This window comes from Eurytemora carolleeae, unplaced genomic scaffold (assembly GCF_000591075.1).
Source record: "Eurytemora carolleeae unplaced genomic scaffold, Eaff_2.0 scaffold1020, whole genome shotgun sequence".
NCBI lineage: Eukaryota > Metazoa > Arthropoda > Copepoda > Calanoida > Temoridae > Eurytemora > Eurytemora carolleeae.
Genome location: NW_019396927.1, coordinates 1 through 50,705, shown reverse-complemented (window position 1 = coordinate 50,705; position 50,705 = coordinate 1). Strand labels below are relative to the sequence as shown.

At 32.3% G+C, this 50,705-nt stretch overlaps 3 protein-coding genes and 1 long non-coding RNA gene across 4 annotated transcripts; 2 read left to right on the top strand and 2 right to left on the bottom strand.

The window, feature by feature from the left end:
* Positions 1 to 20,499: 20,499 nt before the first annotated feature.
* Positions 20,500 to 31,238, bottom strand: LOC111710204 (meiosis-specific nuclear structural protein 1). The gene is made up of 16 exons (XM_023484265.1): positions 31,232 to 31,238; positions 30,771 to 30,828; positions 30,068 to 30,111; positions 29,966 to 30,006; positions 29,592 to 29,648; positions 28,964 to 29,073; positions 28,286 to 28,352; positions 27,494 to 27,567; positions 26,455 to 26,569; positions 25,574 to 25,687; positions 25,009 to 25,079; positions 24,637 to 24,720; positions 24,233 to 24,318; positions 22,852 to 22,939; positions 22,463 to 22,616; positions 20,500 to 20,939 (listed from the first exon to the last, which is right to left on the bottom strand). Exons 1-16 carry the CDS (start codon positions 31,236 to 31,238, stop codon positions 20,883 to 20,885), a joined length of 1,227 nt encoding a protein of 408 aa, XP_023340033.1. The 3' UTR covers positions 20,500 to 20,882.
* Positions 31,239 to 37,319: 6,081 nt separating this feature from the next.
* LOC111710203 (uncharacterized) lies at positions 37,320 to 39,910 on the top strand. Its single transcript, XM_023484264.1, has 5 exons — positions 37,320 to 37,451; positions 38,625 to 38,693; positions 39,028 to 39,099; positions 39,341 to 39,422; positions 39,857 to 39,910. The coding sequence occupies exons 1-5, from the start codon at positions 37,354 to 37,356 to the stop codon at positions 39,908 to 39,910; spliced, it is 375 nt and encodes a 124-aa protein (XP_023340032.1). The 5' UTR covers positions 37,320 to 37,353.
* Positions 39,911 to 40,640: 730 nt separating this feature from the next.
* LOC111710202 (uncharacterized) lies at positions 40,641 to 42,384 on the top strand. The gene is made up of 2 exons (XR_002767014.1): positions 40,641 to 40,700; positions 42,253 to 42,384. It is a non-coding gene; the product is annotated as an uncharacterized LOC111710202 (long non-coding RNA).
* Positions 42,385 to 48,060: 5,676 nt separating this feature from the next.
* LOC111710200 (DNA-directed RNA polymerase II subunit RPB1) lies at positions 48,061 to 50,699 on the bottom strand. The gene is made up of 4 exons (XM_023484263.1): positions 50,608 to 50,699; positions 49,591 to 49,973; positions 48,962 to 49,029; positions 48,061 to 48,490 (listed from the first exon to the last, which is right to left on the bottom strand). Exons 2-4 carry the CDS (start codon positions 49,783 to 49,785, stop codon positions 48,181 to 48,183), a joined length of 573 nt encoding a protein of 190 aa, XP_023340031.1. The 5' UTR covers positions 49,786 to 49,973; positions 50,608 to 50,699; the 3' UTR covers positions 48,061 to 48,180.
* Positions 50,700 to 50,705: the final 6 nt, after the last annotated feature.

The following is a 50,705-nucleotide window of genomic DNA, read 5'->3' as shown; positions in this document are numbered from 1 at the left end:
AAAAAATCAAATCTCACAAAAATCTTTTGTGATATAAGGCTAGATATAATGTTCACAAATAAAAAATACAAAGTTCAAGATTTTGAAAATTTGGGGTAAAATTCCTTTTTTTGTTATTTTTATTATTTTAGAACTTATTCATTTTCTCGCTTAGGTTAAATTCAAGACACCTAGTATCCAGGCCGCATTTACATGGGGGTTAACTGGAATGGAAGGGGGTGGGTAGATATAGGGTAGTGATGGATTATATTTAAGCTAAGAAAGGGCAAGGATTAAATAATTCCAAGGTGTGATGAATTTTAAGAAGCATTTCACATATAGATACAAATATAACGTATATAGATAGATAGATAGAGGTAGTTGAACCATTTATTGAAAAGGGCGGATATAATATTTGTGCTTTTATCAAGCGTTAACAAACCATTTTGTTATTTTTTTTAATCGCTCAATACAAATTTAAACCAAAATTCGTTAGATATGTCATCATAAATTTGCCTCCTTCTAACAAAACGTTCGTTTACTAACGTCGTTCGATAATTCGTTGGTTTGTTAAGTGAATTTGTTAGTTCGTTTAATAAATCCGTTGGTTCCTGGTGAAATTGTACATCCAATAAAATCATTTATGCAGTTAAATCGTTCATTCGATGAAATCGCTCAATATAAATAACATTGTTCGTTTGCAATCAGAATTAGAACTATTTGACATTACAGGCGACAAGATGAATCCCCCTGAAAATTATAGTTTTTACTCCTCTGAGTGGCACTCCATGCATGTGGTCACTCGTTCTATATCATTTTAATAGATAGCAAACGAATGAAAAAAGGGTGCAGTGATCTTCAAAAAAAATGCAAACTAGCGTTTTTTCGTTTTTTTTTCTCAGAAAGAAACCTTAGTCCGTTCATCGTTCCTTATTTGAATTGAGAGTTAATTAATTTAGGAATAAAAAAAATTTAGAATAACATTTTTAAAAATGAGCAACAATTAAGATGGAAAGGAGTAGAAGGAGCACCAGCACGGAGTACGGATGTANTTGAGATGGGATGAGTAGGAGGGGGGATAGGCGATTAAGATTTGTAATATGATAAGGGTAATTTCAAGAAGAAAATATATCAAAAGGAAATCGTACTGTAGATAGAATTGAACATTTAAGATATAAAACATTACAAGCCGATGTTAAATATCTATATTAAGGGATTGTTCAGAATAAAAAAGATGAGGATAACGTGGCATTTAACTTTAAAGATACCAGATTCACAACGGTACACACCAAAGCTTTGTCTGGCCAATAATAAATAAGGTTTTACATGCTTTTCTCTTTGAAAATTAATCATTTTCAACTGGAGGGTTCTATAAAAATGCCCCTTGCTAATTTTTAGAATTAAAACTTTTCAAACGAGAAAACATAAAAAGGTCTGTTCCTCGGTCCATTGTGAAATTGGCTCTCTTTAAATCGAGGATCATTTAAATCACAATAAAATTAATGATCATTAAAAAGGCGATTTCAAATGTTTCAATTCATTTTGCGGATGTCTAAGTTTTTAATGAGGTAATTATTTATTTTGAGAAGAAAATTTTTTTGAGAATTCCTTTTTTTTGCAACAATATTATGATATATGATTATCTATTGACAATTTTGTCCAATTTGTAAAATTTCATATGAACACAAATCTAAATAGATTGTTTTATGAGTATTATTGAATACGCAGAAAACTTCCTTCTATTTTACGCAAAGCAAATTAAGGGAGTTTAAAATAGAATGTTTTAAATTAGAAATTCAACTCAGCCTAAAACGTTCCTGACGTATGAATGTAAATAATATCGATAATATTGTCGAAAGACAAAATTTCTTAATATTTTTCTCATTTTATCTTATATACTTTCTTTCTTTTTTTGAAAAAAACATGTCAACAAATCAAAACAATTGTGTTAGTTTGATATTCAATATTAAACAATACAAACCCCAACAAGTTTTCTGTTATTTTTGTCAAAACTTTTAATCTTATTATGTTTAGCGGGTTAAAAAGTTTTTAACTTTTAAGGAAAAGATAAAAGTGGGCAGAAGAAGATATGGAGGGGGGCTGGGAAAGGGAAAAGGGGAAAAGGGTAGGGGGGAGTAGGAAGTAGGAAAGGGAAGGGGGAAGTAGGAAGCAGGAAAGGGAAGGGGATGTAGGAATTCGGAAATGGAAGGGGGAAGTAGGAAGAAGGAAAGGGTAAGGGGAAGTAGGAAGTAGGAAAGGGAAGGGGGAAGTAGGAAGAGGGGGAGGAAAGGGAAAAGGCCGCAGATGGAAAGAGGGAAAGGTAGGAAGAGGGAAAGGTAGGAAGAGGGAAAAGTAGGAAGAGGGAAAGGTAGGAGGAGGGAAAGGTAGAAAGAGAGAAAGGTAGGAAGAGGGAAAGGTAGGAAGAGAGAAACGGGGGAAGAATAGGATTAAAATATGCAAAAAAATTTGTTAATGTCGAGATAAGAAGAGTGTTAATATCAGGGTATGCGAAATTCAATCTGCTAAATTCAGTAACCTCAGTCATAATTCACACACAACTCTCACAAACAAACACTCCCTAGCTCACACACTCTCAAACATACATATTACATTAAATTTGATATTATACTGTAAATAGTTTGCCTTAAAAGTAGAAGGACAAAAGACAAGAGTACAAGAATTTGAAAACAAGAGAACTATACTTTACAAAGACAAGAGTGGGATCATCTGAAAACAAGAAAACAAGAGTGGGATCATCTGAAAACAAGAAAACAAGAGTGGGATCATCTGAAAACAAGAAAACAAGAGTGGGATCATCTGAAAACAAGAAAACAAGAGTGGGATCATCTGAAAACAAGAAAACAAGAGTGGGATCATCTGAAAACAAGAAAAGCCAAGAGTGGAATCATCTGAAAACAAGAAAAACAAGAGTGGGATCATCTGAAAACAAGAAAACAAGAACTGGATCATCTGAAAACAACAAAAACAAGAACTGGATCATCTGAAAACAAGAAAAACAAGAGTATGATCATCTGAAAACAAGAAGATTCTGTCAATAAAAAGAAGAATATGATTGTCTTAAGAATATTTTGTTTTGTTCTAGACTCTCTGGGGACCCTAGAATCATTGTTGCTACAATCAAACAACTACAGAACAACTTTATATAGAGGATTAATCCTTATATCATCAACACACTGATAGGATAAAAGGTAGTCTTTTAGTTATAACTTAAGTCCAGTAAGTCTTAACTTTAGGACCCATTTCAATCCTTCCAATGAAGATTTTTCGTATTCGCAAATTCGTACTCATTCTTTAAAGAATCTATTTTATATAAAGTCTGTTAGGCGATTATTGGCGGATTTTGAGATGACTGAAATTATTTAGATATAAACGAGATACGCCACATCCATAGAGTTAGACTTACGTGATATTTGTACTTATACCTCTTATACGAGTAGAACTATAAACGCTTAAAGGGACCGTTCACTTAATTGGGTAATTTCATGGTAAACTAAAAAGCCTATAAGCGTTTAATTGGTATTGGTCTTACTTTTCAAAGGCAACTGTGGCTGAAGAAAAAGCCGATATTTCGTTCAGAATTTGAGCGCAATAGGACAGTCCCTTTGTCTGAAACACTAAACTAAAGACGTTTTTCGGCAACAACACAAACAAGTTTAAATTTATCATATTTCAATTCCATTATGTGTTAGCAAAACAGCTGAACCGATTGGGCCCAAATTTTATGTGGGACCTCATGTGACCCAAGGGAAGGTTAATGAATGATCAAAATTTTAAAAATATGTGTTTAAAACTTTTTCATTTTTGTAAATTTTGGAAATGCGCGAAAAAATATTATGAAATAAGTGAACGGCCCCTTTAATAAGTAAAAATTAGTAGGTTTTAGAGTTGGAATAAACTAATGTTACTGAAATGAAAATTACCATCTCTAATCTTTGGAATTGCGCCTTTTACGGAAATTATGCATGCATGCAAACATAAGCATAAAAAATAGATACACCATGATTCACTATGGGTTGAATGTCCAAATAAAATAGTATAGTTATGGGCATAGAGAATAGAATATATATATAGAGAGGAATTTACTAGAAAAAAGTGTAAAACGGCCATTTTGTTGTACTGTTTCCATACTGCAGGTGTACTTCACATATTTGTGCTATATAACCTGTTGGGCCCTGGAATATCATTTTATTGAAAATCTAAAATTATTGTTAAAAGAAACCCAAATTATGAAATAGGCTGGTTTCATAATTGACCAATGATCATTTCACATAGACTCTATGCCTTCCACTTTACAAACGATGATTTTCCGTTATAATTATAAATAAAATGATGTTTTTTATTCACCTAATTCATAATAAAGTTTATTTAACAGTTTAAAAAATCGAAATTGAAATGAAAAGTCTAGGGAACATACTGTATTAATGTACTCTACTGCATATAATTTGTGAACATTTACATGATTTGTACACTTCGAACTCCCTTTCAGGCTGAAAGGGACTGAAAAAATTCATAACGAGAGATTCTTTTAATTCCTCTCTATATATTCTATTCTCTATGGTTATGGGTTAAACATAGCGCATTTTTTCTTCCTGCGCAAATGAATGTAAGTATAACGCTTTTATTGTTTATGAAAGGCTATTACAAATTGTGTTGTTTACAGTCTAGATTTAACTTTTCAATTTCTGAAGCCTAAGTTGAATATAATTATAAACGATCAAAACCTGAAATAATCTTGAATTTCCTACATCAATAAACATTAATTAACATTCCACTTGATCCCTCCTACCTACTCAATTAATCAATCAAATATATCTATCAATCAAATATATTTATATCCGGAAAATCAATTAAATTCAATCAAATGTATTTATGTCCGGAAAATCAATTAAATACATTCTTTAGTTCTAGACCTCAACATACTGACTATATATAATCTAGGGGTGGAGTGTCTCAAAATTAATCTCAAAAAGTAATTTTTATATTTATTTGCAGCTTGTCTATTTGCAGCTTATCTATTTGCAGCTTATCTATTTGCAGCTTGTCTATTTGTATTCAACTAACGTCAACACGAAATGACTGATCGGTTCAAATTTTTTAAAATTTACCTAGCAAAAAATCTTTTTTGAATATCCGTTCATGGAAACAAAATACCTTTTAGCTTCTTGATTTCTTGATGTACGAAGAAATAAATGGTGCTTGAAACCCTAAACGCTAAAGTTTTTACTAATGAAAGAGACACAAAGTTCTTTACTAGCCTAGAATTTTTCAAGATGCATTTATCATAAAAAATGCATGTGATCTTACTGTAATCTTAAAGACAAATAAAAGTGGCGCGAATCGTCCCAAATGTCTAGTATAATATATTACTATAAACCCATTCTAAAAGGATTTGTTGGTCTGGCAGTCAGATTACTGCAGAATACATCGACACACGCCCCTAACCAGTATAAATTGGGACTTTTTATCATTTACTGATTGCAGATTTTCAATGAGCTAGTACTTTTGTACTTTGTCGATCTGATAATTGACAACGCATTTCTTTAACTTAACGTTTACATGATTATATCATTGATTTTTAAAAACTTAATGTTTTTGGTGGAATAGAATAATGTAAACTGAACAGAAATAAAAAAATTTCAATCATTGTTTCCTTGTGATTTGTATTTGTTTGTGATTGGTGGCGATACACCAAACTGACAATTTAAAATACAGGGGGTTCCAATAAATATGGGAATTTAATGACGACTTCTTTATTATTCCAAGCGGTATTAGTTGGTAAACATTTAACACCGAAAACTACTCTAGTCTCGAAATTTCCAAATCGAATCAAATCAATTATGGTCTACCATTTTTTCACCTTTAAAACTGACGGAAAAGTATGAAAATTAGTCCAAAGATGGAATTTAAAGAATTTAAGCCGCGGTTTAAATCCGCCAAAACCCGGTTTAAATTAAGCGCCGGTTTAAATCTTGAAAAATTTGATACAATTTTAAGTGGAACCAACCATATTTAAACCGCGGCTTAAATTTTAACCGCCGCTCAAATTCTTTAAATTCGGCCACTGGTTTCAGTTAATTAAAAATGAACAAAACTGTTCAAATGTTTATTATCTCCGTCAATATTAAAGATACAAAAAAGGTCAATGACGATATTCAAGTCGTCTCTCAATTTCCATGTTTATTGGTGTTATCTAAAATGTATTCAAAAAAGTTTTCTCTGTTTGTCTGCCGTCTGTTTGTTTGAATATTTGATCATAACTCATGAACCCCTGGACTGATTTGCCTCAAATTTTGATTGGGTAACTCAGCAGAAGGTTCTTCTTAACTTATTTAAAAAATTCAAAGTTGATTGAGTTGAAGTTTACAGGGAAAACTGGGTTCAAAAGTTATAAAACTTTCATATTTTTAGTTTTTTTAATATTCTTGAAATTCTAAGACAGAAATATCAAATTTGTGCTAAAAAAGTAAAATCAATTTTATATTCGATAAACGTGAATAGTATCTGTTAAGATTAAGAAAAGTTTTACTAAATCCATTGATTTTTTACTAAATTATCTGATATTTAAGGATTCTATTGTCTGAGATTAAACACCTTCACGTGGAACTAACTATAACAAAGAACATCATGTCTGTATTGGCATTTTTCAGTCATATATTTAGCGCTCATTTAAAATCCGTCAAAACAGCGTAAACAATCAGGATATCTTTAAATATTTTTTAAAAAGCATCAAATAGCATAAACACAGAATCAACACTTAATGAATGAAAATTGTTTCTAGAGTTATGGAATTTGAACCAGGACTTCTAGTTTACCGTGGGCTATGATGGTAGCCCTGTGTCCAAGGCAATTACTTAAATCTATTTTCTCGCAACACCTACGCTTAAACAACCAAATATTAACTTCAATACACAGATGCTAGGCGTGGTTGGTTTAAACCTCTTGAAAACAGATTGCTATTATGATTGTCTGGAACTCCCATAATATTTGCCTTGTATGTAAAAACATGAGAAAAGAATTGAGTCTTTGCCACTAACTCTTGTTTTTTAATTTCAATATCTTTGTAACACAATGTCATGAATTATCATGTAATGATATTTCAAACAATGAATATGTTAGATCAAATATTCTAAGTTTGAAATATCAAAGGTTTACATTATCAGGTTGCAAAGATATAGGCATTTAAAAAATTGAATTTGTGGTAAAGATTCAATTCCTTTGGGTTTATATTAAACACAATAATGACCCGACATTTTTTAGCTGATTTTAAAAATTTGATAAATCGCAGATCTTGAAAAATGGGAGGTTAAAAATTCTTAAATATTTAGCCTAACAATAACAGGGAAAATGAAAAAGGAGTGCCACAAAATATTTTTTTTTTTTCGAGTGTTCTTTCCACTTTCGTATAGTTATAAAGTTCACCTTTGCGGCACTCTTGGCTCTAAATTTGTATATCTATATAATACTTTTTTTTATAATGTTATTATGTTTGAAAATAGGTATTCCATTGTTACGCGAGCCATGCTGCGTGTAGAAAGTCTGCTTTTCACCCCTGTGTATTTCTGAGTTCTCCCTGAAGATCTGTACGGAATGTATTGTGAAAGAACTAGTTTAGGAACTGTTTACAGTCCGACTGCGCAGACGCAAGATTTCTCGCGGAGTAGTAGTTAAATTTATATCAGTATATGTTTATTCGTTTTGCAAGTATTATCCGTGTTCAGAATTCTGGGATCACCGTGGTAATTATTTTATATATATTTATGCTTATCGGTTGATTCTAGTATGATTGATAATTGTGTATATGTTTATTGGTTCCTAGCCACAGTTTTTTAATGCCTGAGTGGATAATTTGTTGTAATTGTATGATTTTCACTCAAAGCTTTTTCTGTGGGTTTATTAAACTTGTTTAGATTGAAGGCTCAGAGAAATAAACGTTCGGAACCTTACTATCTTCCTTTTTATTATGAAGAGCGTTGAGAGAAGGGAGTCTTACGATCCAATCCTGAGAAATACCACACGGTACATATATTAGGTCTTTAGGGAAATCGCTAAGTAGCGAAACATCCATATAATTTCAAGTTTACAGCTCTAAAAATTGGTATTTTATTTATATTTAACAAAACACAAATGTAATTCAATTTTTAGAAATATCTTTAAATTTTTGTTTACAATGAATTAACAAATTAAACAGTTAATTTAATATACTTGCAAAAACACAGAATCCGTGTCTTATCTTAATTGCATTGCATGTCATGTGTTTTTGCATCACCCTTTTAACTACCAAGCCATATTTGCCAGCATGATGCATGCTCACCTCAGGCGTGAAAGAATTAAAATTGCGAAAAAAAATGCGTGTACAGATTTATTGGGATATATTTTCAAATAATTATAGAATAAAAATAAGAATTAAAAAAGAAAAAAAATCGTAGTTTAAAACTAAATGCATCTTTTCAAAAAGAATCTTTCTATTAAAATTTCATTTTAGATTTAATCTCTCTCTGTTTTTAATAAGAATAAACATTTATTTTAAATTCGTTTAAATTTAGAGCTAGTGCCCACCTTAATATAGGATTTGTTTATATTTAGAGTTAGTCTCCACCTTAATATAGGATTTGTTTATATTTAGAGTTAGTCCCCACCTTAATATAGGATTTATTTATATTTAGAGTTAGTCCCACCTTAATATAGGATTTGTTTATATTTAGAGTTAGTCTCCACCTAAATATAGGATTTGTTTATATTTAGAGTTAGTCTTTACCTTAATATAGGATTTGTTTATATTTAGATTTAGTCTCCACCTTAATATAGGATTTGTTTATATTCAGAGTTAGTCTCCACTAAATATAGGATTTGTTTATATTTAGAGTTAACTCTTCTCCACCTTTATATATGATTTGTTTATATTTTGAGTTAACTCTCCACCTTTATATTGGATTTGTTTATATTTAGAGTTAGTCTCCACCTTTATATTGGCTTTGTTTATAATTAGAGTTAACTCTCCACCTTTATATTGGATTTGTTTATATTTAGAGTTACCTACTCACCTTTGAATAGGATTTGTTGAACCTAGACAGGCCTATTTATGAACATAATACGCCTCCCTGCCATCAATCAAACCAATACTATATTACTCAATATTCTTATGTTACCTAAACAATATGTAATATGCATCCATGTACACTCTACACAGGAATGAAAGGGAAGAATAAATATGTACAGAATGTACAGTGGAAAGTAGTGGAACGATAAATATGTACAGCATGTACAACGGAGAGGAGGGGAAGGACAAATGTGTACACCATATACAGTGGAAAGGAGGGGAAGGATAAATATGTACAGCATGTACAGCGGAAAAGAGGGGAAGGATAAATATGTTTAATATGTTTAGAGGAAAGGAGGGGAAGGAAAAATATGTACAGCATGTACAACGGAGATGAGGGAAGGATATATATGTTTAGTATGTACAGAGGCGAGGAGGGGGAGGATAGATTTGTACAGCATGTACAGTGGAAAGGAGTGAAAGGATAAATATTTACAGCATGTACAGTAGAAAGTAGGGACGGATAGATATGTACAGGATGTGCAGAGGAAAGAAGAAGAAGGATTAATATTTACAGCAGAGGTAAGGAGGGAAAGGATAAATATGTACGTACAGCATGTACATAGTTCCCTGTACATTGTTAGTAGCACTTTACTTCAAGATTTATCGCATGAAGAAAGGCAAGGAGAGTAAGAATGTATCTACAGTGTACTTATTCTAAATATTCGATGGTGTAATAATGTAATATTGAATTTTCTTTAGCACTGTAAGCTATTTGTAACGTTCATTTTCTAAAGAATATTTAATGTTTTATAGCCACCTCCCCCCATCACGACCCCCATCCCCTTCCCCTAAATACACCCTTTGAATTCCCCTTTACAATAATAACCAGTTGGCATATTTAGTTCCCTTCCAGATGGTTCTTGTGAATCTTGTTAAAATATAGATATATGCATTTATGTACAGGGGTCTCCAAAATGTATGAGACTTTAGAGAAGACCTTACAGTTGGTTAGGATAGTTATTCTATTTTCTAATATATCAAGTAGTAATCTCTGTTTGTTTGATAGTTTGTTTGTCCGATCTTAAAGCATGAATCCCTTGACTGTTTTGTCTTAAATTTTGAGTTCAACACTCGGTAGAACCACTGAAAAGTTTTTATTAGCTTGGCTTAAAAATTCGAAATTGAACCAGTGGACATAAACAGGGAAAGCAAAGTTCCCTAGCTAGTCCAAAATAACATATCATTAATTAAGAATCCAAATGTGTCTGCAGTCTCATTCTTAATGAACCCCTCTGCATAATATTTAACAATATTCAGTTTTTATCTCAACTGCATCCAAACTTTTATAAACCCCACTGAATCATCGGTTATGTAAATAATGTCGTAATTCAAAGGAGGGGGGGTATGTAAATATGTAAATATGTAAACATGTAAATATGTAAATATGTACATATGTAAATATGTAAATATGAAAATATATGTAAATATGTAAATATGTATTCAGTGAATTTTATTTTGCAGAATTACAAAAGTTTTAAATCGTTAATTCTTAAAATTTAATGTAGATTTTTTTTATTTGTTTGATTTGGAAACATTTTATGGCGTGGTACAAGTTAGACAATTTGATGCTGCCAGCTTTTTAAATGAAATTAACATGTGAAACATATATATATATATATATATATATATATATATATATATTTGTATAAGGATATTGGAAAGGAATACCCTAATCCCCCCCCCCCTCAACCTACACCTAGGGATTAAAGGATTAAAGGATTAAAACAATAAAAACAAAAATTCGAGAAAGAACATATTCAGAAACACTTGTCAAGTTTCACACACTAAAATGTACGTAAGTAAGTAAAGTCTAATAGATCTGAGTACTTGTCTTAAACTATAATAAACCAATGGTGTAAACCCACAATATTTCATACTTAAAATCATGGCCATTTTTTCTGAAAAACCCACCTGAGGNCCCCCCCCCCCTCAACCTACACCTAGGGATTAAAGGATTAAAGGATTAAAACAATAAAAACAAAAATTCGAGAAAGAACATATTCAGAAACACTTGTCAAGTTTCACACACTAAAATGTACGTAAGTAAGTAAAGTCTAATAGATCTGAGTACTTGTCTTAAACTATAATAAACCAATGGTGTAAACCCACAATATTTCATACTTAAAATCATGGCCATTTTTTCTGAAAAACCCACCTGAGGGCCTAGGACAGTTATGTTCGTTATCCAAACCATTTTTTAAACAATTAAAAATAATCCTGGAAATTATTTTTCAGTACAATTTCAAGGTTGAAAACAAGGGTGATATTATATAAAATAAATCCTTCCTAAATAACTTGTGGATTTCTACTGAACATCGAAGTAAGTAAAAATAAATAAATCTTGAATTTTGTCAATTCTTCTTCGTGTTAAAAAGAGAAAACTATTTTATTGTTCACACTCACAACATAATTTAAACCTAGCTTTAAACCGACATATTTTTACTTAAAACATTTCCCCTAAATCTACATAATACATTCTCAATATGATGTCAAACTCATAAAGCTGTTCCCCCTGTGCCCCCCCCCCTTATCCTCTCTCCGACCTAAATCTATCTAAACCTAAAATATTAATGTTCCAACTATATGTTGTAAAGGTTGTGTTGTGGCCGAGTAAAGACCCCCCTTGGCTCAATTTTGTTGAATGGCTGATTTTAGACGAGATTTTGTCAAACTTTGAGAAAGGAGAACTCCACCCTGCCTTAATACTGATACTAGGAGAACTCTAACCCTGCCTTGATACTGATACTAGGAGAACTCTAACCCTGCCTTGATACTGATACTAGGAATCTAACCCTGCCTTGATACTGTTACTAGGAGAAATCTAACCCTGTCTTAATACTGATACTAGGAGAACTCTAACCCTGCCTTGATACTGATACTAGGAGAAATCTAACCCTGCCTTGATACTGTTACTAGGAGAAATCTAACCCTGTCTTAATACTGATACTAGGAGAACTCTAACCCCGCCTTGATACTGATACTAGGAGAACTCTAACCCTGCCTTGTTAGTGATAGTGGGAGAATTCCATCTTTTTGCTCCATTCTTCAATATAGGATGGCCGGGAAGGATGGGGGGGGGGGTGCGTGGTGTGTCTATAAGAATGGTATCAGAGAGTGAATAAGATGAAATGAAGAAGCAAGGGAAGAGCAGGAAAATAAGAATATTGATTGGAGCCCACTGTGCCCAATCCCATGAGGCGGGGACAATTAATTTCTGGTCTGTACAATGCAATGTATTTATGGATAAACATGGGTTGGATACGGATTGTATCACTGATTTTATAAACTTGTCCCAGTGTGATCAATAATTCCATCCAGAAATCTGTATCTTACATCGTTATGGTGGAATAATGTTTACTTTATCAAAGAAGGGATTTGTCTAGTTCTGTTTTACTGTTTACAGAAATTGTTGAAAAAGAAAATATGTAGATGAGTGAAGAAGATGATTAAAAATGAGAGGAGTTGTAGCTAGGAGAGGAGGGAGGGGTGGGATAAGAAAATTTGGAATTATGCTGGATTATTTAAGAAGGTTGAATCTGTGAGAAATGTTACACGAATATTTAAGTATAAGACAAGCTGAAGGATTATACAAGTGTTAAAACCGAAATTTAATCTCAAACCTTGAAATATCATATTCTGTTCAGATCTCTAGCTTTCTAGCTTTCTCTTCTTCTAGAGCTTATTCTTCTAGAGCATTCTATTCTTCTACAGCTTATATTCTTCAAGAGCATTCTATTCTTCTAAAGCATTATATTCTTCTAAAGCTTCTATTCTTCTAGAGCATTATATTTTTCTAGAGCTTTCTATTCTCATAAAGACTTCTATTCGTATAGATTTTTCTATTCTTTATAGAGCTTTCTATTCATCTAGAAATTTTTATTCTTAAAACGCTTTCTACCCTATTATCCTTCACATGTTGTATCTATATTCCTCTAAATCCATCAATTGATCATATTTCCATCAATCTATTAAAAAAACGTTATTTTTTATTCAATCAAAATGCAATCCCTATATCCTTGCAACATGGTGATGGTGTACTTTTTCAATATTTCAAATTTAAATTATTTGATCTAACAAAATTCATAGTTTGAAATATCCAAGGTCTACGACATTGGGTTACAAAGATATAGGAAATAGAAATCAGAGGTTGTGACAAAGACTCAATTCCTTTTTTTTTGTAAATAAGCTTTTTTAAAATATATATTCTATTGTTAATTTTAATTTAAAAGTTTTAAATATTGTAAATAAATCCCTCTGGGTGTAAATATAGTTCATGCAGTGTTTTAAATTAAGCATGGTGTTATACTAAATAAGAAAGGGAGAAGGGGGAAGGGGGTAGGTATTGAAGGGAGGGGGGTGAAGTGGGGTAGGTATTGAAGGGATGAGGGGGGCCCGGGGGGTAATGGAAAAGGGTGGTCTGGATTAAATCTAAATGGAGTAACCCTCTATAAGGAATTAGGATGGAGGGGATATTACCGGCCATCTGTTTTAGGTAAAATCATAACTTTTTTACATCTTTTTATTAAAGAATATATTTTTTATTATTTTATGGGAAACCTTTGTGATACAGGGTGATGAAAGGACGTTATAGTATGATGGGAATATATTGATGGGAGGGGTTTGTATACTGTATTATACTATATGTATAACATTAATATATACGGGGAGATTAAAGGATGTTAAAGAAAGGAAAAACACTATTAAATAAATGATATAAGACTGAGAATAATAATATTAATTTAATAGGTTTAAATTCTAATCTCAGTAGGTAGCTCATTATACATAGAACAGGGCGTACTCGTATTTATAGTACACAGTACACAGTACAGATTCAGTTGTTCATTATTTTAGAGAAGGTCGTATTGATAATACAGTACACATATACATTATACGTAGTAGAGAGCCCGAAATTTAAAAGAGTATCGTTGAACGAAACTCCCGAGTTTACTTTTTGGGGTCTTAACATTTGTGTAGATTTTGATTTAAGAGATTCGAAAAAATGGAGAGTATAAACAAACGGAAAAAAATAATATTTCATTACGAAAATATTGATATTCACTAAACTACCTAAATCCATTCGTGAGACCCGGGTTTTAAAACTGTTTTTCAAAACGATCTACCCTGTCTAAAGTTTTGGGCTCAGTAGTTCCTTAAAATAGAGCAGTGTGTTCTCGATCATATTTGCAGCTAGTAGACAATACAATTTCAGCAGCTCATTAAACTATGCACACTGAACAATGAGTTCTGAAAAACATCAGTCGCTTTAAAGGAAGCTTTAACTTAAAACCACTCACAACTTCACAAGATATGCTGCTGNCCTGTAAAGAATATGAACTGTGTTACCCCTGCTGCATATAACTGAGCCACGCTGCAGGAATCATTCTTCTTTTCCTCTAACTAATCACGATCTACTTTATCCTCAACTTAAACCTTTGCTTTATAAACCACACACATTCAATTCCTTCTCAGTCACACTACAGTGATAGTAATAAAAATATCATAAATAAACTTAAACTGTATTTTACCATTTTAAAAAGGGGAATAATTAAAGATCTTTAAATTTATATCTGTGCCAATTTTTTTTCTTTTTTTTTTGCTAGACTGATAGGAAAACTTGCATGAATTTTGAAGACAGAGTCTTGGAAGTGTCGCAAAGCCTAGAGTTTAGATTTTAACTCAGTAGAAACTACTTTTTTTGTAATACTTGACATGCATTAAGCACTTGTTTTTAACTTTAGTTTCTAAAAAGTAATTGGCAAAATTGGTATAGATTTTTGCCTGAGAGCTTGCCACCTATGGACCGCTGCTGTGAACTTTGACCAGATTAAAATAAAACCACCCGTATCTTGTTAAGTAGGATTAGAGGGTCTTGAAGCCGAGGATAAATCCGGCGCTAATCCATTCCTTTATTATTTTTCAACTCAGTAATTATTGCAAACCTTGCACACCTGTCAGCTTTTTATATTCAAGCAGCCCACACTGTCCAGCTGTCATCAGGTCTAATAGCTTTAAATAGCTGTCAACTTGTTTGCATCCGCTGTCATTATAGTCGAACAAAGATGGTGTAAACAGACGACAAACAGACAGTCAGTTAGATAGATAGAGAGATCAAAAACTAGATAGATAAATCAAATGATACTGTTAAACATTTAAATAGATAGATTGCAGATAAATAGATTAAAAGTTATAGGTAGATACAGGATCACCCACAAAGGATGAGACTGAAAAGACGACCCAAAACTCTAAAAATATGACGATTTGAAGCTTGATTTTTGGTTTTTGCATTCAATTAGGTATTTTGATGGTATACTAAATTGACAAGCACTGAAATATGCCAGGTTATGGCCTTCAAGGAACCCTTAATGCAAGAAAACGGACTAAACAAATTCTGTACAATCGCCTCTGAAGTCTCATCCTTTGTGGGTAACCCTGTAGCTAACTAGCTAGATATATATATAGATAGACAGATGGATAGATTGATATATATAGCAAATTCAAAATTAGATGGATAAATATTTTTTATTTCTATTTATGTTACAAAGGAGAGATAAATAGATAGATAGATATTTAGTGGATTTAACCATTGTTTGTTAACTGAAGAGGAGTAATCCGAATCATTTTGTAATAAATATGAAAAATTAAAACAGTTCTTTGCAGTATATTTATAGAAGACCATATATTGATGGAAAGGGTATGCATAGATAGAGGGATAGGTATAATGATAGATAGATAAATAGTGTAAAAAAGGTTCATGTAGAATGATAAAATTAATCATATGTTGTTAGTAAGGAAAGGATAGATGTGTATACTATACAGTAAACACTGTTGATATAGTATACTATATATATCGGCTTCCAAAGCTTTTTTCGTAGATTTTGATAATCGAAATTATCGGAAGGCAAATTTCTAAATTCTGACCATCCATAAACCTTCCTAGGGGTCATATGAGGCCACACAAAAAGTTTATGCCCGTTTTGACATTTTTGTATAGATGGATTGATAGATATAGTATGAAAAGGGTTTATATACAACGATAGAAGACCATATATTGATATATGATATTGATATAATTGTCTCAACCATATTCTCTACAATTACTGTCATGTCAGCCTTACATTTGCCTTAGATCAATCATACTCTACACTCTTTCACTCTACAATCATTCATTCATTCATTCATCAATATTCAATATACATCACTCCATCTTATAAAATCATTCATTCATTCATCAATATTCAATATACATCACTCCATCTTATACAATCATTTATTCATTCATCAATATTCAATATACATCACTCCATCTTATGCAATCATTCATTCATTCATCAATATTCAATATACATCACTCCATCTTTCCATTCAATACTCAGTATTTAACCCATCCAAAGCTTAAACAATTTACTCAGATTTAGTTGATCTTACCTGCATTATAAAGGTAAACTAGAAATTGTTTGTCCTACGAGGGACTGTAAGTGAACCTCAATATCTTCCACAATATTGATGAGATAAAGGTTTAAAGGACATTAGTCTGAGTACAACAACACAATTGCAATGTTCTATATTCATTGGACAATAATTTGTGAGGAACAGTCGTCTTCTTAAAGGGAGTGTTCGCGAAAAATGAAAGGGGTACAGGCTTACGGCGAAAAACAAGTGCTTTTGACAGCTAATAATCTTACTTCTATCTGTTGCGTCTATCAGGAGAAAATTGTTAAAAACGACTCATGCTCAAGAAAGTATCGCCCATACAAATTCAGAAAGATGCAACATTCAACACTGATCGTAAATAAATCAATTTAATTTCAAACAAATCATTCAGATATTACAACCTATAGGCATCGATTATTTTTCGACGCATTCGTATATAGTTAATATTGGCGCTGGATTTTCGAATATTCTTGGATAATATGAAAATGTCGTCTTCATTTTCAAAAACCCTCGAGACAGGAATAAATATTTTCAAAAATAACTCTATGATTATTAGTTGTAATATCTGTATGATTTGTTTGGAATTTTTTTTTACGATCCGAGTTGAATGTTGCAACTTTCTGAATTTGTATGGAAAGTAAGATTAGTAGAGATCGGATATAAAATTTTCGCGAACACTCCCATTAATCATCAGTGTTAGGTGTCTCACTGTATGAACCACAGGAAGATTGATGTATAATCTCAAAACTATATACATGGATGAATCTGTGTATACACTGTACCTGGATATAAAACCAAATTGATCACATCTCATGTTTCTTTCCCACTCGACATTTATAGCTAGATAAACATATGCAACTACGCCTCTATTTAACCTTCTTTGGGGGCGGAAAAACTGCACGGTTTTCTTCCTACAGGTGATCATTTATTCTAGAGCAAACAGCCTTACCTCGTGCATCATTTAAATTTTAAACATTTTCATTTTCTAAATCATTAAGTTACAAGATGACATTTTCTCCAAAATATTTCTAATTGCAAAAGAAGCGTCGACACCAGGGGCGGATACAGAATTTAAGTAAGGGGGGGGGGTGCAAGATTTATTTCCGGGGGAAAAAATCTTGATTTAGGAGCCAAAAGAGTCAAAATTAATGACTGAAGACTAAAAAGCTAGAATTTTAACTTATCAAACTTTTTAAGATAGATATTTTTCCACATACTCTCAGTACACATATTTGAAATGGGATGACTCACGGGATGAGGGATGAATACAATTCCGTAATGCGTTAATATTTAGTGGCGTAGTAACCGTCACATAACTTATATTGATATTGTACTCCCCCCTGGTCCCCTCTAGTCCTTCTAGTGATAAACCCTAGTTTTTCTCAAGGAATACAAACACCACAAATTACAAATTATCTGTATATGGGGGCGTGTATTATGTATATTTGTATTTTTATGAATATTACAGTGACAAAATGGACAGGAACGGTGGCGGCTTCAGGGGAGGAAGAATGCAAGGACCTCTAGAAATTTTAATAAGAAAAATTAAAACATTAAATATCATTAATTAATATTATTATTTTAGCACGACCTGGTTTTAAGTTTTTGAATTTGAATTTTCTCTAAAGCTCGGGACAAAATATTATCTAAAAAGGCTTGATCAAGAGTAGGGCTGGGCAAAGTTCCGTTAACGAAACAAGGTTTTCGAAAATTAACGGAGGAGTCCGTTAACGAACGGCAAAAACCGTTAATCTTAAAATCGTTAACGAAACCAATTGGCCGTTTACAAAAAAAATTAACGGTTAAAATTGTCCAGTAAACGCCGTTAATAAAATTGAAATCGTTAACTAACGTTAATTAAAAAATAAACGGAAAATGTCGTTAACGAAACGAACATTCCATTCTTTCATTAAAAATGAATGGCTAACATAAATTTTTCTTTTTTAACAGAATTGGAACTAACCGTTAACAAAACGGCTAGAAAAAGTTGAAACGTGCTCAGTCCTAATAAAGAGATGATTTCTGTCGAAAATTTTGATGCACTGCTGTAAACCAAAATAGATCATGAGTCCATATAATTCCATCTGATCAATGCCAAATTCCCCAAACGTTGGTTGATTGATATTAGGGGCAGTAATAAACCATGTTGTTATTGTAAACAATTGGAAGTATAATGTCAAGTTGTAGAAAAAAATCCATACTGCAGAATGTATACGGCAAGGGAGTGTTTTTCTGTACATCATAATCTATCTCTTATATTAAATACTAATAAGTAATATTTACATCTTTTCACATTTCTGAAGTGTAGTACACGTACACAAAATCTTGTCAAAGTTCACAATGACATATAAAGTGTACTTTCATGCCCCTAAATGTACTTTCAACCTAAATCCCATTTGGAATCAGAAATGGAATTATATGGACCACTGAAATAGTTAAATAAACAACAGCAAGTGGATTTTTCAAAATACTCCTTTAGTGCTGAATCAAGAAACAAGCGCTTTGGCGCATTGGAATTATTTAAATCCGGGGCTAGAAAACATATAAATTGTTTAGGGAGGTAAATATAACTTTAACCAATTGGGCAAACAGCTGTTTTATATACAGGGTGTCCCACGAAACATGACAGTATGCAGGACGACTTGAATGTCGTCTTGATTTTTGATATAATTTGCTGCGTTTATTTGTCAACCTAATCTTAGAAGTAAATTTCTAGAGATAATAATCACAAAATTCCCCTAGTCCTGCCATTTCCAAAATGTGGTCTGCCTTTTTTGTGCTTTCAATATTGCCCGAGATATGAAGAATTTCGTTCAGATTTCGACAAGTTTGCTTTTATTTAACAAAATTGAAATCTGAACCAAACTCTTTATATCTCCGGTAATATTGAAAGCACAAAAAACGCAGACCACTTTTTGGAAATGCCAGGGCTAGGAGAATTATGTGATAATTGTTTCAAGAATCATACATGTTAAAGTAGATAGAAGACTAAATGTCAAAAATAAATTCAAATATCAAAGACGACTTTCAAGTCGTCTTGCTATTGTCATGTTTCGTGGGACACCCTGTAGGTTAGATTTCGTGATGAGGTTGCGAGATTTAATTTATGTTGAAGATACATACTCACTAAGGATGAGACTTTGGATTGTAAAGATGATCCAATTCTTTTAAATATGACGATTTAAAGCTTAATTTTTAGTTTATACCTTAATGGTTTATCAAATGAAAAAACACAAGTTTAAGTCTGCAAGGAAGCCTACTAGTACGAAAAGAGACTGATCAAATTCCTCACAGTCGTCTCTGGACTCTCATTTTTCGTGGGTAACCCTGAAGAGACATTGTGCCAACTATATATACATCATATTTAGTTTAACGTAAAATCAATTCAAATGTGGTAATTTTTCTTTTTGTTTTGGTAAGCCACAAAAATAAGTTGCAGTCAGTTGTCCCAATATATTTTAGAATTTATAAATGTTTGACCAAAAAAATTATTATTGAATTTGAACAAATCTTTTCAGGACTATTTTGTCAAAATTCTCACACCAGGTTTAATAAGAAAAAGATTTTAAAAATCTTTTATGTTACATACTTAAGTTCTGAATATTTTGTCAACCGTTACCGTNTTTAAAAACAAGTTTCAATACCCCACCCTGTCCCCAGTGCCACTCCATTATTAAAAATCTGTAAATTGGTTTAATCCTCCATACTGCACCATGCATACTTGTATACGCACGTAATGCGTCAGTTGAAGTAGATAAGACCTGGTCTTAATTCTTAAATTACATAAATACCAGATTACATGAAAATCCGTGCCTCAAGCCACTTCTAATTCCCTCCCCCCCCTCTTAAATACGCCTGTATACCGCCCCCCATAGTCCTCAAATATATCTCCCCCCAGCAGCTTAACTCATAAAACTAAGGTCAAGATAAAATTATTACTTTGTTTTTCATTTTATTTTTGACAAACATTCTTTCTAAACATTTATTTACATTTTACAATTTACATTTTACACTACGTTTATTGCGTTTCTTTAGATAACTTGATAACATACGGTGGTAAGGGATTATATCAACACAATGATTATTTAATTGATTAATTCTACTGACTTCTATGTTTACGTGTTTCCATGCTGTTCTATAGCTTGATTTAAATCAAAATTTAATTCGAAAGTCGTCTTCTTTGTTTTGATAAAATCGTTTACCACTGTAGCTAAGTAGTCAAGTTTTAGCTGTTTATCATAGTTCGGGTTTCACTGATGCTTCCTGCAAGGAGTTTAAATTTAGCTGCTTAGAAGTTATAACTTTTCGCTGCTTCTTTAGTCGGTTAGGTTTAGCTACTCAACCCAGTAGTTTAACTGCTTCCCCACGTCTTAAGGTTTAGCTGCTCTCCTAGCAGGTTCAGGTCCGACTAAAACAATTCCTGATCATTAATATTTTTACATTCTGTTTGTGAAGTTCTTAAAGATTTAGAACTTAAAAGTGATGTTAGTTAATATATTATATATTATTTATGTATATTTCTAGGTATATTTCTATGTGTATTTCTAAGTATGTATAGTTATAATTATATAACTACATAGAAATCCTCTATAATTTACCGTATCACTTATCAGTACTCGTATATCTCTGTAGTATAAGTACTCATCTATGTACCTATAGCAGTATCAGTACTCCTCTTGTTACCTACTTATATCTGTTCTCCTTTAGGTAGTAGGTACCTACCTGAGTAGGAACTCCTCCAGGCATCTACCTGATTAACTACTCTTCTAGGTGCCAGGGTACCTATACCTAAATGTAGGGCTGGGCAAAGTTCCGTTAACGGAACGGAGGTCTTCAAAATTTAACGAAAGAGTCCGTTAACGAACGGCAAAACCGCAAATTTTTAAATCGTTAAAAAAACGATTAGCCGTACTTGAAAAAAAATTAACGGTTAAAAAGCTTATTTTACAAAAAAATGGTGAATTTCGTATTTTTGTTTTAATGGTGAAAATTACAGGTAAGTGCAACAAAGTTGGAAATAAACTGAGTTCACAATGCTCTGTCTTGAACAACATGCAATTAAACTTTAGAGTAAAACTTACACCTAGGATTTTTAACTTTGTTCTTTTTTAAACATTTAAAAAACTTCCCACATTTTAATATTTTAAAACATTTTAATATTTTTTGTTATTTACTCTTCTTCAATCAAGCCACAAAGGGGAATAATTAGGCAGAAAATAAGTAATAAACAATTTTGGAATTTGTAAAACCTCGAGTTTTTGTGGACATTTTACGCCGTTAATACTACAAAAGACCTTTAACGATTTCAGGAACCGTTAATACTGTAATCGACCATTAACGGCTATGCTGGTGACGATTTTTACACCGTTAATACTGTAATTAACAGTTAACGACGGCCGTTCGCGATTTCTTAAACAGTTAACGAACTTTTTTGGCGCTTCTTGCCGTTAATAGTGTATTTTATCGTTAACGATTTTTGGATTTTTTCCGTTAACGCCGTTAATAAACAGTAATTTAAAAAAAGAAAATTCTGTTAACAGAACGAAGGCTGCGTTCTCACCTTTAAAATTAACGGTTAACTAATGAAATGACTAGAAAAAGTTGGAACGTGCCCAGCCCTAACTACATGAGTAAGAAATCCTCTTTCCTCATATAACTCATTTAGGATAGAATCCACTGTTGTGATTTAAGGGTAAATCTTAATTGCCTGAGTAAGTACTCCTTAAGGTACCTACCTGTATCAGTACTACTCTTGGTACCTACCTGAGTAAGTACTCCTTTAGGTACCTACCTGTATCAGTACTCCTCTTGGTACCTACCTGAGTAAGTACTCCTTTAGGTACCTACCTGTATCAGTACTCCTCTTGGTACCTACCTGAGTAAGTACTCCTTTAGGTACCTACCTGTATCAGTACTCCTCTTGGTACCTACCTGAGTAAGTACTCCTTTAGGTATGTATCCTTCCAACTTCTGTATATGCTCTTGGAGCATTCGTCTTCTCTCCTCTTCCAGAATACTTCTCTGTCTTCTCTCTTCATCTTCCTGCTCTGCTCTTAGAGCAATATTCTTTTCGGCCTCCTCCATCCTTCAATTAACAATCATTAAAGGGAATATTATTGACAGAATTCTGGTAAAAATAATAGAATTCTGGTAAAAATAATGAAATTCTGGTAAAAATAATAAAATTCTTATATCTTAATAATATCTTAAAATCTTATAATAACAAGAATCATAGAAGACAAATCTGCTTCAAATTATTAGGGCAAATTAGCACCAAATCTAAATTACATTTATAACATTTTTGATTTAAAAATATAAACCTTCTCCTCTGCTTATCTTGAAGGATCTCCTGGATTGCTCTTTTGTGCTCTTCTCTTTTCATCCGCCTCCTCTGCTCGTTCATTTGCTCTTAAATCAATCAGTCAATTATAGAAATTTAATTAAATCTAATCAAATCAAATCAATCAATTAGAAAAATATTTAAATCAATCAAATAGAAACTTAGCTGAATAAATAAAGTAGCAACTGAAAAAATCAATCAATCAACTATACAATCTTAATTGAATCAATTTATCAAAATCAATCAATAGACTATAAAACCTTAATTGAATCAATTAATCAATAAGAAAAAATCTAAATCAATTAATGAATTATAAACTTCATTAAAGCAACCAAACAATTATAAAAGCTTAATTATACCAACCAATCAATTATAAATTTGATTTAATCAAACAAACAATTAAAAGCATGATTAAAGCAACCAATCAATTATAAACTAGATCAAATTAATCAATTAATTAGAAACTTAATTATATCAATTAATCAATATCGATAAACCAATCAATTAAAAACTTAATAAAAGCAATCAGTCAATAGTAAAAACTTAATCAAATCAATTAATTAATTAGAAACTTAATTAAATCAATCAATCAACTAGAAACAAAATGAAAAAATCAGATGAAAACTTTTTTCCAGCTGATTTTAAAATATTTTAATATTAAATTTTTATATTATGAAATCTGAGCTGAGAACTATTTATTGTCGATTTCAAGATCGATGCTTGATCTCGATCTTTTGTTAATCTGCAGATTAATTTAATCTTTATTCCATATTCCGCAGTGTAATAATATCCTAAAGGGAAAACTGAAATGAAATTTGATCCTTAAATTGAAAGCCGTTTCAAGTTAATCTTGTCATTTTTTTTAATTGGAAAGCTTCCTACGTAATGTCTTTCTTCTAAAATATTGCCACTGAAAAGAAGTAAAAAAATATTTGGTACTATGGGAAAGATTTTCAAAATACGAATCTTCAACCTTCTTAAAAATAAAAAAGTTGTTAAATATTGTTACAGATGTGATTCTAAGATACCTTTCTAGATTCTGCCATATTCTGAAAGCAAAAGTTTTAATTTTGCATTCTGCTTGATTTTTTTTTCCCCCGGCTGGGTATTCACCATAAAAAATTAATATACAGTGAGAACCAGAAAACTGTGGAATTGGAAGGCGACTTTATAGCACTTTTCAAGTGTATTTAATGTTGTTTCAAATCAAGTAGTTTTAACCCTTATTTAGTTCAAGGGGCCTGTTTAGACTACAAAATTACTGTGTCTCATGTACTTTAGACTCTTGAAAGTCTATAACTTAAGTCTGAAAGTCATCTTCCTATTCCAGAGTTTTCTAGTTCTCTTTGTATATATATTACCTAGTTTATCATCTTCGGCAAACTTTTGCATCATTTTCTCCTTCCACCGTTCATCCTCCTCCTCCTCCCTCCTTTCTTTGTCCTTCCTTTATAAATATTTCAAATTTTATTTTCTCCTTCCACCTTCTCCTTTCTTTATCCTTCCTTTATAAATATTTCAAGTTTCCATTATGTCTTTGCCTAATGTATTATACTACTAATAAAAGACTTCTATATTATTGCTACTGAATAACTACCTCTATTCCACTTCTAAACTGCTATGCAAAGACTACCAATAGATTAAATGAATATCTGAAATGTATTGATACAAAGACTACTTTATTGAAATACTAGTAAAAAAGTCTACTCTTATTGTAATACTGCTAAAAAAGACTACCTTTTTTATAATGCTACTAAATGACTACCTGTATTGAGCTGCAAGTATGTTAGATTCTCTAAGATTAACCCTACGACGAATGTCGTCTTCAATTTCCTGTTCTTCTCGCAATCTTAAAATTTGAAAAACTATTATTACAATTAAAAGAAAATTAGTAATATTCTAATGCTGTGTTTGGCACATTATTTTTTTCTTTTTAAAATGTTTCATAGGTTAAAAATGCAAACATTAAAAAAATACTGTCTGGTAATGACAGATTTTATGACAATTTAAAAAAACAATATTCTTTTTGTTTACAAATTTAAAAAAACAATTGTTTTTAGTCTAGGTAATAGCCAGGCTTTCTGAAATTGAATTCGGATTTTTGATGATTTTCGAAGATTTGTTTTGTCTCGCATACCTATCCTTTTCTTGATTTCTAAATTGTAAAAGTTCAAGCAATAGTCTTTCTCTCTCAAGCTTTTCTTCTTCCTAAAATATTAAGATTTTATCAACTAATAATCAGGTAAACTTTTAAGTTACCCTTTAACAAAAAAGTATCATAAACAATTGGCTCAGAAATCCACTAAACATGTTACTGAAGATATCTTTTTCTATATGGATATAGGATTATTAATGGAGAATACGTAACTAATAAGTTTAAACTTGTATTTTCAAATAAGCGAATGGTCCTTTCAAGGACTTCTTCTGCAGTTTACATATAAAATCTAAATTAATTTCTTATCACAAAATGTCATAATAGCACGAATGCTACCAGGTACCCACCTCTCTTTGTAATCATTTGCCTCCTTCCGGAGTGCATTGATCACAGAGTTAGCATAACATGTGCAATGATACCAGCCCTATTGGAAGTAGCAGAAGATAACGAGTGATAATAATAATAATAATACTAATAGTAAAGATAATGATGACTATAACTATATCTATTCATGAAAGTAAAGCCATAAAACAAATTTAAAACAAACCTTGATCCTGATTTGTTCTGAGAGTTTAAGAACGGTTTGGTTTTTAAGTTGTCTTCTCTCTGTTTCCATCTCCTGGTTCCTCTTGTCCCGTCTCTCCTTCTCCTCCAAGAACATCTAAACAAAATATGCTTAAGCTTATAGTTAAATTGAAGAAAAATATGAAATATGGAATTCTAAATGAGGTAACTTCCTAGAGAATGATTTTTGGACCCCCGCCCCCCCCCCTTTCATCAAAAATATACATGAAATGTTGAAAATGTGGCACGCGCTTGGCACCCTACTCTGTCCTAGCCGCAGCACTCGGTCCAGAAATTGGCTTAACCTAACCAATTCTGAATGCAAACTTTATGATAGCTGGGAGGGGGACGGGGAGAGGGAGGTCCAAAAATCTTTCTTAATACGATTGATCCTCCAATGAATTCTTAACGTTCCCGAGCTCCATATGAAGTGGCGTAACTGAATTTATAAAGCTCTGACATAAGATTTGAAGGAGAAACAAAACTGAACTAAAATTTGGTTAAATCAGCTTTATTTTTATACATTTTTACTATTAATATATTATGTCAAGTAAAAAGAGTGCACTATATTGTTTAGTCCAATTTAAAAATACTCATAATTTGCTTCCACCGGAAGCAAATTATAAGGATCGAAAAAATCCGCAAAATATAGGCTTTGTTGTGATTCTAAAATAGAAAATTAGGGCATATTGTGTATTTTCAAATAAACAAACAATCCCTTTAAAGATAATAAATTCTAGAAAATTACGAACATCTCAAATTAATGTAGACTAGAGCATTTTAAAAATATCTAGAAAAGAAAAACGAAAGAAAACTATGTCAATAAATTACAGTTTGATTATAAAAAATGGACGCTAGGTTCACCTTTATCATCCTGTTTTCCTTTTCAGTTCTCTGGTTCTCCCTCTCCCTCCAGACTTGGTTAGACTCCAGGTACTCCTGGATACTGGTCTGTTGATCAACCTTCTCCCTTAATTTCCTATAATAAACAGACTTGGTTAGACTCCAGGTACTCCTGGATATTTGTCTGCTGATCAACCTTCTCCCGTAATTTCCTACAATAAACAGACTTGGTTAGACTCCAGGTACTCCTGGATACTGGTCTGTTGATCAATCTTCTCCTGTAATTTCCTACAATAAACAGACATGGTTAGACTCCAGGGACTCCTGGATACTGGTCTGCTGATCAACCTTCTCCCGTAATTTCCTACAATAAACAGACTTGGTTGGACTCCAGGTACTCCTGGATACTGGTCTGTTGATCAACCTTCTCCCGTAATTTCCTACAATAAACAGACATGGTTGGACTCCAGGTACTCCTGGATACTGGTCTGCTGATCAACCTTCTCCTGTAATTTCCCACAATAAACAACTTGGTTAGACTCCAGGTACTACTGGATGCTGGTCTGTTGATCAATCTTCTCCTGTAATTTCCTACAATAAACAGACTTGGGTTAGATTAATATATTTTCATTGATTTACAGAATAATTTTCAGAATTCAGATCTTATTTAAAACACTGATTCACAAAGATACCCTTTAAACCTCTGTCTACGCCTATTTGACGATTTACCCTTGTTTATTCTATATAAAATTGATTATTTCATTTATCGGAATAACTATGAGGAACAATGTTGTGAAAAGTTAAAAATGTCCTCAATTTAATTTTCTCCCATATATCTGGTAAGATTTTATGAAAAAAAAAATAGAAAATGATTTATTTTAAGAGAGGAAAACAAGGATTATTGAGTAATTCTTCCTCCACTAATGTTTAAAGGTACCAAGGTGAATCTGACATGCAAATGAAGAGTCAATAGAAATAACACCAACACACCCTTTAAGTTCCCTCTCGATGTCCTAAAAAAAGCATGCTTTTAAAAACAGAAAAAAAACGGTTATTACACCTGAGCCTCTGTTCCTGGTTCTCCTGGTGTATTCTTGTAACAATAGAATCTATCATCTCTTTCTCGGCAATAAACTGAAAACAAGAATATCTTTATTACAAACTGTAATTATCATTCTCTGGGAGATACAATTTTTGGTCAATTTCCAATTATATTAATTTAGGACTTGATTTGTAATGTAAGTGTAACAAATGGCTTGGATCATTAATGGTTGGCAATCTAGGAAAACAGTTGTGCTAGTTTCCTAGGAATCCAAAAATACAGAAAAAAGCGCTTTGCAGCTGATTTTCTAGAAATACAGAAAAGCCACAATGCTAGAAATACAGAAATATAGTAGCGTTGGTTTGCTCTAGAAATCATAGAAGAAACTTGAGCTAGAATTCTAGAAAAGAAAGAAATATGCTTGTTGGCTAGAAAATCAGTTCTGCAGCCTTTCCTAGAAATCTAGAGAATCTTGGTTGGTTAAGAAATTAGAAAAAATAGTTTTGGTACGCTTTGAATTAAAAACAGTTTTGTAGGCCTGAATATAGAGAAAATTCTATTAGCATGAACTATGACTAAAAATCAAGAAAAATTGGAGTGTTGGTTTGCTAAAAAAACGTTTTGTTGTGCTTTAAATTTCAAAATAAATCAGACAGTTAATTGTGTTGGTATTAATATAAAAAAGTCAGCTCTAGAGTATATACTGTTGGTAAAAATCTAGGTTTGCTTAAAAAATAGTTTTTGCAAGCTTCGAATTTTAAAATAAAAAGACAGTTGTGATGGTGTATCAATAATAGAAAGATTTTGTTCCTGGTTGAAGATTTTATTTCTCTCCTCCTGGATCAGTTTTAGCTGCTCATCAAGCTCTTTTTGGTACCTAGAGTAAACTTAGGTTAGATCTGAATTAAACCAGAAAATCTTCATAGATGAGAATAAGATAAAACCAAAATGAAACCAAGATAAAACCAAGAAAAAAACAAGATGAAACCAAGAAAAAAACAAGATGAAACCAAGCAAAACCAAAACAAACAAGATAAAACCAAGATTAAACCTTGATGAAACCAAGATCAAACCAAGATCAAACCAAAATCAACCTAAGATCAAATGAACATAAAACCAAGAAAAAAACAAGATAAATACAAGAGGAAACCAAATTGAAAATAGGATGAAACTAAGATGAAACCAAGATGAAACTAAGCTAAAACCAAGATGAGACAAAAATGAAACTAAGATGACACCAAGATGAAACTAAGATGAAACCAAGATAAAACTAAGATCAAACCAAGATGAAACAAGATGAAACCGAGAAGATTTAAAAAAATCAAAATAAACTGTAAACATGGAGTAAAACGACCTAAAGTAAGACTTAATCTAACTACTATTTAGTAAATTCAGACTTCAATGGAATGATAAAGACTTGTAAAAAAAATATCATAAAAGTAAGACGACTTTACAGATATTATGTAAGACGACTTTTGTAAAGGATACCTTAGTCTTCTAAGTGCATCATCCCTAATTTCTTGTTTTTCTTTCTCTAGGTTGTTTAATCTTTCTTTCTCCTTCTCTTCATTTTCAAACCTTCTCTCATTTTCTTCTATCTGAAGTAATTAGAACATATTCAAGACTTCATTTTTGTAAGAACTAATTTTAAATGCGACCGTTGATTATCTTTTTTTACACATACAGGGTGTCCCACATCAAATAAGACCGCGTTAATGGGTCTAAATTACTATTTGGGGGACAAACCAGAAAATTTAAGAAGAACGAATCATTTTGAAAAATTTAATAAGGCTAATTCTACAGTGAAACCCTTAATAACGAATACATCGGAAGAAATTATCAAATGTCGTCTTGACAATTTTTCAATAAGTAGAAAATTGTTTTGCTAGATTTTTCAAGTATTATGTGCGTATTTTCACGTTAAAGATTGGAGATTATATAGTATGATATGGGACGCTCTGTATGTAAGCAGTCTTTCCATGTTTATATATAAATATATATATATCTGCAAGACTTCAGCTATTTTTATTTATCAAAAAAAAATATACTGGCCTCAACTTTAGTCGATTAAAAAGTTGAAAATATTAATAAAAAAAGAAGACGATATTTAAAATACCTGTTGCTGTGCACGCTTTTCTGCAAGTTGGGCTGCTCTCTCCTTGTTAATATATGCCTAAAAAATTCAACATTTTATTTATTTAAATTTTTTTTCTAAAGATCTGTATGCCGATACGAAAAGACTATATATTTTACACCACTTTTCCTTTTTTTATAAGAATTGGTGAAAAAAGCATTTTGAAACAAATGTTTCATCAACCACCACCTCTTTAACTTTTAGTACAATAAAACGGACGTTTCGTAGGCAAAAAGCTTAAACACACTTATTTTCAGAGACACCTTAAGATGTATTAATGGATATTATATTGCACTTCAGATATGTACTAAAACTGAAGTCATGGGTATAAATTATGTACAAAGTACAAGTTTAACCTGTTCTAACTGTGAAGCTAACGTCCTTAGCTCTAGACTTCCTAAAAAATCATGAATTATATTTGAAAAATTATGTTTAAAATATAAATAATTAATTTTTACCTTGGACAATTTTCTGACGGATTCGATCCTCTGGCAAATACTTCCTATATTATCAGAAACAACTTTTTTCAAAAATGAAATTTACTTTGATTTTTAAAAACCATGTCACTTGTCAAATTTCTCCACATTTCTTGTAAATGGCATGACATTTTTGGTTATTTAGACATTCATTTCAAAATATTAAGAAAAAAATTTAAATTCCTAGAAAATTAGTGAAAAACTTAGCAAACGTGCATTATAATAATAAAAATTCTTTTTAAAGAATATCAAATAATTGTTTCCTTGGTATCATTCTATATTCCACATGAATTTTCTGAAATTATAAGTATGAACTAATACGTAGAGGCTAAACTATTATAAGGGTATGGTAGGTAAGGATTAAAAATATTAACGCCAAAGAAAACATGATAAAAATAGCACCATTAATTTTTAATAAATAATAATAATATTGAGAATAGATTTTTTATTATTAAAATATCAGTAATACTATATAGCATAAATTATAGCACGTATAAATTACGTTCTTTTAAATAAAATATATGTGTAATATATATATATGAAAATTGGTTATAAGAATAGTGCAAATAAAATCTGATCGATTGATCAGAGAGTCACGTTCGTTGCACGTTTGCAGTGTTTTAAAAGCATAAAATAATAATCAAATGAATGGTTGTGAATTATAATCTTTTTTAACATATTTAACCTTTTTAATGGATAACCAAGTCTGTTTCTAACTCCAATGTTTGGATGTTTCCCAATTCCTCATTTTATTTTATCAATACGGAATGTTTAGTATAACCCCCAATACTACCTTGTCTACCTTTCTCATAATTAGGCAGGGTTAAATATTAGTCCTTGAATTGTATCCTCAAAAATATATTTATGGATGAAAATTTTTGATTTATAAGAAATGTATATTTTTGCAAACAGAAAAGATTAAAGTAGGTTTATCCCTGTCTGGGTTCACAAAGTATACAGTGTACACATATTCAGAATATATTCGGAAACCTAAAACCCGCCAAACCAATTTAAGGATGACCATCAACACAATATGTTTTTATTTTTATTTTTTTTCTATTCATTATTTAATATCTACGACTGCAAACTGCTTACACAAAATTTGTAAGTGTTAATTATTATAATATCATACGCATCATCTTTAACCTAGCATTCTGCAGCCACAGGGCCGTTTAACTGGGGAAGTGGGGAGGCAACCGGACAGCCTCGCCCCTCTCAGAGCTTTAGTAACAATCAGCCTCCCCCCTGGACAATAAAATTTATGGTTTCAAGTGGTTTTCAGGCCCCTGCGGTACTACGGGTTATGAGCTCCCCCTGGATTCCTGAATACACTCCTAATATATGATCCGGTGGGAGCAGGGGGGTGCACCGCCTCCATGTATGATCATATTTTCGATCAATACCTAAACATTTCAAGGATAACACATTATACATTGGAAATGTAGATATAGTTAAATTTAAGCTTAAATGACTCAAGGTTGTATTATAATGGTTTACCCACAAGAGATAAGACTGCAAAGACGACCTGATCCAGCTTTAAATTTGACGATGCCTTGAATAATATTAGTTTGACTTATTTAATGACTAGGCAAAAAAGAAACCTGTTTACAGTTGCAGGGAATCGTAATTATATAAGGAAACAGACCAAATAAATTCTGTACAATCGTCTTTGAAGTCTCATCCTTTGTGGGTAACCCTGTACTACCGCTTTACTGGGAATGTTATAGAATTACATAATTTATAAACTTTTAAACGCCTCTATTCACTGAAAGAAAACTCCCGGATAGTTTTAGCTTCTAAAGTAATTAATATTATATAGTTATACACTTAAACATCCTTTAAAAGACGGAATTAAACGGAATAGTACATACAAAATGTTGTGCCCCCCCCTTGGCAACATTAAAAACCCCAAGTTTTTGAAAATATATTGATACCTTTTTTGACTATGTAAACATTCAATCATATACATACTTACACTTCCTCTTAATACTGTGGTGTAAGTTTCAAGGGATGAAAAATAGAGATGGAAACGTTCTAAAAAAATATTTATATTTCCATAGGATATATACATAAAGCTTTATAAATTATGATATAAAATATGTGTCTACACTGAAGGCATTATTGATTAAAAAATTTGTTAATGAAATTTTTTTCGTTAAGGGCAAAAGTGAGATTTTAAAAGTATTTGTTTTATACGATGTAATTATACTTGAATGGAATACATGCGTAATTTCAAGTGACCCTCCATAGGGCATGTCAGATGTGCCATTGAAACCTTCATTTATCCATCGTTTCTGAAGCAAGAAACACGCGAGTCACTTTTGTAGAGAAACCACAAATAAAAATAATCAGTTTTCAAAATGGTAAACATGGATACTGTATGTTGATTTCTTTTCTTAATCTTATAGATTGGGTAAGTGCATGCAATGCAATATAGAATGTATGATTGACTGAGGAAGGGAAATGCAAACAGATGTAATATTAAGAGAGCCCCCCATGGATGCCCCCTCAGGGAGGGCACGGGTAGAGGGGGCCGGGGGGTCGTACGCCCATAAATACATAAAATTAATCATTAATGTGACGCATTTAACTATTTATAATACTATCATTTTGGTTCGCACTGTTATAAAGTTTTTAAACAAAAAGAAGTTTCGCGCCTTTTTAAAAATAATTTTTTCCTGAGTTTTTAAGAAAGCAGATAAAAAAATATAATTTTATTTGAAAAAAATATTTTAGAAATATACTAAATTTTTAGGAGAAAATCCGGGAACCAATCAAAACTTTATATGCACACATGCCATAATGTACAGCTAATTTAACTTTATATGATGATGATTACTTCATACTGTAAAGCACGTTCATAATACAATTCACCATGAAGTGAGTAAAACTGATAAAGTACACAATAGTTACATAATAACTATTTATGAAATACATGATGAAGTGAGTAATATTGATAAAGTACGCTTTAGTTTCATAAAATGATTAATAATGAAAATATTTGATTCAATAGATCTTGTGGGGGGGGGGGTGAGTGAATGTTACAATGCATTGAATAGGTTATTTTCTCCCAAAAAACGATATTTTGAGAAAAATCATTTTTTTATAATGATGAACAAATTCACAAAAATTCTGAATTTCAATAAAAAAGGATTTTATCCTCCATGTATTCAATTTACCTCAATTCCACAATTTAAACTGTATATTACATGAATTCCATGAATGGAAATATATAATTACATAGAATTAATTGCATTACATTTACATAATAATTAAAACAGGAAAAAAAGATAATAAATACTTGAATTTTCACTTTTTAACATTTTATTGTTTAGTTCACCTTGATATAACAGTATACTCAAGGATAACAAGGGAGGGGTGGCTGCTCTCATGGTTTTGGAATAGCTCAGGGTTTTGGAGTAAAATGTGAAAATTTATCCGACCTTTTATGAAAAGTCCTTTAAACAGGGAACTTTTAAAAAAATTGAAAATTGAAAATAGGGCTCTGCTACCGCTTTTTTTACTGTCTTTGTTTAAATATATCCATGGAATAAATCGCGAATTTGAGTCCAAGTAGCCTGTGGCGATCATATAGTTTTGACTAGCCAAACTGACGACATTTGTTTCAGCTTACACTGCAGTAAAGATTATTGTTAAATCATTGAGATATCCGAGGAAAACTATGTTTTTTCTTAGTTTTCCTCAGATATCTCAAAAATTTGATGATTTTTGGTTTAGTGCGCACAATATTGAAAGCTCTAAATTTTACAGAGAACAATTCATATTTCGTGGCTGTTGAGTAAAAACGCATGGTTGTATGGAACCAATCAATTAAAGATTTTTTAAGGCGAAAAATTGGAGTTTTTTTTAAACTTGGAAATGAGATAACTTATAAAGATATTAAGATGTTTATACCAGCTCTAATGAAACATTTATGTATCTATGTAGTTAAAAAAAAGATTTTTTACATTTATCAATTATCTTTAATGTGTAAGCTGAAACAAATGCTTTCAATTTGGCTTATCAAAATTATATGATCGCCATAGGCTACTTGGACTGAAATTTGCAATTTTTTTTCTGCAGGTCGGATAGATTTTCACATTTACTCCAAAACCCTGAGAGAAGCCACCCCTCCCTCGGCAAACAATTACTAATCAGGGACTAAATAAAAAGCTTGAAATATTTTTTTAACCCCCCGCCCACCTCCTCTTCTCTGTGAGTACTTTTGGTTACACTTTACAGGGATTGTAAGCGTAATTTCAAGTAACTCTCCATGCAAAGATGGCAATGCCCTCTTAAAAGCTTTGTCTGATCAAGTATGAATTAGGTATCGCATGTTGTCAATTCAAAAGCTGATTATTTTCAATTGTGTGTTGTCTACAGAATTGACCTAACTGCTGGACAGCCAATATGTTTAACACTTTTAAACCTATAAAAATACAATATTTTCCACATTATTATTCGGATAAAGGTTTCAAGAATACGTTTGCAGTCTCTTTAAGTTTAATAAAAATACAAATGTGGGAATTTTTTGTCTCTAATTCGAAGTCCGTAAAAGATTGTTATTCTTTAATATTTAAAACTGCAGTTATTACGAAAAATCCTTCTTTTTACAGGTGGTGAAATTGGGTTCCAAAGTCATGGACTTTTAACCAGGACCCATAATTTACCCTGCCCCCCTCCTTCCCCTTCTATAAATATACATATTGGTAAAAGTCAATTTTTTAAAAATTTTATTGAACTGCAGTGCAGAAATTCTGTAGGCCACTTGTTACTTAAACATATATTTACATTTACCAGGAATGTTATTTTATCGTATACTCTATTCTACTCACAGAGAGATACCTTACACTGGTGCACTGTTAAAACTTAAATTCAAACTTTGTTTTGTCAATATCAATTTTCAGACTTAACATAAAAGAAATATTCATTAAAATGGCATTGGGCCTTTAAAGTTTTAAAAATCAGTTGATGCTTTTTTTTAGCTTTTTTCAGATTGATGTCAGAGCCTTCATTCTAAACCAAAGTTCGTCTTTTAGAACATAAAAATTTCTGCTAAAATTTCGATCTGATGGTGCAAGCGAATAGCCTTTATAGTTTTAAAATTATTATATTTTTAATTAAAGTTTTGGTAAACAAACAAGAAAACAAGTTTTTTTTTACATTAATACAAGGTTTTTGTTGCACAAATAGATTAAAAATTTTAAACTGACAAAAACACCAGAGTCGGTTGAAAACTGAGGCTGCGATGTGATGAAAATGTATTAAAATGCATCCGATGATTTCCCAAACTTCAAGCGTGCAATAAATACAAACATGATACAAGGTTTTTCTATGTCTCATTTGAAATTCTTCATGATTATTTTGATGTTCTTAAACACTGAAATTCGTTCAGAATTAAGACACTATAATAACTACTTTTTTTAGATCCATATACAGATAGAAAGATGAACTAGATAAATTGAATGGATAAAAGGTACAGAGAGGATAAAATAAAGTGATTGTTCACCAAAAAATCTTTTTTTCTGATTTCTATATTTGCAACATAGACCTTTGAATTTGATATTTCCAACTATGAATTATAATTTCTAGTGCTGAAGCACAAATAGTCAAAGCTTGAAATATAAATGGTTTACACCATCAGGTTGCAAAGATAGAATACTGACACAAATTATGGGAACAGAAAAATAATGATACAAAAAACAACATGGAACCCCAGTTTTGTCTGGAAACTCAACTTTCTTTCTACTGTGAATTATTTAATCATAATTTGAGGCGAATCGATCAAGGGGCTCCTGAGTTATGATCGAACATAAAATCAAACAAACAAACAGACAAAATTTATACTTTATATGTATATAGATATATTATAGTTTTCCAGTCTGTGGCGTAGTGTATAAATCCAACTATTTAATATAATGCAATACAAACATATATCCTGCCCTTAATACCTCAGTTGGGAAATATATCTATGTTTGGATCAATCAAATGTTAATTGTTTTAAAGCGAGATTTAAAAAGATTAATTGAAGTGAAACACGCTAACAATTAGTGATATAAAAATAAAGTTATATTCATAATTTAGAAATGTAAAACAAAATGTTGGGGTTCTTCTGAAAGTGAAAAAAATTGTATCTAAATAAATCACATTAAAGAGAGTGACCCGCAATGTATGGTAGTTGCACTGAGAATGCAGTATTGTGAAGAATTTTTTTAGGATTCATTTGAGACATATAACGCTTTAATGATGTATAGTTACGGAGTTTGAGTTTGAGTGCAAAGTCGACGTTCAAAATCATCTATTTGGGTGGTAACGGTTTGAGAATCGATTTTTTTAAAACCATTAAATAACGACGACAAAAATTAGTAAAAAAAATCGACAGTAAACTTATTGGATATTTAGGAACATATTTCTCAATAGAAATTTGTCAATATATCAACGTTAAGATAAACTATTTCTTTTTCATCACTATAATGAATTTCTTATTCTAAATATTTCAACAAAAGTTCCGGGAAATCTACAGAAAATGTTTTGTGAACAGTGAGACATCGAAGAAACAAATAACTTTATAAGATTACTTATTTTCGAGAATAAGAGTAAATTTTATTTTCTCAACCTGTTCCTAAACAACTATTTGTTTTAATTTAGAAAATTTATTACATTTTTTGACGACTTTAATTATACATCAATAAACCGTTTTATATGTCTCAACTGAATCCTAAAAAATTTCTCTACAAAACTACATTCTCAGTTTAACTACCATACATTGCCGGTCACTCCCTTTAAGGGCCAACCTGAACTGAATGCATTCGGTTTCTTTTAGTTGAATTCGATCTAGTTTTGGTCGAGAATTTAACAATCTGTAAACTTACGAATATGTCTTTTGTGTTGTTTCAATTAAATGCAATAAAATCTAAAGTGTGTCCATTGGATACTCAGATTAAGTAATTTGGATTAAGAATATCTCATTGAAAAAGTTTTCAGCTCAGATGACAAAAATTGTACAAAATAGAACGCAAAACAATTATGTTTAGTGACAGATTGCTGGGATTAAGACCGAAGTGTTAAATCTACGTGGAGTAACAACAATACATTCTCTGTTCAACTACCATACATTGCCGGTCACTCCCTTTAATCTCCAGATTAATTAACCAATCGGGATTAAGAATATTTAAAAGTTCCCAGCTCAGGTCCATGTCAAAACCAGGGTGTGGTCCTGATTGGTTTAATTGAATATATAACCTGATGTTTACAGAAGTAAGACGAAGATGGTTAAACTGATTGCTGAGTTGCTGGTTCTAATCCAGTTAACACAACTCTCTGCTCTTATCACTCCTTGGAATAAACGTCCTCTAGGACAACTAGGGTAGGCAGGATACATAAGTGTAACGACGTCCTCTAGGACAACTAGGGTAGGAAGGATACATAAGTGTAGCGTCCTCTAGGACAACTAGGGTAGTAAGGATACATAAGTGTAACGACGTCCTCTAGGACGAACAGGTTAGGCAGGATACATAAGTGTAACGACGTCCTCTAGGACGAACAGGGTAGGAAGGATACATAAGTGTAGCGTCCTCTAGGACAACTAGGGTAGGAAGGATACATAAGTGTAACGACGTCCTGTAGGACGAACAGGGTAGGCAGGATACATAAGTGTAACGACGTCCTCTAGGACGAACAGGGTAGGAAGGATACATAAGTGTAACGTTCTCTAGGAAGACTAGAGTAGGAAGATGCACAGGGGTAACGTTCTCTAGGAAATCGAGAATAACTGGGTTAACGGAAGGGATTCACAGGTGTAACGTCCTTAAGGACAACTAGTTTAGAAAAGATACTCAGGCGTAACGTCCACCAGGAACGTCTAGTGAAGAGATTATTCACAGTTGCAACCTCATTTGGACAACAAGGGTAGGAAGGATATAAAGGTGTAACCTCATCTAGTACAACAAGGGTAGAAAGGATCCGTAACACAAGTCTAACGTCCTCTTTGATAACTAGGTTATGAAGGATACACAAGTGTAAAGTCCTCTAGAACGACTAGGATATGATATAGGAATAGTAGGATAGGGAGAATGCAGTGGGGTAACGTGCTCTAGGACGAATAGGGTAGGAAGGATACATAAGTGTAACATCCTCTAGGACGAATAGGGTAGGAAGTATACATATGTTTAACGTCCTCCAGGACGAAAAGGGTAGAAAGGATACATAAGTGTAACGTTCTCTAGGACGTCTAGGATATGGAGGATGCACAGGGGTAACGTGCTTTATGAAATCCAGGACAGGGAGGATAACAGGGCTAACGTCCTATAGAATATCAAGGGTATGGAGGACACAAAGGATAACGTCATCTATGACAAGAAGGTTCGGGAGTTTATAAAGGGGTAACGTTCTCTAGAATTGGGAGTAGAGATGATAAACTAGGGTAGGTAGTACACACACTACATACTACAAAGGAACAACGTTTTCTAAGACAACTAGGATAGGAAGGATAAACTTGGTTAACGTCCTTAAAAATCTATAAATGAATCTTGATTTTTAGAACTCCATCCGGAAGTGGAGGCGTCCCTTTAGTTCCAGGCATACAGAATAGATATCCACAACATTCCAGGTAGATGTCTACAACATTCCAGGTAGATATTCACAACATTCCCGATAGATATTCACAACACTCCAGGTAGATATCCACAACACTCCAGGTAGATATCCACAACATTCTAGGTAGATATCCACAACATTCCAGGTAGATATTCACAACATTCCAGGTAGATATTCACAACATTCCAGGTATATATATACAGAACATTCCAGGTAGATATTCACAACATTCCAGATACATATCAGCAACAATCCAGATTCACTTTATTTTTAATTAATATATTTTAACTTTTTAAAAAGGATAAAAGATGAATGAAATGCTAAAAGATAAAATTAAATAAGATTAGGTTTATGAAATTTAGTTCTGGGGACTGGAGGATGTTAAACCAGAATACAGATAAATTATCCAGAGCAGCAGAGTTATAATAATAATGGACATGTTTTGGTTTCAATGTGTAGAAATTTTTAGGTTTTAATCTGTAGAAATGTTTAGGTTTAATTCTGTAGAAATATTTCGGTTTAAATCTGTAAAAATGATTAGGTTTTAATCTGTAGAAATGATATGATTCAATCTTTAGAAATGTTTATGTTTCAATCTGTAGAAATGTCTATTTTTCAAACTGAAGAAATTTTTATTCTTCAATCTGTAGAAATGTTTAGGTTTCAATCTGTAGAAATGGTGAACGGTATCCCCTATGGTAGATCTGGGTACAGAGGATCAGCTATTCTTTTCTCAATAGAGGTATATCATTAAAACTCACAGTTTAATTTTTAATTTTTGAATAAAAAAATAAATATTGCTTCATTTCCTGTACAGGGTTACTCACAAAGAATGAGACTTTATGACAACTTAAAAATTTACAGATGCATATCAGGAACCGTATATTTACAGATGCATATCAGGAACCGTATATTTACAGATGCATATCAGGAACCGTATATTTACAGATGCATATAAGGAACCGTATATTTACAGATGCATATCAGGAACCGTATATTTACAGATGCATATCAGGAACCGTATTTTTACAGATGCATATACGGAACCGTATATGTAAGAAAAGTTGACCTGTATTTTAATGTAAAATGGTCGTTGTCATTGAAAAGGGAGATGAGGTCAAACATAAAAAAATACATTTTTTTGGATTTCTAAAAGTTTAATATTGTCCTGTCTAGGTTACTCCTGGAGTAAGGTTGAATATTGTCCTGTCTAGGTTACTCCGGGAATAAGTTTTAATATTGTCCTGTCTAGGTTACTCCAGGAGTAAGTTTTTATATTGTCCTGTCTTGGACACTCCCGGAGTAATATTTTGCTGTCTATTTTACTCCAGGAGCAATTTTTATATTGTCCTGTATAAAGGTTACTAAAGGAGTAAATTTTGATATTGTCCTGTCTAGGTTACTCCAGGAGTAAGTTTTAATATTGTCCTGTCTAGGTTACTCCCGAAGTAAGGTTGAATATTGTCCTGTCTAGGTTACTCCGGGAGTAAGTTTTAATATTGTCCTGTCTAGGTTACTCCCGGAGTAAGGTTTAATACTGTCCTGTCTATAGATTACTCCTGGAGTAAGTTTTGAAATTGTCCTGTCTATTGGATATTACAGGAGTAAGTTTTAATATTGTTCTGTCTAGATTACTCCAGAAGTAAGTTTGAATATTGTCCTGTCTAGTTTACTCCCGGAGTAAGTTTAAATATTTTCCTGTCTAGGTTACTCCTGGAGTAATATTGCCTTGTCTAGGTTACTCCGGGAGTAAGTTTAATATTGTCCTATCTAGGTTACTCCTAAAGCAAGTTATAATATTTTTCTGTCTAGGTTATTCCAAGAGTAAGTTATAATATTGTTCTGTCTAGGTTATTCCAAGAGTAAGTTATAATATTGTTCTGTCTAGGTTACTCCTGGAGTAATATTGTTCTGTCTAGGTTACTCCTGGAGTAATATTGTTCTGTCTAGGTTACTCCTGGAGTATTGCACATGGTGGAAACCAAGAACAAATAATAATTGATAATCCTAGAGTTGGAAGGTTAAATCTATTTTTATTGCTACACATAAAATGAAATGCAAAAATGCTCGTGAAATAATTCCAACCGGTTAGAGTTGAAAACTTATTAATTAATTGAATAAACTCTCCCCCCAGAGAATTTTAAATGGATCTTCATAAAACGAAAATAGATAGACAACGGTATCCTTTAAACTTTTATCTTATTAACACTAAGGAAAAAATCATTGTTTTTTAATTAAAATTTGTCAAATTCTCACATTTTTCTTGCTGTCTAATTCTGTTACTAATAAATCCACAAGTTAATCTAATAGACTAAAGTTTTAAGGGTACCATCGAGAATCGGAAATGCCAGACTATAAAAGGGAGGTTACTTGAAGATATGTCTGATCAGTCCCTTTAATCACTCTCATCTTGCCCTTGAAATCTTGAAAAGTTTAAAACGCTTAAAATCGAAAATGTTCAATTTCAGAACAATATCTTTATAACTTTATAAATCCTCCAATGCAAAAGGCGTAAAGATATTGTTTAGCGAATAAAGATGTTTTACTTTCTAAATTGGGCACAACTAAAACCCCAATTTTTATCGCTTAAACCAAATAGATCCAAATTTCTATAAAAATTGCATCAAATTTCAAGAGGCATGAGCAGACTTTGGAGTGCCCCAACGTGTTGACCTTTTGATTTTAACTGAATATCTCAAATGTTTTTTTTGTAGCTCTAGACATGTACATTTGAAACTATCAAGAATAAGTTTTTTATGAAGCAATTATTAATTTCCAACTATTTTTACGTGGGAGCCCGGAGCTTGCAACCTTTGGATCTTGTGAAAAATGTCTTTTTAGAGTCGAAATGATCGAAACTATCTTTATGGACTAATGCGTTTTCCACAAAATCCACACAACTTGTAATTTTCTTGAACTTAATCAAACTTTAAGAAAAACGACTGTTCTCTCAGTTAATAGATTTTCTTCCAATAAGTTCTATAAATCGTAAGATTTTCTTGAGAACAGGTGATTGATACCAATGTCAGAATATTATATGTACAAACATTTAGACTCTCTTTGCTTAGACAACTTTGATCGAAAAGATATGCCATCCATTACCTATACATTTGGGGAATTTTTAATGTTTTCAGAAATGCAATTGGGAAACAATCCCTTTAACACAAAATCGATATGATTATATGCATGGTTACCAACAAAGAAAGTTTAAGCTCCAGTTATGAACTTGATTGATATCAAATAATTCAAATAATGTATTTATAAAATCACTTAAATCTCGACCTTACTTGGTAACCCTGTACAGTGTACAAGGTTACCAACATAGAATAAGACTTCAGAGACGACTGTGTGGAATTTATTCAGCCTTCGTTTTTACGTTAATGATTCCTAAAAGCTGTAAACATTCAAACAATTGAAAATACAGACACAAAACTATATTTTAGACAAAAATCAAATGCAACCTGTTTGGTCTTTAAATTTTACGAGCTTTGGGTCGTCTTTACAGTCTCATCCTTTGTGGGACACCTTGTATATCAAGAATGAATGAATGAATTATGAATATATATTTCCAGGTATTACATTGTCCTGTTTGGATACGAGAACTATGACAATGTTGGGTTTGAAGCTGAATTTAGATAACATGGATAATTTGATATTTAATATTTTAATACTAAATATATACATTATTATTTTATGCTTCTAAATGCATGATATTTTAATCCTGTTACATCAAGGCGGGGCTTTAATGTGATATGAACGTGTTTTAGTATATTGGCTGGAATTCTATAATACACGTTTCCGGTAATTACGAAGGTCATTTTAAAATGCAAAAATATTGAATAATAAACACAATCTTTTGTCATTTAACTTAAAAAATTGGATTCTTTTTGTTTAGAGGAGCGTGCAACTGCAAAGTTTTTAAAGATTTCTTGTTGTCTTTTTGTTCAGCTGTACGATTACTAAGAATCTGCCTAATTGTCTATCTGCAATACTTATTATATGATTCACCTATACTTGTAACTTAACGGAAAAGGTTAAAATTAATGAATCAAGAATTAAAATCTGGGTTTTCATATTATTATCAATATATTTTTGTTGATCTGAAAACTCAAAAAGGGAAAAAATTATTGAATTAATACAAGATAAAAAACTGAATTTTAGCTTCAAATAAAAGGTTTATTTAAAAATTTCGACTATTTTAAACTCTAGGATTATTGATGATGTTATTTATCATCAAAGGTTTAAGATGTGTAAATCATAAACAATGAAAATGAACATTGAACATACTACGGAGAATTATTACTTCAAATATCCAAAACTTATTTTTACTGCATGGAATAATGTCATCAAAAAAGAAAAAATGCCTGTAAAAGCTCAAAATAAAGCAGAAAATCTTCAATCTTTTGTGTGCCCAAAATATTCTATAACGAATTCTAGAAAACTACTCCTTTAAGCTAGAGAATTTTATTAATGAACTCAATCTTTCTTGACAGAACAAAAATTACTTTTAATCCCTTGTTAATCTTTTCTTCGTTTTCTTCTTTTAAATTTTTCCTTTTTCTTCTTTTTTTTTGGCTTAGTTAATGTGTAGCTTCCTTTCCATGAGTAGGGGAGTGGGGTCACGATCGACTATCTCATAGATAATAATAAATATTAGTTTTGTCAGAAACTGAAGAATTTGATGAGAGGCTTTGCAGTGCTTCGCAGCACTGTCGGTTGCACCACGTGAAGGCTCTCTCTTGGCAACCAAACCAAACTAAACTAATAAACAAACATAAACAAGAAAAATGGAGAGAAGAAGTAGGAAACCAGACCCTTCCAAACTTTTCAACCTACTTAAACGCCTCAATTGACAACCACAAAGCAAACAGAACCAAGGAATCAGATTCAAAGGAAAGTACCTGTCCACTGCATCAAATATTGCAAATAACTTCAACAAACAATACACATCTGTCTCCAGGCACACCAGCTCCAAACTCACTAGAACCATCTTCAAAGAATCACAAAGGAACACTACATCAGGAGCTACAATAATCACCGCATCTGACACAAGTGAAGCAATAAAAAAAACCAAATCCTCCAAAGCAATAGGACCTTACGGAATATCCAACCTTCATCTTAAACACCTTGGACCACTAGGACTTGAATATCTAACTAACATTTTCAACCTCTCACTTCAGCACAGTAAAATCCCTCAAATATGGAAAAACTCTATCGTCATCCCTCTCCTTAAACCAGGAAAAGATCCTGCTGAGTCCAAATCCTATAGACCTGTTTCACTTCTATGCCCTGCAGCCAAAACCTTAGAAAGACTAATCCTACCTGAACTCACAGAACACCTTCCTATCCCTAATTTCCTTGGACTGGAAGAACTCGAGGATGCTGACCCAGGATGAAGCTACAACAACAACATAATAATAAATGTAGAAAATTTCAGGAATAAAGTTATCGGTACATCTCCGAAATATAAAGGCCAGCTCCGAAGTATGTTTACATGTGAAAATAGAATACAACGGTAGCCATTTCTGTAGAAATACAATGGTTAATATTTCTGTAGAAATACAATGGTTAATATTTCTGTAGAAATACAATGGTTAATATTTCTGTAGAAATACAATGGTTAATATTTCTGTAGAAATACAATGGTTAATATTTCTGTAGAAATACAATGGTTAATATTTCTGTAGAAATGCAGGGTTGTATATTTTACTAGGTTACTGGAATATTTTTCGCTGGGAGAACATAATAACCACGTTTACAGAGAAGAACAATGAACTATACATTATACATTGGTGCAATGTGCATATTTTAGTAGTATGGGGAAATATTTCTGTAGCAGTAGAAGTATGTATATTTCTGTAGCAGTAGAAGTATATATATTTCTGTAGCAATAGAAGTATATGTATTTCTGTAGCAGTAGAAGTATATATATTTCTGTAGCAGTAGAAGTATGTCTATTTCTGTAGCAGTAGAAGTATATATATTTCTGTAGCAGTAGAAGTATGTATATTCCTGTATAGTAGAACTACATATATTTCTATAGCAGTAGAAGAATATATATTTCTGTAGCAGTAGAAATATGTATATTTCTGTAGCAGTAGAAGTATGTCTATTTCTGTACCAGTAGAAGTATGTATATTTCTGTAGCAGTAGAAGTATATATATTTCTGTAGCAGTAGAAGAATATATATTTCTGTAGCAATAGAAGAATTTATATTTCTGTACCAGTAGAAGTATGTCTATTTCTGTAGCAGTAAAAGAATATATATTTCTGTAGCAGTAGAAGTATTTATATTTCTGTAACAGTAGAAGTATATGTATTTCTGTAGCAATTATATTATGTATATTTCTGTAGCAGTACAGGAGTTTATAATTCTGTAGCATTAGAAGTACGTATATTTCTGTAGCAGAAGTATATATATTTTTGTAGCAGTAAAAGTGTGTATATTTCTGTAGCTGTAGCAGTATCTATATATTTTTGAAGCAGTAGAAGTATATATATTTTTGTAGCAGTAGATGTATATATATATTTTTGTAGCAGTAGAAGTATATATATATATATATACACAAGTACAGAAGTTTATAATTCGGTAGCAGTGCAGAAGTTTGTAATTCAGGTGATTATGTTTCTGGTTTAAATTCTATCAATAGTATAATTCGAAAAATGTATTGGCGCAGAATTTCTTATGGAAAGTATTTGTAGATCATGTCTTCCGAAATCTTCACTGGAGTATTCTGCAAGAGTTCAAAACTTAAGTGTTACACAATTTTCGGTAATATGGAAGTATATGAATACAGAGATACACTACTTGGGGATGCCGACTAGAGAGGGAGGGGGGGGGGTTGACTCCGAGGGATCAGCTGATTTGGAGAGGGGGCGGGGGATGACTCCGAGTATACACTATACGGAGTTAGTCAAACGTCAAACTCGAGAAAACAACTAATATGGACATGAAGATGATTATGGAAATGGGGGACCAGGAAATAGTTCAGTGGTTGCGGAATGAAGGATTATTAAAACGAAATTTACAGTGCATAGCTTGTGGAAGTTTCCTGACACTTACAGCTATCAACGGCAGAGACAAGATGGGTTGGAGGTGTCTTAATAATGGTTGTGACAAGAGGAACCATAATGTTAGTGTGAGAATCCAGTCTTTCTTCTCTGGTTTTAAACTTACTTTGAAGGATCAAGTACTGCTTGTACTGTTTTGGAGTGAAACCATTAGTAACCAAAAGGCCTCTATGCTCCTCAAAATAAGCCAGAAAACTGTAACCAAATTCTTCCAAAAGTTTAGAAATCTGACCAGCCAGCACTTTCAAATGCATCCTATCCAACTTCCAAGATAGCCAAATTGCGCAAAAAGAGCGCAAATTAAACGTCACTTTTCGCATTTTTACGTAAATTTTTCGTCGAGATTTTGGTTCTTTTTACGTCATGAAAGACGTAAAATCGCACACTAAGCTACGCAAATTTATTGGTTTTAGTATACGTAAGATTTACGTAATAATACTATACAAATTTACGTCGAAAATGGGCATTATTATTTTCTCAATAAACATGTCGGCTCTCTTTCACCAAAAATTATGCTAAATCTAAGCAAATTTGATGCATGCAGATATGCCATCAATCCCTGCAGTTGGATGGATGGATGCAGTATAAGTATCTCTCTCTAAACTAACTCCATTCATCAGGGAATACAATTTAACATAGAGATTACTGATTCTAGTATTATAATTAGTATGGAGTTATAAAAGATATATCAATTTTTCTGATAGAAAATTCAGTGCATTTTCCTAATAAAAATGTTTTTTTTTTTTAAATTAAAATAATTTAAAACCTAAATCTTGACTTCTAAATGATATACTTTTAGTAAAAAATTTAATCTGTACCTTTTTCTTTTTTTAAATTTTACGTAAAACAAACAGAGACACCTAGCGGTAAAATTTGGTACTAAAAACCAGTGTTCTATGTAGCACTTTAAATTCTCTGCCCAATTATCCCCCCCCCTTCCCACTCTTATCTACAAATCACACGGCTTTCTATTTAATATAACATTATATATTGCTGCACTCTGCACTGCAGTGCACACACACCTAGGCCACTCAATTCTTCAATATGTAAAACACTCAAAACATATGCGTAAAAAGAGCGCAATTTTTACGCAATTTTAATGCTAACAAAGACCATTTAAATTCTTTTAAAAAGTTTATTTTCTCAATTTATTTTGGAAAATGCGATATGTGCCGTATCGGAAATCTTAAATATTTCACAAATAATTTAGATTTAGAGTTTTAGGCAATTACGCAAATTGAGCGTATTTTTACGCAATTTGTATACCTGAAATAAAACGATACACATCTCCACAAATTCATGATATTTTTACTTAAAGCTGGGTTATAAAATATTTACTTTAGAAAAATTAGATATTTACACTACTTTGAAATCTAGACTTACGCAAATTTGCGTTTTAATTGCGTAATTGGAGCCAAAATATTATGCGTTTACAATGCTTACACAATTTGGATAGCTGGGTTGGAGGTCCTGGAATCATAGTTCAGATAGATGAGTCTGTGTTTAGCACAAAGGCTAAATATCACAGAGGAGCAGCTCTTCATCAGAAACCTTTGTGGGTGTTTGGAGCTGTAGATGAGGATGGGATGGGTTATATGGAAATAGTCGAGGATAGAACTAGAGTGACCCTGGAGGCTGTCATCATTAATCGGATTAGAGCAGGATCAGTTATTCATAGTGATTGTTGGGCATCCTATAATCATATTTCCACAATTGCTAACAAAAACTTTACCCATATGGAACTGTGAATCAAAGCAACAAAGATTTCCCTTTTAAGGACCCAATAACAGGGGTACATACAAATCGGATCGAGGGCTACTGGTCAAAACACAAAAGACCTCTTAAGGCAATGTGCGGAGTTCCAAGAAATCTTCTACAATCCTACATTGATGAAATCCTCTTCAAAGAAAGAATTCCATCTGGAGTTAACAAGTTCCAGGCAGTCTGTGATTTAATCAAAGATACACATGTAAAATACAGGATTAATACATTTGTTTAACATTAACATTTTTGATTTATATTTAAAGTATATAGAGAGAAGGTGAGAGAAACAGAAAAATAGATAGACAGAGAGGTAGAGAGTTAACCCAATTGTAAATATGTCAACATTATAGATATATTGAAAGATCGTGCATATGTGTATTCTGTAACCTCTATCAGCTGATCTCCCCCCTCCTGTAGTCAGAAGCTCTAACCCTGCTGCAAATTCTGTATTCATATACTTCCATATTACCCAATTTTCTTCCAATAATTATATTCTTCTCTCAAACCTAAAATCTTCTTCGTAATCTGAAAGATTGTTTAATAATAAGGGTTGTGTATATCATTTATTGGTTCAAAAATGCAAAATACCCCGTTAACCAGGTAAAAAATAAATTCAACAATGACACAAGAATAATGATCAAAAATCGGTCCGTCCTGGCCTCTTCTATCTTTCTATCTCACTTGAACCAGTTATATCCTGATTTTCATCCTCCAAACCTTGCGGACTCTCAGCCTCCGGGGAACTCTTCGGAGGACTCTCCAGGTTAGCTGGACTACTTCCTGGAGGGGAGGAGGTGGACGGGTTCTCATGAGACGGGATATTAGTATCAGGGGGTGAAGATTCTCCAGGAATATGATGAGAAGGTCCGGCCTCGGAATCCACCTCAACCTCAGCCTCTGCTGAATGTTTAGCAAGTAGATCAGGAACTACTGGAGTATTCCGTCCTGAAGGATTTCCACCAGACCAGGAATACCTACAATACAAGATTGAAAAAAACTGTTTATTTTGTTAAACTTTTGTTTGAGCTAAAGGTCAAAGCTTTCAATTTTCACAGCTTCTGCCTAAGCCAGACACAACGGGCACAACAATATTTTAGAAAGTTATAGTTTTTTGCCATGCTGCTCAAAATTTCAGTGTGTAAGAAGATTCCATTTAGGAATCCTTGTAACAAGAAATTTGAGCTCTTTCATCTTTTAAAAATAAACGGAAGAATAAAAAGGAATTATTTACAACTATGGAGACATTCGTAAAACCATAAATAATCGAATATGGAAAAAAGAGAAAATATTTCGGATATTTTTAGTGAGAGAATTGTCGTTAAAAATTCCGTGTTTATTTCATGGCCAATCAAAGATGCAAATCCGCAAAGAAACGGAACGTAAAGCACTGTCTGCATTTGCTAGTATTCCAGTATTCAGTACAGTGTACACTGTTCTGTACATACCTAGGTCTAGGTGAGGAGGGAAGAGGGGATACAGCAGAACCAGGATGTGGAGTTGTATTCCCAGACACCTAATAATATATTTACTATTAAATATATTTTTGTATATTATTCAGAATTCAAAAAGACAGTTTTTACATTTAGTTTGATAGTTTTATCCAAAAATTCATTATTTTTTTTTGGCTAAAAATCATATATTTTCTCCAATTAAGCGAAAAAAACTTTAAAAAATTTACAAACATAAATAACATCTGGGAAAATAAAATGATTTTCAAAAAGGATGATTTTTCGAGAAAGTATACACCCCTGTGAGAACCTGGTCAAGGAACAATTAAAGCCAGGCTGTTTAAAATTAGAAAATGTACTAAGGTAGAACTATTGGACCAGAACCTGCGAGGAATAGCAAAATATCGACCAAAAATACAGATTACAACAAAAAATTGTTCCCAAAACTTTACTCCTCAGTTTACAGATCTTACTGAAATTTTAAAATGTTTTAAAAAATGGTCATTTCAATACAGTTTGCAGAGGTGTTGATAACCGGGGAAATTAGCAATTTTTGTAACTACAATACCGTTTTTAATAAATAGTTTGAAAAAAGTAAATAAAAAAGTATTATCTTAAAATCTTACTTCAGGTCCTTGTATAGAAGGGGAATACACCGGTGTACGGGGGGAGTCCATTGCTGTGGGGGTTGCATTCCCGGGGGAATATATAGGACCAGGGGAGTACTGGGGTCCAGGGGAGTACTGAGGACCGGGGGAGTAGGAGGGAGTGTGAGGGGAGTAGAAGGGAGTGTGTGGTGAGTGGTTCTGAGGACTACTCATGGGTACTCCAGCACTACTGGGGGAGTAGGCAGGACTATAAGGGGCACTTGGGGAGTACCCAGGTCCTGAGGGGGAGTATCCTGGACCTACTGTATCCGGGGAGTACTGTGAGGGGGAGTAGGTAGCAGCTGGAGTAGCATTACCCGGTGAGTAGAGAGGAGAGGAGGGTCCAGGGGAGTTTGTAGGGCCTAGTTTAACAAATATATATAAAATAGTCTCCGGCGTTGCCCAATCCTCGTTGAATTTGGAAAACACTTCAGTAAATAAAGTTTAAGAAAAAATTATTTTATAAAAATTAACAACTTTTTACCCTATTTTTCCCCATTAGTACCCATTAAAAACAAAAATCAGCCATTTGGCCTGCTATAGCAGATATATATATATATATATATATATATATAAACATATATCAAATAGCTTTATTTTATAGATTCACAAGAATATTATATTTTTAACAGCAACTGAGTCCCAGTTCTTCTGAAGGTAAACAATTCTAGAAGAGTAAGGAGGGAATATGTTAGGGAAAAAACATTTAGGAAAAGTACAATGTAAGATGTTATGAGACATTATGAGATACAAAAAAAAATTGTTATTTTGAAAATTCATCGAAATACTAAAATGACCACTGGAACCAAAATATAAGGATCTGAAGAAATATTTAGTATTGGCTGATGATTGTAGTCTATTCCGTTTTATTTCGACTTATTTCATTTTTGATGTAAATTTGTTAAATAAAGAATTAAGTAAGGTCCATTAACAAAATAACATTACTTTGATTTAATAAATTAGTGTGAACTTGTTGAATATATATATTTAGTGTTCCTGTGTATACGGGAGTGCTCCCATGGTTCTGGTTGCCAGGGGTGTAGGAAGGAGTGTATTGAGGGGTGTAGCTGGGCTCATCAGATCCAGATAGGGGG

Coding starts and splice junctions, on each gene's coding strand:
- LOC111710204 (XM_023484265.1), bottom strand. Junction 24,319..24,636: donor ATACTTGCAGCTCAATACAG/GTAGTCATTTAG, acceptor ATATTTATAAAG/GAAGGACAAAGAAAGGAGGG. Junction 22,617..22,851: donor CAAGATAAGCAGAGGAGAAG/GTTTATATTTTT, acceptor TGTTAATTGAAG/GATGGAGGAGGCCGAAAAGA.
- LOC111710203 (XM_023484264.1), top strand. CDS start 37,354: ATGGTTAAACTGATTGCTGAGTTGCTGGTTCTAATCCAGTTAACACAA. Junction 37,452..38,624: donor CGTCCTCTAGGACAACTAGG/GTAGGCAGGATA, acceptor CTTGATTTTTAG/AACTCCATCCGGAAGTGGAG. Junction 39,423..39,856: donor CTATTCTTTTCTCAATAGAG/GTATATCATTAA, acceptor TGTCCTGTCTAG/GTTACTCCTGGAGTAAGGTT.
- LOC111710200 (XM_023484263.1), bottom strand. CDS start 49,785: ATGAGTAGTCCTCAGAACCACTCACCACACACTCCCTTCTACTCCCCT. Junction 49,030..49,590: donor CTTCTATACAAGGACCTGAA/GTAAGATTTTAA, acceptor ATATATTATTAG/GTGTCTGGGAATACAACTCC. Junction 48,491..48,961: donor CCCTCCTCACCTAGACCTAG/GTATGTACAGAA, acceptor CTTGTATTGTAG/GTATTCCTGGTCTGGTGGAA.